This window comes from Somniosus microcephalus, unplaced genomic scaffold, assembly GCF_052327205.1.
Source record: "Somniosus microcephalus isolate GS21.2 unplaced genomic scaffold, FLI_Smic_1.0 unresolved_chr1, whole genome shotgun sequence".
Classification (NCBI taxonomy): domain Eukaryota; kingdom Metazoa; phylum Chordata; class Chondrichthyes; order Squaliformes; family Somniosidae; genus Somniosus; species Somniosus microcephalus.
In genome coordinates this window covers 30,432,321-30,504,409 of record NW_028225179.1, presented here as the reverse complement: position 1 = coordinate 30,504,409, position 72,089 = coordinate 30,432,321, and positions in this window count along the sequence as shown.

Below are 72,089 nucleotides of genomic sequence, written 5' to 3'. Positions count from 1 at the left end.
ACACACAGATTCACACACTCACTCAATCAACACACCCACACAACACACACTCACACTCACTCACACACAGACGCACACTCATACGCCATTCTTACACACACAGATACATTCACAAAATCACTCACACACTCTGACTCAAACAATACACCCACTCACACCCACAAACGCACACATATAAAAATATAAGAATTAGGAGCAGGAGTGGGCCATACGGCCCCTCGAGCCTGCTCCGCTATTCAATAAGATCATGGCTGATCATTGACCTCAACTCCACTTTCCCGCCCGATCTCCATATCCCTCGATTCCCCGAGAGTCCAAAAATCTATCGATCTCAGCCTTGAATATACTCAAAGACTCAGCATGCACAGCCCCTTGGAGCAGAGAATTTCAAAGGATCACAACGCTCTGAGTGAAGAAATTCCTCCTCATCTCAGTCCTAAATGGCCGACCCCTTATCCTGAGACTATGGGCTAAAAATTGAGCAGCACCCTGGAAAAATTAGTGTCCCCGCGCCGGAAATTGAGTGGTTGCGCCCTGCATCCCTCTTGTAGCGCTGTGAGTCAATATTGCGGCGTTATGTGTCGCAGCGCCACACGCTGCGGCACGTCGCGCTGTGGAATTGCAGGCCTTCCTCCCCTTCTTAAAGGGGAGGGGCCTTGTGCAGCGCGATCTGGGGCCCAGCTGGGCCCCCGAGGATCGGGAGTGCAGGCAAAAGGGCCCGGCACCTAAGAGAAGTGCCGGGCTCTTGGAGTGCAGCTAGCACTCCGCGGGGGGTGGGCGTTTCAGGAGGTCTGGGACGGGAGCGCAGGCAGGTGCTGGCAGGCGACCTGCAACAAAAATGGCCGCCCCACACCTCGCCTTTAAATTGCGCCTCCCTGGCCGCAGGTACGCCCCCTTGACCCTGTCAGACATAGCGTCCGGCGGTGAGTCAGGGGGCGCTCCCGAAGATCGTGGCCGGGGTGTGAGCGGGGCGCTGCGCACACCGATGACGTCATCGCCAGTACCGGTTAGTGCCAGCACTAACCTCCCGCTGAATTTTGCGGGAGGAGTGGGCAGGGCCGCGCCCGGGAGCTAGTTGGTTTGCGTCCTGTTAGCGCCCTCTTCAGGTGCTAACGGGAGGCGCAACCAACTGAATTTTTCCGTCTATGTCTCCTAGTTCTAGACACTCCAGCCAGGAGAGAGAATCTCTCCGCATCTACCCTGTCAACCCCCCAGCAGAATCTTATATGTTTCAATGAGATCACCTCTCATTCTGGAGTGGGCCTTTGGCGTAGCGGTAGCAACCCCGCCGCTGGGCCAGAAGGCGTAGGGTTTTCGAACCCCGCTCCAGACAGTCCCGGCAAGTGGAGTCGGAGCTCCGGCTCTAAATTCTGGGTTGACATCCAGCGGGATACTTGCGTCCGTGGGTGTGGGTGGCCGCCCCCCCTCCTCGTATGGGTTGTGGGAGCCTGTAAAACCCTCCTGCCATAGGACTAACCACTCTAATGACTGGTACGAAGATGGTTACGGTCACGGAAGGAGCGTTAATTGCGGCCAGAAATCCTTCCACCACTTCATACAGTTCCCCAAAGGGAACAGTGTGAAGACACGTACGACGACGACCTCTCATTCTGAACTCCAGAGAGTACAGGCCCATTCTACACAATCTCTCCTCATAGACAACCCTCTCATCCCAGGAATCAATCTAGTGAACCATTTTGCACTGCCTTTAAGGTAAGGACATCCTTCCTCAGATAAGGAGACGAACATTGTGCACAGTACTCCAGGTGTGGTCTCACCAAAAGCCCTGTACAATTGGAGCAAGGCTTCCTTACCCTTGTACACCAAATCCCTTGCAATAAATGCCAACATGCCATTTGCCTTCCTAATTGCTTCCATGCTAACGCTCTCCGTTTCCTGTACGAGGACACCTAAATCTCTCTGAACACCAACATTTGATAGTTTCTCATCATTTAAAAAATATTCTGTTTTTCTATTCTTCTTACCAAAGGATATAACCACACATTTCCCCACATTACACTCCATCTGCCACCTTACTGCCCACTCACTCAGTCTATCTATATCCCTTTGCAGAGTCTTTGTGTTCTCCTCACAGCTTACTGTCCCACCGAGCTTTGTATCATCAGCAAACTTGGATACATTACAATTGGTCCCTTCATCCAAGTCATTGATATAGATTGTAAATAGCTGAGGCCCAAGCACGGATCCTTGCGGCACCCCACTAGTTACAGCCTGCCAACCTGAAAATGACCCAGTTATCCCTACTCTCTGTATTCTGTCTGTTAACCTATCCTCTATCCATGCTACTATATTACCCCCAACCCCATGAGCCCTAATCCTGTGTAATAAACTTTAATGTGGCACCTTATTGAATGCCTTTTGGAAATCCAAATATACTCCATCCACTGGTTCCCCTTTATCTACACTGCTAGTTGCATCCTCAAAAAACGAATAAATTTGTCAAACATGATTTCCCTTTCATCAAACGATGTTGACTCTGCCTAACCATATTGTGATTTTTGAAGCACCCTGTTACCTCTTCCTTAATAATGGATTCCAGCATTTTCCCAACAACTGATGTCCGGCCAAATTGGCCTGTAGATCCCTGTTTTTTCTCTCCCTCCTTTCTTGAATAGCATTGTTACATTTGCTACCTTCCAATCCGCTGAGGCCATTGTAGAATATAGGGAATTTTGGAAGATCACAACCAATGCATCCACTATCTCTGCAGCCACCTCTTTTAGAACCCTAGGATGTAGGCCGTCAGGTCCAGGGGATCTGTCCCTTAAGTTTCTCAATTATTTTTTCTCTACTGATATTTATTACTTTAAGTTTAAGACTCTAGTTTCGGATTTAAGTATGTCACTCTCAAACTCAAAGTGAAATGTTATCATATTATGATCACTCTTCCCCAGAGGATCCTTTCCTATGAGATTACTAATTAACCCCGTCTTATTACAAAATACGAGATCTAAAAACATACAGACAGATACACACACTCAAGCTCACATATATTCATACCCATACTCACACACACAAAACAACAGCTTTTTTTTATATAGCGCCTGTAACATAATAAAAGATCCCAAGGCACTTCATACTTGCGTTACCAAACAAAATTTTACATGCAGCCCCATAAGGAGATTTAGGACAGGTGAGAGGTAGGTTTTAAGGAGGGTGTTAAAGGAGGAGAGAGAGGCGGAGAGGTTTAGGGAGGGAATTCCAGAGCTTAGGGCCTTGGAAGCTGAAAGCCTGACCACCAATGGTAGGGCAATTAAAATCAGGATGCACAAGAGGTCAGAGAGTGAAAGAGACACTGGGGGAGAGAGGGAAAGAGACACTGAGGGAGAGAGGGAAAGGGTTCACTGAGGGAGAGAGGGAAAGAGACACTGAGGGAGAGAGGGAAAGAGACACCGAGGGAGAGAGGGAAAGAGACACTGAGGGAGAGAGGGAAAGAGACACTGAGGGAGAGAGGGAAAGAGACACCGAGGGAGAGAGGGAAAGAGACACTGAGGGAGAGAGAAAGGGACACTGAGGGAGAAAGAAAGGGACACTGAGGGAGAGAGAAAGAGACACGGGGGGGAGAGAGAGAGACAGAGACACTGAGGGAGAGAAAGGGACACTGAGGGAGAGAGAAAGAGACACTGGGGGAGAGAGAGAGACAGAGACACTGAGGGAGAGAAAGGGATACTGAAGAAGAGAGAGAAAGAGACACTGAGGGAGAGAGGGAAAGAGACACTGAGGGAGAGACAGAAAGGGACACAGGGAGAGACAGAAAGAGACACTGAGGGAGAGAGGGAAAGGGACCCCAATGATTGGTCTGATGCTGATCCCCACTGGTCCTGCCTGGGGGAGGTTTGAATGGTTTTCCCCAGAATCGATAACCCACAATCTGGGCTCCACAAGAGAGCGGAACAGTGAATGTTCAGTGTGCGTGTGCGCGTGTGCGTATTCTCTAGATATTTCAATTGATTGCAGGTGGGTGAAAAAGTGTCCATGATTGGGGAGTGGGAAGAGAAGGGCAGGTAACTGATATAAATATGACTCCAAGGTGAAGGTTAGTCCTTAACTCGACCTCAGATTATCTAACGGACAGTCCTTGTGTCTGGTTGTTGAGGAATGTTTTGAAGCTTTACTTCTCATCCACTGATGGTGAAGCACGGAAGTTGTGAGACCGGACCCCAGTACCTTTACCCAGCATGCTTTGGGAAAATGGGTCAAGTTGGGTGGCCAAGGTCTGTGGGGCTGTTGATGATTTAAAACTTCCAGCACATCAGCTGGAAAGCTGCAACGACACCAACTTAAAGGGGAAAAGGGAGGTTTAGTCTATTATCTGCACCAAGGTCTGCTCAGTAAGTTAAACATCACGGGAAGGCCTTGCGACTGTAAGCATCCCCTGCCCTGGTGGGTGGGATCATCCTACCTCCACGTAGAATGTCCGTGATAAGACAAGAATGAGGACACAAATCTCTCGAGCACAGAGTGATATTGTAGATGGCTGCAAGGGGGAGGAATTGACCAGAATCTTAACTGGACCAGCCACATCAATACTGCGGCTATAAGAGCGGGGTCAGAGACTGGGTATTCTGTGGCGAGTGCCTCACCTCCTGACTCCCCAAAACCTTTCCACCATCTACAAGGCACAAGTCAGGAGTGTGATGGAATACTCTCCACTTGCCTGGATGAGTGCAGCTCCAACAACACTCAAGAAGCTGAACACCATCCAGCATCTGCAATATTTGACCCCTTGTGACCCCACCTCATTGTTCTTTGATGTAATGTTTCCCTGAATGGCCTGTTTGGACACCATTCACACCTTTGACTTGCTGTGATTATCTCTCTGCCGAGGTGCGATAAATGGCAGTTGGAAAGGTTACCTGTAAACATCTGACATGATTCTCTGACTATATAAGCTGTGTCTTTATGCATTTCTCCACTTCACCTGAAGAAGGAGCAGCGCTCCGAAAGCTTGTGATTTCAAATAAAGCTGTTGGACTATAACCTGGTGTTGTGTGACTTCTTACATCTGTAGTACAGTGACATTGATAAACCTACAGAGGGCGAGCAAGAGATTTACCTGTAGTGCAGTGACATTGATAAACCTACAGAGGGCGAGCGAGAGATTTACCTGTAGTGCAGTGACATTGATAAACCTACAGAGGGCGAGCAAGAGATTTACCTGTAGTGCAGTGACATTGATAAACCTACAGAGGGCGAGCAAGAGATTTACCTGTAGTGCAGTGACATTGATAAACCTACAGAGGGCGAGTGAGAGATTTACCTGTAGTGCAGTGACATTGATAAACCCACAGAGGGCGAGCGAGAGGTTTACCTGTAGTGCAGTGACATTGATAAACCTACAGAGGGCGAGCGAGAGATTTACCTGTAGTGCAGTGACATTGATAAACCCACAGAGGGCGAGCGAGAGGTTTACCTGTAGTGCAGTGACATTGATAAACCTACCGAGGGCGAGCGAGAGATTTACCTGTAATGCAGTGACATTGATAAACCTACAGAGGGCGAGCGAGAGATTTACCTGTAGTGCAGTGACATTGATAAACCCACAGAGGGCGAGCGAGAGGTTTACCTGTAGTGCAGTGACATTGATAAACCTACAGAGGGCGAGCGAGAGATTTACCTGTAGTGCAGTGACATTGATAAACCCACAGAGGGCGAGCGAGAGGTTTACCTGTAGTGCAGTGACATTGATAAACCAACAGAGGACAAGCGAGAGAGTTACAAAAATATGTATTGGAAGGTGAGCATATCTTTGGTTCTGGTGACCCACATTTCACTGCATATGTCCAGGTGCTGACACAGATAAACGGATGCACAACACACACTGCACAGGGGAAAGCTGAGGGAACTCAGGATTAAACAGGGGAGCCAGCCCTGGGAGGAAGCAGCAGCCTCAGACAGGGAGGGTGATGTCCCTGTTTGCAGGTGAGTGGAGGGAGGCCTCCCCAAGGTCCATCAGTCCTCGGCTGTGTCTGTCTGCCTGCAGTCAGGGGTCTGGGGGAAGGGCAGTGTTGGCCAGAGACAGGAAGGAACCATTTGGGAGGCCAACACATGGCCAGGACTACCCCACCCCCCTGGAGATAGGCAGACTCAACTTGGACTGACCCACACCTCCGGTGGAGGAAGCAGCAACCTGATAGGCTGGGGGTCTGTGGAGTGGGAGGAGGGAAGTTTGAGTGACAGCTCCGGACTATAAAAAGGTAGACCCATGTGTGTTTCAGTCTTTCTGACTGCGGGATGGTGCTTTCATATTTGGTGAGTGGCTCTTTTGACTGTAATTTACACTAAGTGTTCAGGTAATGTAGTATTTTGTGTCTCTTTAGTGTTGAAACCATTTCTGAGTGTCCAGGTAATGAATGTTGGTCTGTGTGTCTGTGTGAACTGGGTCCCTTTGGCCATTCTGTGTTAGTGTGTGTGAGATTCTCTGGTGTGAGCGAGTCCTGTCTCAATCTCTCTCTCTCCCAGCCCCTCTCTCACTGCTGCAGGCTCGGTCCAGGTGAAAGGATGGATGGATGGAAGAGAGATCAGGCCGGCTGTTCCGTTGGTGCCATGTGGGATGGTGAGATTCAATCTTTAATCTCTCTCTCTCTCTCTCTCCCTTTTCACTCCACTCTGCCTGCTTGTTCCAGGTTGTGTTCCCAGGTGTTGGGAGGAAGATTTCTGAGCTGTGGCTCCAGGTGGATGGGTGGAGATCGGGAGGAGGCGCAGACCAGGTGTGACCGTGAGTATCATTCTCTCTCATCTCGCTCTCTCTCAATCTCAATCTCTCTGTCTCCATTTCAATCTCGCGCTCTCTCTCTCTCTCAATCTCTCTCAATCTCACTCTCTCAATTTCAATTTCAATCTCACTCTCTCAATTTCAATGTCGCTCTCTCTCTCTCTCTCTCTCAATCTCTCTCACTCTCTCAATTTCAATGTCGCTCTCTCTCTCTCTCAATCTCTCTCACTCTCTCAATTTCAATTTCAATCTCGCGCTCTCACTCTCTCTCAATCTCACTCTCTCAATTTCAATGTCGCTCTCTCTCAATCTCTCTCACTCTCAATCTCACTCTCTCAATTTCAATGTCGCTCTCTCTCTCACTCTCTCAATCTCACTCTCTCAATTTAAATCTCTCTCTCTCTCTCAAACTCTCACTCTCTCAATTTCAATTTCAATCTCGCGCTCTCTCTCAATCTCACTCTCTCAATTTCAATGTCGCTCTCTCTCTCAATCTCTCACTCTCTCAATCTCACTCAATTTAAATCTCGCGCTCTCTCTCAATCTCTCTCACTCTCTCAATTTCAATCTCGCTCTCTCAAGCTCTCTCAATCTCTCTCTCTCAATCTCGCTCTCTCAATCTCTCTCTCAATCTCTCTCTCTCTCTCAATCTCTCTCTCTCTCTCAATCTCTCTCTCTCTCTCAATCTCTCTCTCAATCTCTCATCTCAATCTCTCTCAATCTCTCTCTCTCTCTCAATCTCTCTCTCTCTCTCAATCTCTCTCTCTCAATCTCTGTTTCTCTTTTCTGTCTCTCAATCTCTGTCTTTCAGTCTGTTTCTCTGTTTCTCTGTCTCAATCTGTCTGTTTCTCTCGCTGTTTCTCTTTATATTCTCCCATATTCACTCTTCTTTCTCCCTCCTTTCTTTTTCTCCTCCCTCTTTTTCTCCTCCCTCTTTTTCTCCTCCCTCTTTTTCTCCTCCCTCTTCTTCTCCTCCCTCTTTCTCTCCTCCCTCTTTCCTTCTCTCCTCCCTCTTTCCTCCTCTCCTCCCTCTTTCCTCCTCTCCTCCCTCTTTCCTCCTCTCCTCCCTCTTTCCTCCTCTCCTCCCTCTTTCCTCCTCTCCTCCCTCTTTCCTCCTCTCCTCCCTCTTTCCTTCTCTCCTCCCTCTTTCCTTCTCTCCTCCCTCTTTCCTTCTCTCCCCCCTCTTTCCTTCTCTCCCCCCTCTTTCCTTCTCTCCCCCCTCTTTCCTTCTCTCCCCCCTCTTTCCTTCTCTCCCCCCTCTTTCCTTCTCTCCCCCCTCTTTCCTTCTCTCCCCCCTCTTTCCTTCTCTCCCCCCTCTTTCCTTCTCTCCCCCCTCTTTCCTTCTCTCCCCCCTCTTTCCTTCTCTCCCCCCTCTTTCCCCCCCCGCTGATTTCCCCCCCTCCGATTTTCCCCCGCGCTGTATTCCCCCCCCCCCCGCTGAATTTCCCTCCCTCCGATTTTCCCCCGCGCTGTATTCCCCCCCCCCCCCGCTGAATTTCCCTCCCCTGCTGAGTACCCCCCAGCTGAATTATTCCCCCCGCGCTGTATCCCCCCCTGCTGAATTACCCCTCCACCGAATTTCCCCCCCCCCCCGTGCTACTCACTTCCCCCCTCTTCTGCCCATCTAATACCCCCGTGATACTCTCTTCTCCCACCCCCCCAGCTCGTCCAATACCCCTGTGATACTCTCTTCCCCCCCAGCTTGTCTAATACCCGTGATATTCGCTTCTTCCCCCCCGTCGAATACCCGATACTCTTTCCCCCCCCCCCAATACCCGTGATACTCTCTTCCCAATACCCCCGTGATACTCTCTTCCCAATACCCCCGTGATACTCTCTTCTTCCCCCCCCCCCCGTCTAATACCCCCGTGATACTCTCTTCTTCCCCCCCCCCCGTCCAATACCCCCGTGATACTCTCTTCTTCTCCCCCTCCCCCCCGTCTAATACCCCCGTGATACTCTCTTCTTCACCCCCCCCGTCTAATACCCCCGTGATACTCTCTTCTTCCCCCCCCCGTCTAATACCCCTGTGATACTCTCTTCCCCCCCCGTCTAATACCCCTGTGATACTCTCTTTCCCATCCCCCCCCCCCCAATACCCCTGTGATACTCTCTTCTCTCCCGTGTCTAATACCCCTGTGATACTCTCTTCCCCCCCCCCCCCCCCAATACCCCTGTATACTCTCTTTCCCCCCCCCCAATACCCCTGTGATACTCTCTTTCCCCCCCCCCCCATACCCCTGTGATACACTCTTTCCCCCCCCCCCCATACCCCTGTGATACTCTTCCCCCCCCCCCCCCCCCAATACCCCTGTGATACTCTCTTCCCCCCCCCCCCCCCCAATACCCCTGTGATACTCTCTTCCCCCCCGCCCAATACCCCTGTGATACTCTCTTTTCCCCCCCCCCCAATACCCCTGCGATACTCTCTTCTCCCCCCTGTCTAATACCCGTGACTATAGCTCCGTGACATCCCCCCTATAATGCAACCCATTAAAATCCCCCATAATACCCCTGCATATTACACCCTCGTGAAGTTACCCCACCGTGAAACTCTCCACCTATAATTTTCCCCCGTTTAATCCCCGTCAATTCCCCCCACATGTAGAATTCCCCTCGCTTATCTCCTGCGCCCCCCCCCCTGCTGTATTGTCCACCCGTGTGTCACTGCTGTAAAATAACTCCCCCTGTATAATTCACCCCATCTCCCTGTACACTCCGCCCCCTGTACACCTCTCCCTCTGTGAAACTCCTTCCCTCCTCCCCCTTGGTGAAACTCCACAGCCCCCCCTGTATAAGACCCCCATATATCTCCATCCCTGTATAATCCCCCCGCCCTGTCAATCTCCCTCCCCACCGCTGGTGAAACTCCACAGCCCCCCCTGTATAAGACCCCCATATATCTCCATCCATGTATAATCCCCCCGCCCTGTCAATCTCCCTCCCCACCGCTGGTGAAACTCCACAGCCCCCCCTGTATAAGACCCCCATATATCTCCATCCATGTATAATCCCCCCGCCCTGTCAATCTCCCTCCCCACCGCTGGTGAAACTCCACAGCCCCCCCTGTATAAGACCCCCATATATCTCCATCCCTGTATAATCCTGCCCGCCCTGTCAATCTCCCTCCCCACCGCTGGTGAAACTCCACAGCCCCCCCTGTATAAGACCCCCATATATCTCCATCCCTGTATAATCCCCCCGCCCTGTCAATCTCCCTCCCCACCACTGGTGAAACTCCACAGCCCCCCCCTGTATAAGACCCCCATATATCTCCATCCATGTATAATCCCCCCGCCCTGTCAATCTCCCTCCCCACCGCTGGTGAAACTCCACAGCCCCCCCTGTATAAGACCCCCATATATCTCCATCCCTGTATAATCACCCCGCCCTGTCAATCTCCCTCCCCACCGCTGGTGAAACTCCACAGCCCCCCCTGTATAAGACCCCCATATATCTCCATCCCTGTATAATCCCCCCGCCCTGTCAATCTCCCTCCCCACCGCTGGTGAAACTCCACAGCCCCCCCTGTATAAGACCCCCCTATATCTCCATCCATGTATAATCCCCCCGCCCTGTCAATCTCCCTCCCCACCGCTGGTGAAACTCCACAGCCCCCCCTGTATAAGACCCCCATATCTCTCCATCCATGTATAATCCTGCCCGCCCTGTCAATCTCCCTCCCCACCGCTGGTGAAACTTTATTTTGCCCCGTGTGTGAATCACTCACTTACCTGGCGTGGCTCCAAATCACAACTCTCTTTAATTTGCTTTAATTCACGTCCAAACAAACAAACAATGTAAAACACTCCCCTCGCACCGAGCACAAAATGGCTGACCCCCCCTGCACCGAGCACAAAATGGCTGCCTCCCCGCCGCACCAAACACAAAATGGCTGCGGCCGCTCACTCAGTCGGTGGCTGTATAATGAGTGTCTGGAACCTATTTGGAGAGAGATTGAGAAGCCTGGGAATAAAGGAGGGTGAGAGTGTGAGATGGGGGGCATTAGAGATCAGAGAGGGGTGCAAACGTGGAGCAAGAGATGACGGACATTCCCAACCTTCCCGCACAGTACCATCCCAGCTCCAGGTATGTTCCTCACTGCAGGAAGGTGTTTCCCCCCCCGCCAACCCCCATCAGTGTAGTGGGAAACAAAACCTGAGCTGGGTGTCCCTGAACAGAGAAAAGACACACAGAGATTTGGGTGACATTGGAGGCCATTCAGCCCTTCGAGCCTGTCCCACCAATGTGAGATTGTGACTGATCTGCACCTCGACTCCATTTACCCACAGGAGAGAGGCAGAGACGTAGAGGGAAAGAAACTGTTTGACTTGGCGTTATACAACAAACCGGGTGATGGTGAATCAGCCTCCCGTTTCACATCTCGCCCTATTGTAACATTGATGGAAATCAACCTCGGGAGAGATGTGACGCAGGATTCTGGTTTATTGTCACTGGGTTCACACTGTGGCACCGGGTCAACATCTGGCCCAGTGAGAGGGACTGAGGAACAGAAAGCAGAGATACGGAAAGTGAGAAGGACAAAGAGGCAGAACAGAGTGAGAGGGAGCAAGATTGGGAATAAGAGAGAGGGAGCCAGAACCAGTGAGAGGAGCGGAGAGCAGAAGGCCGAGAAACTGAGATTCAAAATAGAAAGAGAGGCAGATGGACAAAGAGAGAGGGAGAGAGTGGCTGGCAGAGAGAGAGAGAGTTAGGGAGAGAGAGAGAGAGTTAGGGAGAGAGATACTGAAATAGAGAGTTGGAGATCGAGAAAGACAGAGAGTGCTGCAGAGAAAGAGTTGGAGAGGCAGAGATATCAAGAAAGATGTAGATAGAAAGAAGATTCGAGAGGGAGATGAAGGGATGCAAAGATTAACGTTGCAGGAAGAGATAAAGAACAATGAAGAGAGAGAGAGACTGACGTAGAGATACAGATATAACGAAAGATGTGCCGATACAGAGATGTGACTCGAGAGGGAGGGAGGTGGAGAGTGGAATATACAGCTTACAGTGGGCGATCTGGAGAACTAACTCCAGTGGAAATTCAAGCCCCCCGATGTGTCTACGGGGACAGGTGTCTCTGACTGACTGTACGGCCTGGCCTGCGTGTGTCTCTGTCACTGGTCCCAGGCTGTAAGGGACAGACAGAGAGGTGGGGAAATAGGGAGAGAGAGAGAGGGAATGGTACAAGTTTACAGCACAGAAGGAGGCCATTCGGCCCCTCGTGTCTGTGCCGGACGATTTATAAAGCTATCCAGCCTAATCCCACTCTCCTGCTCTGGGTCCGTCGCCTTATCGGTTACGGCACTTCTCGTGCCTATATGGCTCCTGGTTATTGACCTCTCTGCTGGGGGAGAGCAGTCCTTCCCATCCACTCTATCTAGGCCACTCATCATTTTATACACCTCCATTTAATCTCCCTCAGTCTCTATTCCAAAGAAAACCAACCCAGCCTATCTAGTCTTTCCTCATAGCTAATAAAGGAAAGTATCTAGTCTGCCATCTTCAGTGCCTTTTCTACAGAGGTAAAAAGAGAGAGAGAGGGTGGTGCAGAAAGATGTACATGTTACATTGGGGGGAGCAAGCGATGGCAATGAATCGCGGGCTGTTAAAACAGACACATTGGGGGCCAGGCAGGCAGCCTGTGCTGAGGGGGCCTCGGTCACTCTCCTCCCTCTGAAGGAAGCTCTTCTCCAGGATTCCACCTCCCAAAAGACTCTCTCTCTGCATCGTCACGTTGCAGCTTCTGGAGAGAGAGAAATGTAAATTGATTAAAAGAAAGCACGCAATGAATTAAAAAACTACATGCACAGCTCTGACCCAGGAAATGGAGTTTTATTGCTGATTTGTCATCATTTACTGGTTTCTAAAAATGTCCCAATCCTCTGGCCTAACACTAATCTTGACAACATTGTCTACCTTTTCTTTCAATGTGATCCCATCTTTAACTCCCTTAGTTAGCCACGGATGGTGCATCCTCCTCGTAGAGCCTTTCTTTCTCACTGGAATACACCTTTGCTGAGATTGATGAAATATCTCCTTAAATGTCTGCCACTGCGGAGCTAGCGTCTTACCCTTTCATCTATTTTCCCAGTCCGCTTCAGCCAACTCTGTCCTCGGACCCTTGTAATTGCCTTTATTTCAGTTTAGGACACTAGTTTCAGACCCAAGTTTCTCACCCTCAAAATGAATTTGAAATTCTACCAATCACTCTTTCTTAGGGGATCCTTTACTATGAGATCATTAATTAATCCTGTCTTATTACACATTACCAGATCTAAAATAGCATCTCCCACTTCTGGCATTTAACAGTCACCTCCATCTGCGTCCCTCCCTCTCTGTCCCCATCGCTTGTTCTCTCTCCCCCTCTCTCTGTCGCTCTTTTTCATTCACTCATCTGCTCTCTCTCTCTGATTCTTTCCCTCTATCTCAGCTTTAATCTTGATTAAAATGTATTCTGAAATGTTTCTGTCTCACCACTTAAAATAACGACAAATCCAATTGCATTTTTTATGTTAAGGGGGAAAAATTCGGTTGCAATGCAAAAAGAGAGAGAGCGAGCGAGAGAAAGCTAGAGAGAAATAACAACAACAATTATATTTGTATAGTGCCTTTAATGTAGTGAAACCTCCCAGGGAGCTGCACAGGAGTGTTATAAAACAAAATTTGACATCGAGCCACACAAGAGAAAGATGGCGAGAGAGAGACAGAGAGAAAAAGGTGGCGAGAGAGAGAGCAAGACAGAGAAAGCTAGGGAGAAAGAGAGAAAGCTGGGGAGAGAGAGAGAGAGAGAGAGACAGAGAAAGCTGGAGAGAGAGACAGAGAAAGCTGGTGAGAGAGAGAGACAGAGAAAGCTGGCGCGAGAGAGACAGAGAAAGCTGGCGAGAGAGAGAGCAAGACAGAGAAAGCTAGGGAGAAAGAGAAAGCTGGAGAGAGAGAGAGACAGAGAAAGCTGGCGAGAGAGACAAAGGTGGCGAGAGAGAGAGAGAGACAGAGAAAGCTGGAGAGAGAGACAGAGAAAGCTGGAGAGAGAGACAGAGAAAGCTGGAGAGAGACAGAGAAAGCTGGAGAGAGAGACAGAGAAAGCTGGAGAGAGAGACAGACAAAGCTGGAGAGAGAGACAGAGAAAGCTGGAGAGAGAGAGACAGACAAAGCTGGCGAGAGAGACAAAGGTGGCGAGAGAGAGAGAGACAGAAAGCTGGAGAGAGAGACAGAGAAAGCTGGCGCGAGAGAGACAGAGAAAGCTGGCGAGAGAGAGAGCAAGACAGAGAAAGCTAGGGAGAAAGAGAGAAAGCTGGAGAGAGAGAGACAGACAGAGAAAGCTGGCGAGAGAGAGAGACAAAGGTGGCGAGAGAGAGAGAGAGACAGAAAGCTGGAGAGAGAGACAGAGAAAGCTGGAGAGAGAGACAGAGAAAGCTGGAGAGAGAGACCGAGAAAGCTGGAGAGAGAGACCGAGAAAGCTGGAGAGAGAGACAGAGAAAGCTGGAGAGAGAGACAGAGAAAGCTGGAGAGAGAGACAGAGAAAGCTGGAGAGAGAGACAGAGAAAGCTGGAGAGAGAGACAGAGAAAGCTGGAGAGAGAGACAGAGAAAGCTGGAGAGAGAGACAGAGAAAGCTGGAGAGAGAGAGACAGAGAAAGCTGGAGAGAGAGACAGAGAAAGCTGGAGAGAGAGACTGAGAAAGCTGGAGAGAGAGACTGAGAAAGCTGGAGAGAGAGACAGAGAAAGCTGGAGAGGGAGAGAGAGAGAAAGCTGGAGAGAGAGAGAAAGCTGGAGAGAGAGAGAGAGAAAGCTGGAGAGAGAGACAGAGAAAGCTGGAGAGAGAGAGAAAGCTGGAGAGAGAGAGAGAAAGCTGGAGAGAGAGAGAGAAAGCTGGAGAGAGAGAGAGAGAAAGCTGGAGAGAGAGAGAGAAAGCTGGAGAGAGAGAGAGAAAGCTGGAGAGAGAGAAAGCTGGAGAGAGAGAAAGCTGGAGAGAGAGAGAGAGAAAGCTGGAGAGAGAGAGAGAGAAAGCTAGAGAGAGAGAGAAAGCTGGAGAGAGAGAGAGAGAAAGCTGGAGAGAGAGACAGAAAGCTGGAGAGAGAGAGAGAAAGCTGGAGAGAGAGAGAGAAAGCTGGAGAGAGAGAGAGAGAGAGAGAGAGAGAGAAAGCTGGAGAGAGAGAGAGAAAGCTGGAGAGAGAGAGAAAGCTGGAGAGAGACAGAGAAAGCTGGAGAGAGAGAGAGAGACAGAGAAAGCTGGAGAGAGACAGAGAAAGCTGGAGAGATACAGAAAGCTGGAGAGAGACAGAGAAAGCTGGAGAGAGAGAAAAATCTGGAGAGATAGAGAAAGCTGGAGATAGAGAGAAAGCTGGAGAGAGAGAGACAGAAAGCTGGCGAGAGAGAGAGAGAAAGCTGGCGAGAGAGAGAGACAGAGAAAGCTGGCGAGAGAGACAGAGAAAGCTGGCGAGAGAGAGAGAAAGCTGGAGAGAGAGACAGATAGCTGGCGAGAGAGAGACAGAGATAGCTGGCGAGAGAGACAGAGATAGCTGGCGAGAGAGAGACAGATAGCTGGCGAGAGAGAGACAGAGATAGCTGGCGAGAGAGAGAGAGAAAGCTGGAGAGAGAGAGACAGAAAGCTGGCGAGAGAGAGACAGAAAGCTGGCGAGAGAGAGACAGAAAGCTGGAGAGAGACAGAGAAAGCTGGAGAGAAACAGAAAGCTGGAGAGAGAGAAAGCTGGAGAGAGAGACAGAGAAAGCTGGAGAGACAAGGAAAGCTGGCGAGAGAGACAGAGAAAGCTGGAGAGAGACAGATGGAGAAGTCTCCTAGATGGAGAAGTGAAATCCCTGTTCTATGCAGACGACCTGGTTCTGCTGTCTCCCACAGAACAGGGATTACAGCAACAACTAGACCTACTCGACAAATACTGCCAAAACTGGGCTCTAACAGTAAATCTAAAGAAAACCAACATCATGATTTTTCAAAAAAGGCCCAGATGTCAGGAAAACAAATACCAGTTTACTCTCAGTGATACCACTATAGGACACACTATGAGCTACACCTACCTTGGTCTAACTATTACAGCATCAGGGAGCTTCAGCATAGCAGTGAATGCATTAAAAGAAAAAGCCCGAAGAGCCCTATGTGCAATAAAAAGAAAATTCAACAACATCCAAATCCCAATCAAAATCTGGCTCAAAATATTTGACAGCATAATCCTGCCCATTGGACTTTACGGTAGTGAAGTATGGGGCCCACTAAATCACCAAAGCTACACTAAATGGGAAAAACACACAATAGAAGCCCTACATGCAGAATTCTGCAGAAGCATCCTTCGCACCCAAAGGAAAACGCCAACAAATGCATGCAGAGCCGAACTAGGCAGATACCCACTGATAATAAACATCCAAAAACGAGCACTAAACTTCCTAAATCACCTCAAATCTAGCTCCCCAGACACCCTTCATTTCAAAGCCTTTCAGACCCAAGAGCTAAACCCAGAAAAGAGTCCCCTGAGTCAGCTGCTACTGAAACTAAGTACCCAGCCGGACCCTGACCAGCCCCAGACCAACACAGCTGTCCAAACACCAATCCGAGTGAACCAAATCATCAAACAATGCAAAGAAACCTACCTGGAACATTGGAACAAAATAACCGAAAGCCAAAGCAGATTAGAATGTTACCGGGCCCTAAAAAGAGAATATAAACTGGCAGACTATCTCTCAACCATCAGAGACACAAAACAGAGACAGACCCTCACCAAGTACAGACTAAGCGACCACCAACTGGAAATTGAAAAAGGCAGATACAAGAAATCCTGGCAGCCTAGAGAGAATAGAATATGCGATCAATGTCTGGCCGGCAAGGTTGAAACAGAAATGCATTTCCTCCTAAAATGCGAAAAATTCAACACATCAAGAAACATATTATTCAACAAGCTAAGCCAAACAACCACAGATTTCAAGGAATTGGATGACCTGTCAAAATTAAGATTAGTCCTGGGAGAAGGAGACAGACCATACCTTGGGGCCAAATATGTAACAACATGTCACAACCTGAGGACTGTTTTAAAAAAAAAATTAAGACTGTTTAAAATTAATATTGAACGTACCCAATGAGATACAAAGACTGTTTAAAATTAATATTGTTTAAAAGTAATATTGTATGCACCCAACAAATGTCAAATCGACCGACACCTACAGAATGTTGGAAAACTGTACCTTTCTTAATATGTAAGCTTTGGCAATATGGTTCTCTAAACTTTCATGCCAATAAAGCATTTGAATTGGAATTGGAAAGCTGGAGAGAGAGAGACAGAGAAAGCTGGAGAGAGAGAGACAGAGAAAGCTGGAGAGAGACAGAGAAAGCTGGAGAGAGAGAGACAGAAAGCTGGCGAGAGAGACAGAAAGCTGGCGAGAGAGAGACAGAGAAAGATGGTGAGAGAGAGACAGAAAGCTGGAGAGAGACAGAGAAAGCTGGAGAGAGACAGAAAGCTGGAGAGTGAGAGACAGAAAGCTGGAGAGTGAGAGACAGAGAAAGCTGGAGAGAGACAGAAAGCTGGAGAGTGAGAGACAGAGAAAGCTGGCGAGAGAGAGACAGAGAAAGCTGGAGAGAGAGACAGAAAGCTGGCGAGAGAGACAGAGAAAGCTGGCGAGAGAGAGAGAGAAAACTGGCGAGAGAGAGACAGAAAGCTGGCGAGAGAGAGACAGAGAAAGCTGGCGAGAGAGAGAGAGAAAGCTGGCGAGAGAGAGACGCAAAGCTGGAGTGAAATAGACACTAATAAATCCACAATCGGAACCACAGTAACATGAATTAAACTGTCTACCACACATCTCATTGAAGCCTCAAATTAATGGCACTGCCCAAACCACCAGCATTATTGTGAAATTATAACACAGGTTGACGCTGAGGACTTTGATTTCCTCTTGGGGGGCCTCTTTGTCCCGCACCAGGGGTTAACGTGTTTGTGCCACATTGCAAGGCCAGGGCTGCTTTAAACCTGTTGAAAACTCCAGGCCCACAATCCAACAGGAACAAGTTAACCCCAGGCCCCAGAATCCCAGGCTCCCCGAGAGGAAATGAAAGGCCGGGGTATTAAACAGACACAAACTCACGTGGGCCCATTGGGTGCAGCCTCTGGCGCAGGCCTCAGATTGTCCACTGCGGAGGAAGCTATTGTCCCAGGTATTCCTCGTCCCAAAACTCTCTCGCTCTCTCTGCATCTTGGTACAGCTTTGCAAATATAATAAATGTCCTTGGGAGAAAAGAGAGAGAGAAATGAGATTGATTAATAAACAAAGCAATGATAAAAAAAAAGCACAGCAAGAGCCCAGGGCTCCGTCTCTCAGTTACACAGACAATCTCCCAACAACATCCCGTTACAAACAATTACATTACATTAGAAACCAGAGGATCTAAAGAGTTAAAGATGGAGACAGAGAATTTGCACACAGCATACACACACAGCAGATTGAGAGAAATGGCCCTTCTGGAGGAAGGAGTTATTAGGACCCTCCCACCCCCAGGACTGGGACCCTCCCCCCACCCCAGGACTGGGACCCTCCCACCCCCCGGACTGGGACCCTCCCAACCCCAGGTCAGCAGATTGCAGAGTCCACCCCTTGAGCCATTGACATGTTGGCTTTGCTCCCTAGGGGGTCTGTCTATTGACATGCTAATCCATGGATAGCCCAGGGCAGCACTCTGGCAAGGGAAATAACTACAGGAAATGCTGGAAAAACTCAGCAGGCCAGGCAATGACTGCAGAGAAATTAGAGTCAACGTTTCGGGTCAAAACCCTTTGTCATTACCTTTACATTGCAAATGACTAGAATAATGATCAGTGATATTACATTGCAATATTCCATTACATTGCAAATGACTAGAATATTGATCAGTGATATTCCATTGCAATATTCCATTACATTGCAAATGACTAGAATAATGATCAGTGATATTACATTGCAATATTCCATTACATTGCAAATGACTAGAATAATGATCAGTGATATTACATTGCAAATTACTTGAATATTGATCAGTGATATTACATTGCAATATTCCATTACATTGCAAATGACTTGATTATTGATCAGTGATATTACATTGCAAATGACTAGAATATTGATCAGTGATATTACATTGCAAATGACTTGATTATTGATCAGTGATATTACATTGCAAATGACTAGAATATTGATCAGTGATATTACATTGCAAATGACTAGAATATTGATCAGTGATATTACATTGCAAATGACTTGATTATTGATCAGTGATATTACATTGCAAATGACTAGAATATTGATCAGTGATATTACATTGCAAATGACTAGAATATTGATCAGTGATATTACATTGCAAATGACTTGAATATTGATCAGTGATATTACGTTGCAAATGACTAGAATATTGATCAGTGATATTACATTGCAATATTACATTACATTGCAAATGACTAGAATATTGATTAGTGATATTACATTGCAAATTACTTGAATATTGATCAGTGATATTACATTGCAATATTCCATTACATTGCAAATGACTTGAATATTGATCAGTGATATTGATCAGTGATATTACATTGCAATATTCCATTACATTGCAAATTACTAGAATATTGATCAGTGATATTCCATTGCAAATGACTAGAATATTGATCAGTGATATTACATTGCAAATGACAAGAATATTGCTCAGTGATATTACATTGCAAATGACTAGAATATTGATCAGTGATATTCCATCGCAAATGACTAGAATATTGATCAGTGATATTCAATTGCAATGTTCCATTACATTGCAAATGACTAGAATAATGATCAGTGATATTACATTGCAAATGACTAGAATATTGATCAGTGATATTACATTGCAAATGACTAGAATATTGATTAGTGATATTACATTGCAAATGACTAGAATATTGATCAGTGATATTACATTGCAATATTCCATTACATTGCAAATGACTAGAATATTGATCATGTGATATTCCATGGCAAATGACTAGAATATTGATCAGTGATATTCCATCGCAATGTTCCATTCCAGTGCAAATGACTAGAATATTGCTCAGTGTGTGTGTCTCTGTCTGTCTCTCCCTCTGTGCAACTCTCTCTCGCTATCTCTGTCTCTCGCTCTCTCTCTCACTCGCTCTCTCGCTCTATGTCTCCCTGGGTCTCTTATCGCTCTTTCTGTCTCTTTCGCTGTCTCTGTCTCTCTCTCGCTCTCTGGCTCTCTCTCTCTCTGTCGCTCTCTCTCTCTGTCCCTCTCTCTGTCTCTCTCTCTCTGTCCCTCTCTCTCTCTGTCCCTCTCTCTCTGTCCCTCTCTCTCTCTCTGTCCCTCTCTCTCTCTCTGTCCCTCTCTCTCTCTGTCCCTCTCTCTCTCTGTCCCTCTCTCTCTCTCTGTCCCTCTCTCTCTCTCTCTCTGCCCTCTCTCTCTCTGTCCCTCTCTCTCTCTGTCCCTCTCTCTCTATGTCCCTCTCTCTCTATGTCCCTCTCTCTCTATGTCCCTCTCTCTCTCTGTCCCTCTCTCTCTCTGTCCCTCTCTCTCTCTGTCCCTCTCTATCTCTGTCCCCCTCTCTCTGTCGCTCTCTCTCTGTACCTCTCTCTCTGTACCTCTCGCTCTCTCTGTCTCTCTCTCTCTCTGTCTGTCTCTCTCTCTCTCTCTCTGTCCCTCTCTCTCTCTCTCTCTGTCCCCCTCTCTTTCTCTGTCCCTCTCTCTCTCTGTCCCTCTCTCTCTGTCCCTCTCTCTCTCTGTCCCTCTCTCTCTGTCCCTCTCTCTCTGTCCCTCTCTCTCTGTCCCTCTCTCTCTCTGTCCCTCTATCTCTCTGTCCCTCCCTCTCTCTGTCGCTCCCTCTCTCTGTCCCTCTCTCTCTCTGTCCCTCCCTCTCTCTGTCTCTCTCTCTGTCCCTCTCTCTCTGTCTCTCTCTCTCTCTCTCTCTGTACCTCTCTGAGTCGCTCTCTCTCTGTGTCCCTCTCTCTCTCTGTGTCCCTCTCTCTCTCTCTCTGTGTCCCTCTCGCTCTGTGTCCCTCTCTCTCTCTCTCTCTGTCCCTCTGTCTCTCTGTGTCCCTCTCTCTCTCTCTCTGTCCCTCTCTCTCTGTGTCCCTCTCTCTCTCTCTGTGTCCCTCTCTCTCTCTCTGTGTCCCTCTCTCTCTGTCCCTCTCTCTCTCTCTCTGTCCCTCTCTCTCTCTCTCTGTCCCTCTCTCTCTCTGTGTCCCTCTCTCTCTCTCTGTGTCCCTCTCTCTCTCTCTCTGTCCCTCTCTCTCTCTCTCTGTCCCTCTCTCTCTCTCTGTGTCCCTCTCTCTCTCTCTGTGTCCCTCTCTCTCTCTCTGTGTCCCTCTCTCTCTCTCTGTGTCCCTCTCTCTCTCTCTGTGTCCCCCTCTCTCTCTCTGTGTCCCTCTCTCTCTCTCTGTGTCCCTCTCTCTCTCTCTGTGTCCCTCTCTCTGTCCCTCTCTCTCTCTCTGTGTCCCTCTCTCTCTCTCTGTGTCCCTCTCTCGCTCTCTGTGTCCCTCTCTCTCTGTGTCCCTCTCTCTCTCTCTGTGTCCCTCTCTCTCTCTCTGTGTCCCTCTCTCTCTCTCTGTGTCCCTCTCTCTCTCTGTGTCCCTCTCTCTCTCTCTGTGTCCCTCTCTCTCTCTCTCTGTGTCCCTCTCTCTCTCTCTGTGTCCCTCTCTCTCTGTGTCCCTCTCTCTCTCTGTCCCTCTCTCTCTCTCTGTCCCTCTCTCTCTCTCTGTCCCTCTCTCTCTCTGTGTCCCTCTCTCTCTGTGTCCCTCTCTCTCTCTCTGTGTCCATCTCTCTCTCTCTGTCCCTCTCTCTCTCTCTCTGTCCCTCTCTCTCTCTGTCCCTCTCTCTCTCTCTGTGTCTCTCTCTCTCTCTCTCTCTGTGTCCCTCTCTCTCTCTCTCTGTGTCCCTCTCTCTCTCTCTCTGTGTCCCTCTCTCTCTCTCTGTGTCCCTCTCTCTCTCTCTGTGTCCCTCTCTCTCTCTGTGTCCCTCTCTCTCTCTGTGTCCCTCTCTCTCTGTGTCCCTCTCTCTCTCTCTCTGTGTCCCTCTCTCTCTCTGTGTCCCTCTCTCTCTCTCTGTGTCTCTCTCTCTCTCTCTGTGTCTCTCTCTCTCTCTCTCTGTCCCTCTCTCTCTCTGTGTCCCTCTCTCTCTCTGTGTTCCCCTCTCTCTCTCTCTGTGTCCCGCTCTCTCTCTCTCTGTCCCTCTCTCTCTCTGTGTCCCTCTCTCTCTCTCTCTCTGTCCCTCTCTCTCTCTCTCTCTGTGTCCCTCTCTCTCTGTGTCTCTCTCTCTCTCTGTGTCCCTCTCTCTCTCTCTGTGTCCCTCTCTCTCTCTCTGTGTCCCTCTCTCTCTCTCTGTGTCCCTCTCTCTCTCTGTCCCTCTCTCTCTCTGTGTCCCCCTCTCTCTCTCTCTGTGTCCCTCTCTCTCTCTCTGTGTCCCTCTCTCTCTCTGTGTCCCTCTCTCTCTGTGTCCCTCTCTCTGTGTCCCTCTCTCTCTCTCTCTGTGTCCCTCTCTCTCTCTCTGTCCCTCTCTCTCTCTCTGTGTCCCTCTCTCTCTCTGTGTCCCTCTCTCTCTCTGTGTCTATCTCTCTCTCTGTCCCTCTCTCTCTGTGTGTCCCTCTCTCTCTGTGTGTCCCTCTCTCTCTGTGTGTCCCTCTCTCTCTCTGTGTCCCTCTCTCTCTGTGTCCCTCTCTCTCTCTCTCTGTCCCTCTGTCTCTCTGTGTCCCTCTCTCTCTCTGTGTCCCTCTCTCTCTCTCTGTGTCTCTCTCTCTCTCTGTCCCTCTCTCTCTCTGTGTCCCTCTCTCTCTCTGTGTCCCTCTCTCTCTCTGTGTCCCTCTCTCTCTCTGTGTCCCTCTCTCTCTCTGTGTCCCTCTCTCTCTCTGTGTCCCTCTCTCTCTCTGTGTCCCTCTCTCTCTCTCTCTGTGTCCCTCTCTCTCTCTCTGTGTCCCTCTCTCTCTCTCTGTGTCCCTCTCTCTCTCTGTGTCCCTCTCTCTCTCTCGGTGTCCCTCTCTCTGTGTCCCTCTCTCTCTCTCTGTGTCCCTCTCTCTCTCTCTGTGTCCCTCTCTCTCTCTGTGTCCCTCTCTCTCTCTCTCTGTGTCCCTCTCTCTCTCTCTGTGTCCCTCTCTCTCTCTGTGTCCCTCTCTCTCTCTGTGTCCCTCTCTCTCTCTCTCTGTGTCCCTTTCTCTGTGTCCCTCTCTCTCTCTGTGTCCCTCTCTCTCTCTGTGTCCCTCTCTCTCTCTGTGTCCCTCTCTCTCTCTGTGTCCCTCTCTCTCTCTGTGTCCCTCTCTCTCTCTGTGTCCCTCTCTCTCTCTGTGTCCCTCTCTCTCTCTGTGTCCCTCTCTCTCTCTGTGTCCCTCTCTCTCTCTGTGTCCCTCTCTCTCTGTCCCTCTCTCTCTCTCTCTGTCCCTCTGTCTCTCTGTGTCCCTCTCTCTCTCTCTCTCTGTCCCTCTCTCTCTCTCTGTCTCTGTCTCTCTCTCTCTCTGTCCCTCTCTGTCTCTGTCTCTCTCTCTCTCTGTCCCTCTCCCTCTCTGTCCCTCTCCCTCTCTGTCCCTCTCTCTCTCTCTGTCCCTGTCTCTCTCTCTGTCCCTCTCTCTCTCTGTCCCTCTCTCTCTCTGTCCCTCTCTCTCTCTGTCCCTCTCTCTCTCTGTCCCTCTCTCTCTCTCTCTGTCCCTCTCTCTGTCCCTCTCTCTCTCTCTCTCTCTCTCTGTCTCTCTCTCTCTCTCTGTCCCTCTCTCTCTCTCTGTCCCTCTCTCTCTGTCCCTCTCTCTCTCTGTCTCTCTTTTGGGATTGATACAGTGCTATCGGGAGAGAGCGGGGCAGTGGGATTACTTTGGGATTGATTTTGGGCTATGGGGAGAGAGCGTGGCAGTGGGATTAGTTTCAGGATTGATACAGGGCTGTGGGGAGAGAGTGGGGCAGTGGGATTAGTTTGCGGATTGATAAAGGGCTATGGGCAGAGCGCGGGGCAGTGGGATTAGTTTGGGATTGATACAGGACTATGGGGAGAGAGCGGGGCAGTGGGATTAGATTGGGATTGATACAGGGCTATGGGGAGAGAGCGGGGCAGTGGGATTAGTTTGGGGATTGATACAGGGCTATGGGGAGAGAGCGGGGCAGGGGGATTAGTTTGGGATTGATACAGGGCTATGGGGAGTGAGCGGGGCAGTGGGATTAGTTTGGGGATTGATACAGGGCTATCGGGAGAAAGCGGGCCTTTAAGATTAGTTTGGGATTGATACAGGGCCATCGGGAGAGAGTGGGACAGTGGGATTACTTTGGGATTGATTTTGGGCTGTGGGGATAGAGCGTGGCAGTGGGATTAGTTTCAGGATTGATACAGGGCTGTGGGGAGTGAGCGGGGCAGTGGGATTAGTTTGCGGATTGATACAAGGCTATCGGGAGAGAGCGGGGCAGTGACATTACTTTGGGATTGATACAGGGCTATGGGGAGAGAGTGGGGCTTTGGGATTAGTTTGGGATTGATACAGGGATATCGGGAGTGAGCGGGGCACTGGGATTAGTTTGGGATTGATACAGGGCTATGGGGAGTGAGCGGGGCAGTGGGATTAGTTTGTGATTGATACAGGGCTAGAGTAGAGAGCGGGGCAGTGGGATTAGTTTGGGATTGATACAGGGCTATGGGGAGAGAGCGGGGCAGTGGGATTTGTTTGGGATTGATACAGGGCTATGGGGAGAAAGCGGGGCAGTGGGATTAATTTGGGGATTGATACAGGGCTAAGGGGAGAAAGCGGGGCAGTGGGATTAGTTTGGATATAACAGGGCTATGGGGAGAAAGCGGGCAGTGGGATTTGTTTGGATATAACACAGGGCTATGGGGAGAGAGCAGGGCAGTGGAAATAGTTTGTGATTGATACAGGGCTATGGGGAGAAAGCAGGGCAGTGGGATTAGTTTGCGGATTGATACAGGGCTATGGGGAGTGACCGGGACAGTGGGAATAGTTTGGGATTGATACAGGGCTATGGGAAGAGAGCGCAGCAGTGGGATTAGTTTAGGATTGATGTAGGGCTATGGGGGTAGAGCGGGGCAGTAGGATTAGTTTGATGATTGATCCAGTGCTATGGGGAGAGAGCGGGGCAGTGGGATTAGTTTGGGGATTAATACAGGGCTATGGGGTGAGTGCAGGGCACTCTGATTAGTTTCGGATTGATACAGGGTTATCGGGAGCGAGCGAGGCATTGGGAATAGTTTGGTATTGATACAGGGCTACGGGGAGAGAGTGGGGCGTTGGGATTAGTTTGGGATTGATACAGGGCTATGCGGAGAGATCGGGGCAGTGGGATTAGATTGGGGATTGATACAGGGCTATGGGGAAAGAGCGCGGCAGTGGTATTAGTTTGCGATTGATGCAGGGCTATGGGGAGAGTGCAGGGCAGTCTGATTAGTTTGGGATTGATACAGGGTTATCGGGAGCGAGCGAGGCATTGGGAATAGTTTGGGATTGATACCTGGCAAGCGGGAGAGATTGGGGCAGTGTGATTAGTTTGGGATTGATTCAGGGCTATGGGGAGAGAGTGGGGCTTTGGGATTAGTTTGGGATTGATACAGGGCTATGCGGAGAGATCGGGGCAGTGGGATTAGTTAGGGGATTGATACAGGGCTATGGGGAGAGAGCGGGGCAGTGTGATTAGTTTGGGATTGATACAGGGCAATCGGGAGAGAGCGGGACAGTGGGATTAGTTTGGGGATTGATTCAGGGCTATGGGGTGAGAGCAGGGCAGCCTGATTAGTTTGGCATTGATACAGGGTTATCGGGAGCGAGCGAGGCATTGGGAATAGTTTGGGATTGATACAGGGCTATCGGGAGAGATCGGGGCAGTGTGATTAGTTTGGGATTGATACAGGGCTATGGGGAGAGAGCAGGGCAGTGGGATTAGTTTGGGATTGATACAGGGCTATGGGGAGAGAGCGGGGCATTGGGATTAGTTTGGGATTGATACAGGACTATGGGGAGAGAGTGGGGCTTTGGGATTAGTTTTGGATTGATACAGGGCTATCGGGAGTGAGCGGGGCACTGGGATTAGTTTGGGATTGATACAGGGCTATGGGGAGTGAGCGGGGCAGTGGGATTAGTTTGCGGATTGATACAGGGCTATGGGGAGAGAGCGGGGCAGTGGGATTAGTTTGGGGATTGATACAGGGCTATGGGGAGAGAGCGGGGCAGTTTGATTAGTTTGGGAATTGATACAGGGCTATGGAGAGAGAGCGAGGCAGTTTGATTAGTTTGGGGATTGATACAGGGCTATGGAGAGAGCGGGGCAGTGGGATTAGTTTGGGATTGATACAGGGCTATCGGGAGAGATCGGGGCAGTGGGATTAGTTTGAGATTGATACAGGGCTATGGGGAGAGAGTGGGGCAGTGGGATTAGTTTGGGATTGATACAGGGCTATCGGGAGAGATCGGGGCAGAGGGATTAGTTTGAGATTGATACAGGGCTATGGGGAGAGAGCGTGGCAGTGGGATTAGTTTGGGATTGATACAGGGCTATGGGGAGAGAGCGGGGCAGTGGGATTAGTTTGGTAATTGATACAGGGCTGTGGGGCAGTGTGATTTGTTTGGGATTGATACAAGGCTATGGGGAGAGTGCGTAGCAGTGGGATTAATTTGGGATTGATACAGGGCTATGGGGAGAGAGCGGGGCAGTGGGATTAGTTTGGGGATTGATACAGGGCAATCGGGAGAGAGCGGGGCAGTGGGATTAGTTTGGGGACTGATACAGGGCTATGGGAAGATCGCGGGGCAGTGGGATTAGTTTGGGGATTGATACAGGGCTATGGGGTGAGAGCAGGGCAGTCTGATTAGTTTGGGATTGATGCAGGACTATGGGAAGAGAGCGCAGCAGTGGGATTAGTTTAGGATTGATGTAGGGCTATGGGGGGAGAGCGGGGCAGTGGGATTAGTTTTGGGATTGATACAGGCTATGGGGAGCGAGCGGGGCAGTGGGATTAGTTTGGGGATTGATACAGGGTATGGGGAGAGAGCAGGGGAGTGGGATTAGTTTGGGGATTGATACAGGGCTATGGGGATAGAGCGGGGCAGTGGGATTAGTTTGGGTTTGATACAAGGCTTTGGGGAGAGAGCGGGGCAGTGGGATTAGTTTGGGGATTGAAACAGGGCTATGGGGAGAGAGCGGGGCATTGGGATTAGTTTGGGATTGATACAGGACTATGGGGAGAGAGTGGGGCTTTGGGATTAGTTTTGGATTGATACAGGGCTATGGGGAGAGAGCGGGGCAGTGGGATTAGTTTGGGGATTGATACAGGGCTATGGGGAGAGAGCGGGGCAGTGGGATTAGTTTGGGATTGATACAGTGCAATCGGGAGAGAGCGGGGCAGTGGGATTAGCTTGGGGATTGATACAGGGCTATGGGGAGAGCGCGGGGCAGTGGGATTAGTTTGGGGATTGATACAGGGCTATGGGGTGAGTGCAGGGCAGTCTGATTAGTTTGGGATTGATACAGGGTTATCGGGAGCGAGCGAGGCATTGGGAATAGTTTGGGATTGATACAGGGCTATGCGGAGAGATTGGGGCAGTGGGATTAGTTTGGGGATTGATACAGGGCTATGGGGAAAGAGCGGGGCAGTGGTATTAGTTTGCGATTGATGCAGGACTATGGGGAGAGAGCGGGGCAGTGTGATTAGTTAGGGATTGATACAGGGCTTTGGGGAGAGACGGGTGCAGTGGTATTAGTTTGCGATTGATGCAGGGCTATGGGGAGAGAGCGGGGCAGTGTGATTAGCTAGGGATTGATACAGGGCAATCAGGAGAGAGCGGGGCAGTGGGATTAGTTTGGGGATTGATGTAGGGCTATCGGGAGAGCGCGGGGCAGTGGGATTAGTTTGTGGATTGATACAGGGCTATGGGGAGAGAGCGGGGCAGTGGGATTAGTTTGGGGATTGATACAGGGCTATGGGGATAGAGCGGGGCAGTGTGATTAGTTTTGGATTGATACAGGGCAATCGGGAGAGAGCGGGGCAGTGGGATTAGTTTGGGGATTGATACAGGGCTATGGGGAGTCAGCAGGGCAGTGGGATTAGTTTGGGGATTGATACAGGGTTTGGGGAGAGAGCAGGGGAGTGGGATTAGTTTGGGGATTGATACAGGGCTATGGGGATAGAGCGGGGCAGTGGGATTATTTTGGGACTGATACAGGGCTATGGGGAGAGAGCGAGGCAGTGGGATTAGTTTTGGGGATTGATACAGGGCTATGGGGAGAGAGCGGGGCTGTGTGATTAGTTTGGGATTGATGCAGGACTATGGGAAGAGAGCGCGGCAGTGGGATTAGTTTAGGATTGATGTAGGGCTATGGGGGGAGAGTGAGGCAGTGGGATTAGTTTGGGGATTGATACAGGGCTATGGGGAGAGAGTGGGACAGTGGGATTAGTTTGGGGATTGACACAGGGCTATGGGGAGAGAGCGGGGCAGTGTGATTAGTTTGGGATTGATACAGGGCAATCGGGAGAGAGCGGGGCAGTGGGATTAGTTTGGGGATTGAGACAGGGCTATCGGGAGAGCGCAGGGCAGTGGGATTAGTTTGGGGATTGATACAGGGCTATGGGGTGAGTGCAGGGCAGTCTGATTAGTTTGGGATTGATACAGGGTTATCGGGAGCGAGCGAGGCCTTGGGAATAGTTTGGGATTGATACAGGGCTATCGGGAGAGATTGTGGCAGTGTGATTAGTTTGGGATTGATACAGGGCTATGGGGAGAGAGTGGGGATTTGGGATTAGTTTGGGATTGATACAGGGCTATGCGGAGAGATCGGGGCAGTGGGATTAGTTTGGGGATTGATGCAGGGCTATGGGGAGAGAGCGGGGCAGTGTGATTAGTTTGGGATTGATACAGGGCAATCGGGAGGGAGTGGGGCAGTGGGATTAGTTTGGGGATTGAGACAGGGCTATCGGGAGAGCGCGGGGCTGTGGTATTAGTTTGGGGATTGATACAGGGCTATGGGGTGAGTGCAGGGCTGTCTGATTAGTTTGGGATTGATACAGGGTTATCGGGAGCGAGGGAGGCATTGGGAATAGTTTGGGATTGATACCGGCCTAGCGGGAGAGATTGGGGCAGTGTGATTAGTTTGGGATTGATACAGGGCTATGGGGAGAGAGTGGGGCTTTGGGATTAGTTTGGGATTGATACAGGGCTATGCGGAGAGATCGGGGCAGTGGGATTAGTTTGTGGATTGATACAGGGCTATGGGGAGAGAGCGGGGCAGTGTGATTAGTTTGGGATTGATACAGGGCAATCGGGAGAGAGCGGGGCAGTGGGATTAGTTTGGGGATTGATACAGGGCTATGGGAAGAGCGCGGGGCAGTGGGATTAGTTTGGGGATTGATACAGGGCTATGGGGTGAGAGCAGGGCAGTCTGATTAGTTTGGGATTGATACAGGGTTATCGGGAGCGAGCGAGGCATTGGGAATAGTTTGGGATTGATACAGGGCTATCGGGAGAGATCGGGGCAATGTGATTAGTTTGGGATTGATACAGGGCTATGGGGAGAGAGCAGGGCAGTGGGATTAGTTTTGGATTGATACAGGGCTATCGGGAGTGAGCGGGGCACTGGGATTAGTTTGGGATTGATACAGGGCTATGGGGAGTGAGCGGGGCAGTGGGATTAGTTTGCGGATTGGTACAGGGCTATGGGGAGAGAGCGGGGCAGTGGGATTAGTTTTGGGATTGATACAGGGCTATGGGGAGAGAGCGGGGCAGTTTGATTAGTTTGGGATTCATACAGGGCAATCGGGAGAGAGCGGGGCAGTGGGATTAGTTTGGTGATTGATACAGGGCTATGGGGTGAGAGCAGGGCAGTCTGATTAGTTTGGGATTGATACAGGGTTATCGGGAGCGAGCGAGGCAGTTGGATTAGGTTGGGATTGATAAAGGGCGATGGGGAGAGAGCGGTACAGTGGGATTAGTTTTGGGGATTGATACAGGGCTATGGGGTGAGTGCAGGGCAGTCTGATTAGTTTGGGATTGATACAGGGTTATCGGGAGCGAGCGAGGCATTGGGAATAGTTTGGGATTGATACCTGGCAAGCGGGAGAGATTGGGGCAGTGTGATTAGTTTGGGATTGATACAGGGCTATGGGGAGAGAGTGGGGCTTTGGGATTAGTTTGGGATTGATACAGGGCTATGCGGAGAGATCGGGGCAGTGGGATTAGTTAGGGGATTGATACAGGGCTATGGGGAGAGAGCGGGGCAGTGTGATTAGTTTGGGATTGATACAGGGCAATCGGGAGAGAGCGGGACAGTGGGATTAGTTTGGGGAATGATACAGGGCTATGGGAAGAGCGCGGGGCAGTGGGATTAGTTTGGGGATTGATTCAGGGCTATGGGGTGAGAGCAGGGCAGCCTGATTAGTTTGGCATTGATACAGGGTTATCGGGAGCGAGCGAGGCATTGGGAATAGTTTGGGATTGATACAGGGCTATCGGGAGAGATCGGGGCAGTGTGATTAGTTTGGGATTGATACAGGGCTATGGGGAGAGAGCAGGGCAGTGGGATTAGTTTGGGATTGATACAGGGCTATGGGGAGAGAGCGGGGCATTGGGATTAGTTTGGGATTGATACAGGACTATGGGGAGAGACTGGGGCTTTGGGATTAGTTTTGGATTGATACAGGGCTATCGGGAGTGAGCGGGGCACTGGGATTAGTTTGGGATTGATACAGGGCTATGGGGAGTGAGCGGGGCAGTGGGATTAGTTTGCGGATTGATACAGGGCTATGGGGAGAGAGCGGGGCAGTGGGATTAGTTTGGGGATTGATACAGGGCTATGGGGAGAGAGCGAGGCAGTTTGATTAGTTTGGGGATTGATACAGGGCTATGGAGAGAGCGGGGCAGTGGGATTAGTTTGGGATTGATACAGGGCTATCGGGAGAGAACGGGGCAGTGGGATTAGTTTGAGATTGATACAGGGCTATGGGGAGAGAGCGGGGCAGTGGGATTTGTTTGGGATTGATACAGGGCTATCGGGAGAGATCGGGGCAGAGGGATTAGTTTGAGATTGATACAGGGCTATGGGGAGAGAGCGTGGCAGTGGGATTAGTTTGGGATTGATACAGGGCTATGGGGAGAGAGTGGGGCAGTGGGATTAGTTTGGGGATTGACACAGGGCTATGGGGAGAGAGCGGGGCAGTGTGATTAGTTTGGGATTGATACAGGGCAATCGGCAGAGAGCGGGGCAGTGGGATTAGTTTGGGGATTGAGACAGGGCTATCGGGAGAGCGCGGGGCAGTGGGATTAGTTTGGGGATTGATACAGGGCTATGGGGTGAGTGCAGGGCAGTCTGATTAGTTTGGGATTGATACAGGGTTATCGGGAGCGAGCGAGGCATTGGGAATAGTTTGGGATTGATACAGGGCTATCGGGAGAGATTGTGGCAGTGTGATTAGTTTGGGATTGATACAGGGCTATGGGGAGAGAGTGGGGATTTGGGATTAGATTGGGATTGATACAGGGCTATGCGGAGAGATCGGGGCAGTGGGATTAGTTTGGGGATTGATGCAGGGCTATGGGGAGAGAGCGGGGCAGTGTGATTAGTTTGGGATTGATACAGGGCAATCGGGAGGGAGTGGGGCAGTGGGATTAGTTTGGGGATTGAGACAGGGCTATCGGGAGAGCGCGGGGCTGTGGTATTAGTTTGGGGATTGATACAGGGCTATGGGGTGAGTGCAGGGCAGTCTGATTAGTTTGGGATTGATACAGGGTTATCGGGAGCGAGCGAGGCATTGGGAATAGTTTGGGATTGATACCGGCCTAGCGGGAGAGATTGGGGCAGTGTGATTAGTTTGGGATTGATACAGGGCTATGGGGAGAGAGTGGGGCTTTGGGATTAGTTTGGGATTGATACAGGGCTATGCGGAGAGATCGGGGCAGTGGGATTAGTTTGTGGATTGATACAGGGCTATGGGGAGAGAGCGGGGCAGTGTGATTAGTTTGGGATTGATACAGGGCAATCGGGAGAGAGCGGGGCAGTGGGATTAGTTTGGGGATTGATACAGGGCTATGGGAAGAGCGCGGGGCAGTGGGATTAGTTTGGGGATTGATACAGGGCTATGGGGTGAGAGCAGGGCAGTCTGATTAGTTTGGGATTGATACAGGGTTATCGGGAGCGAGCGAGGCATTGGGAATAGTTTGGGATTGATACAGGGCTATCGGGAGAGATCGGGGCAATGTGATTAGTTTGGGATTGATACAGGGCTATGGGGAGAGAGCAGGGCAGTGGGATTAGTTTTGGATTGATACAGGGCTATCGGGAGTGAGCGGGGCACTGGGATTAGTTTGGGATTGATACAGGGCTATGGGGAGTGAGCGGGGCAGTGGGATTAGTTTGCGGATTGGTACAGGGCTATGGGGAGAGAGCGGGGCAGTGGGATTAGTTTTGGGATTGATACAGGGCTATGGGGAGAGAGCGGGGCAGTTTGATTAGTTTGGGATTCATACAGGGCAATCGGGAGAGAGCGGGGCAGTGGGATTAGTTTGGTGATTGATACAGGGCTATGGGGTGAGCAGGGCAGTCTGATTAGTTTGGGATTGATACAGGGTTATCGGGAGCGAGCGAGGCAGTTGGATTAGGTTGGGATTGATAAAGGGCTATGGGGAGAGAGCGGTACAGTGGGATTAGTTTTGGGGATTGATACAGGGCTATGGGGTGAGTGCAGGGCAGTCTGATTAGTTTGGGATTGATACAGGGTTATCGGGAGCGAGCGAGGCATTGGGAATAGTTTGGGATTGATACCTGGCAAGCGGGAGAGATTGGGGCAGTGTGATTAGTTTGGGATTGATACAGGGCTATGGGGAGAGAGTGGGGCTTTGGGATTAGTTTGGGATTGATACAGGGCTATGCGGAGAGATCGGGGCAGTGGGATTAGTTAGGGGATTGATACAGGGCTATGGGGAGAGAGCGGGGCAGTGTGATTAGTTTGGGATTGATACAGGGCAATCGGGAGAGAGCGGGACAGTGGGATTAGTTTGGGGATTGATACAGGGCTATGGGAAGAGCGCGGGGCAGTGGGATTAGTTTGGGGATTGATTCAGGGCTATGGGGTGAGAGCAGGGCAGCCTGATTAGTTTGGCATTGATACAGGGTTATCGGGAGCGAGCGAGGCATTGGGAATAGTTTGGGATTGATACAGGGCTATCGGGAGAGATCGGGGCAGTGTGATTAGTTTGGGATTGATACAGGGCTATGGGGAGAGAGCAGGGCAGTGGGATTAGTTTGGGATTGATACAGGGCTATGGGGAGAGAGCGGGGCATTGGGATTAGTTTTGGATTGATACAGGGCTATCGGGAGTGAGCGGGGCACTGGGATTAGTTTGGGATTGATACAGGGCTATGGGGAGTGAGCGGGGCAGTGGGATTAGTTTGCGGATTGATACAGGGCTATGGGGAGAGAGCGGGGCAGTGGGATTAGTTTGGGGATTGATACAGGGCTATGGGGAGAGAGCGAGGCAGTTTGATTAGTTTGGGGATTGATACAGGGCTATGGAGAGAGCGGGGAAGTGGGATTAGTTTGGGATTGATACAGGGCTATCGGGAGAGAACGGGGCAGTGGGATTAGTTTGAGATTGATACAGGGCTATGGGGAGAGAGCGGGGCAGTGGGATTAGTTTGGGATTGATACAGGGCTATCGGGAGAGATCGGGGCAGAGGGATTAGTTTGAGATTGATACAGGGCTATGGGGAGAGAGCGTGGCAGTGGGATTAGTTTGGGATTGATACAGGGCTATGGGGAGAGAGCGGGGCAGTGGGATTAGTTTGGTAATTGATACAGGGCTATGGGGTGAGAGTGGGGCAGTGTGATTTGTTTGGGATTGATACAAGGCTATGGGGAGAGTGCGTAGCAGTGGGATTAATTTGGGATTGATACAGGGCTATGGGGAGAGAGCGGGGCAGTGGGATTAGTTTGGGGATTGATACAGGGCAATCGGGAGAGAGCGGGGCAGTGGGATTAGTTTGGGGATTGAAACAGGGCTATGGGGTGAGAGCGGGGCAGTGTGATTAGTTAGGGATTGATACAGGGCAATCAGGAGAGAGCGGGGCAGTGGGATTAGTTTGGGGATTGATGTAGGGCTATCGGGAGAGCGCGGGGCAGTGGGATTAGTTTGTGGATTGATACAGGGCTATGGGGAGAGAGCGGGGCAGTGGGATTAGTTTCGGGATTGATACAGGGCTATGGGGATAGAGCGGGGCAGTGTGATTAGTTTTGGATTGATACAGGGCAATCGGGAGAGAGCGGGGCAGTGGGATTAGTTTGGGGATTGATACAGGGCTATGGGGAGTCAGCAGGGCAGTGGGATTAGTTTGGGGATTGATACAGGGTTTGGGGAGAGAGCAGGGGAGTGGGATTAGTTTGGGGATTGATACAGGGCTATGGGGAGAGAGCGGGGCTGTGTGATTAGTTTGGGATTGATGCAGGACTATGGGAAGAGAGCGCGGCAGTGGGATTAGTTTAGGATTGATGTAGGGCTATGGGGGGAGAGTGAGGCAGTGGGATTAGTTTGGGGATTGATACAGGGCTATGGGGATAGAGCGGGGCAGTGGGATTAGTTTGGGTTTGATACAAGGCTATGGGGAGAGAGCGGGGCAGTGGGATTAGTTTGGGGATTGAAACAGGGCTATGGGGAGAGAGCGAGGCAGTGGGATTAGTTTTGGGGATTGATACAGGGCTATGGGGAGAGAGCGGGGCTGTGTGATTAGTTTGGGATTGATGCAGGACTATGGGAAGAGAGCGCGGCAGTGGGATTAGTTTAGGATTGATGTAGGGCTATGGGGGGAGAGTGAGGCAGTGGGATTAGTTTGGGTTTGATACAAGGCTATGGGGAGAGAGCGGGGCAGTGGGATTAGTTTGTGGATTGAAACAGGGCTATGGGGAGAGAGCGGGGCATTGGGATTAGTTTGGGATTGATATAGGACTATGGGGAGAGAGTGGGGCTTTGGGATTAGTTTTGGATTGATACAGGGCTATGGGGAGAGAGCGGGGCAGTGGGATTAGTTTGGGATTGATACAGGGCTATGGGGAGAGAGCGGGGCAGTGGGATTAGTTTGGGATTGATACAGTGCAATCGGGAGAGAGCGGGGCAGTGGGATTAGCTTGGGGATTGATACAGGGCTATGGGGAGAGCGCGGGGCAGTGGGATTAGTTTGGGGATTGATACAGGGCTATGGGGTGAGTGCAGGGCAGTCTGATTAGTTTGGGATTGATACAGGGCTATGCGGAGAGATTGGGGCAGTGGGATTAGTTTGGGGATTGATACAGGGCTATGGGGAAAGAGCGGGGCAGTGGTATTAGTTTGCGATTGATGCAGGACTATGGGGAGAGAGCGGGGCAGTGTGATTAGTTAGGGATTGATACAGGGCTTTGGGGAGAGACGGGGGCAGTGGTATTAGTTTGCGATTGATGCAGGGCTATGGGGAGAGAGCGGGGCAGTGTGATTAGTTAGGGATTGATACAGGGCAATCAGGAGAGAGCGGGGCAGTGGGATTAGTTTGGGGATTGATGTAGGGCTATCGGGAGAGCGCGGGGCAGTGGGATTAGTTTGTGGATTGATACAGGGCTATGGGGAGAGAGCGAGGCAGTGGGATTAGTTTGGGGATTGATACAGGGCTATGGGGATAGAGCGGGGCAGTGTGATTAGTTTTGGATTGATACAGGGCAATCGGGAGAGAGCGGGGCAGTGGGATTAGTTTGGGGATTGATACAGGGCTATGGGGAGTCAGCAGGGCAGTGGGATTAGTTTGGGGATTGATACAGGGTTTGGGGAGAGAGCAGGGGAGTGGGATTAGTTTGGGGATTGATACAGGGCTATGGGGATAGAGCGGGGCAGTGGGATTATTTTGGGACTGATACAGGGCTATGGGGAGAGAGCGAGGCAGTGGGATTAGTTTTGGGGATTGATACAGGGCTATGGGGAGAGAGCGGGGCTGTGTGATTAGTTTGGGATTGATGCAGGACTATGGGAAGAGAGCGCGGCAGTGGGATTAGTTTAGGATTGATGTAGGGCTATGGGGGGAGAGTGAGGCAGTGGGATTAGTTTGGGGATTGATACAGGGCTATGGGGAGAGAGTGGGGCAGTGGGATTAGTTTGGGGATTGACACAGGGTTATGGGGAGAGAGCGGGGCAGTGTGATTAGTTTGGGATTGATACAGGGCAATCGGGAGAGAGCGGGGCAGTGGGATTAGTTTGGGGATTGAGACAGGGCAATCGGGAGGGAGTGGGGCAGTGGGATTAGTTTGGGGATTGAGACAGGGCTATCGGGAGAGCGCGGGGCTGTGGTATTAGTTTGGGGATTGATACAAGTCTATGGGGTGAGTGCAGGGCAGTCTGATTAGTTTGGGATTGATACAGGGTTATCGGGAGCGAGCGAGGCATTGGGAATAGTTTGGGATTGATACCGTCCTAGCGGGAGAGATTGGGGCAGTGTGATTAGTTTGGGATTGATACAGGGCTATGGGGAGAGAGTGGGGCTTTGGGATTAGTTTGGGATTGATACAGGGCTATGCGGAGAGATCGGGGCAGTGGGATTAGTTTCGGGATTGATACAGGGCTATGGGGAGAGAGCGGGGCAGTGTGATTAGTTTGGGATTGATACAGGGCAATCGGGAGAGAGCGGGGCAGTGGGATTAGTTTGGGGATTGATACAGGGCTATGGGAAGAGCGCGGGGCAGTGGGATTAGTTTGGGGATTGATACAGGGCTATGGGGTGAGAGCAGTGCAGTCTGATTAGTTTGGGATTGATACAGGGTTATCGGGAGCGAGCGAGGCATTGGGAATAGTTTGGGATTGATACAGGGCTATCGGGAGAGATCGGGGCAATGTGATTAGTTTGGGATTGATACAGGGCTGTGGGGAGAGAGCAGGGCAGTGGGATTAGTTTTGGATTGATACAGGGCTATCGGGAGTGAGCGGGGCACTGGGATTAGTTTGGGATTGATACAGGGCTATGGGGAGTGAGCGGGGCAGTGGGATTAGTTTGCGGATTGGTACAGGGCTATGGGGAGAGAGCGGGGCAGTGGGATTAGTTTTGGGATTGATACAGGGCTATGGGGAGAGAGCAGGGCTGTTTGATTAGTTTGGGATTCATACAGGGCAATCGGGAGAGAGCGGGGCAGTGGGATTAGTTTGGTGATTGATACAGGGCTATGGGGTGAGAGCAGGGCAGTCTGATTAGTTTGGGATTGATACAGGGTTATCGGGAGCGAGCGAGGCAGTTGGATTAGGTTGGGATTGATAAAGGGCTATGGGGAGAGAGCGGTACAGTGGGATTAGTTTTGGGGATTGATACAGGGCTATGGGGAGAGAGCGGGGCAGTGTGATTAGTTTGGGATTGATGCAGGACTATGGGAAGAGAGCGCGGCAGTGGGATTAGTTTAGGATTGATGTAGGGCTATGGGGGGAGAGCTGGGCAGTGGGATTAGTTTTGGGATTGATACAGGGCTATGGGGAGAGAGCGGGGCAGTGGGATTAGTTTGGGGATTGATAGAGGGCTATGGGGAGAGAGCGGGGGAGTGTGATTAGTTTGGGATTGATGCAGGGCAATCGGGAGAGAGTGGGGCAGTGGGATTAGTTTGGGGATTGATACAGGGCTATGGGGAGTCAGCAGGGCAGTGGGATTAGTTTGGGGATTGATACAGGGTATGGGGAGAGAGCAGGGGAGTGGGATTAGTTTGGGGATTGATACAGGGCTATGGGGAGAGAGCGGGGCAGTGGGATTAGTTTGGGATTGATACAGGGCTATGGGGAGAGAGCAGGGCAGTGGGATTAGATTGGGGATTGATACAGGGTATGGGGAGAGAGCGGGGCAGTGGGATTAGTTTGGGGATTGATACAGGGTATGGGGAGAGAGCGGGGCAGTGGGATTAGTTTGGGATTGATACAGGGCTATGGGGAGAGAGCGGGGCAGTGGGATTAGTTTGGGGATTGATACAGGGTATGGGGAGAGAGCGGGGCAGTGGGATTAGATTGGGGATTGATACAGGGTATGGGGAGTCAGCAGGGCAGTGGGATTAGTTTGGGGATTGATACAGGGTATGGGGAGAGAGCGGGGCAGTGGGATTAGTTTGGGGATTGATACAGGGTATGGGGGAGAGAGCGGGGCAGTGTGATTAGTTTGGGATTGATACAGGGCTATGGGGTTTTGTATATTCCACATGTCCTGTGCTTGAAGTCTCTGACCTTGGCCAGACATTGTTTTAGCATTTCATTGTCTTGGGCTGTTTACTATGAACATCTTTACCTGTTTCTGATCTACACAGGATGCAACAGATCAGAAAAACCTCCATTCAACAATGCGTATTCCTGTCTCTGCAAAGACATCACACTGTTCCACAATGCAGGAATGTCGCAAACAGCTTTTGATAGCTGAGATCAGCTTTAACCATTCAAACCTTTCAGGTAAAGAAGCTTCTAGATTCCGAGGCACAAATTGAATCGTTTAAGACAGAAAGAATGTCACAGAAATGTGATTTATTGCTGTTATTTTACAATTTACAAATATACACACAATTTGTGTCACTGAATTATAAACAAAATAAGCAGGCAAAGCTATGACTTAACAGAAATAAACACTTGTTTTTCTTCCTGGACAGCAAAACCAGTCAGACTGACTTGCAAATGTTTACTGATATGTTGACGTAAAGATTTATAATTTACCAATTTCGCTTCTAATGTTTTTCTCTCAAACATTCTCCACAATATTAATCCCTGCTCTTGTCACAAGGAGTGTTGAATTATTTTAGGTACTTCGCAATTAAAAGCAGGAAACAAACTTCATTATACTCACAAATTTTAATCTCCTATTTCAAACATTCAAACCAAATCGAATTGTACGTTATCACTTTAATCAAAGTATTTTCTGTGTCTCTCTCAATAAACAAAGAGTGGTTTCTTCTAAAGTAGCTTCCTGCAATTTTTATACATCATTACATAACTCTTGCTTCAATTAACACTCCACTAAATGTTTAAGAGGAAATCTATATTTACGTTATTCCTGCGACTTGTTAGGACTATCGAACGACAGACATTATAAAATGGTTTGTGTTTTTCCCCTTTCTTGGTTCTCTTCCTAAATGTCTTAATGGTACATTTTTAAAAAGTAATTAAAAAGTAATATGTAACTCCTACAAATCCTCCCCTACCTTCCCCCTCCTCAACACCATGGTTGCATGTTTGTGTAAAGCTACTCACTTCAGTCAATCACTCAAAATCAAATCTTGAGATATTTCAATTTGAAAACATTTTAACCATTTCAGAGCTCTTTAAAAGCGTTTGGACTGCAAGACCTGGTTGAAACTTGTTTAGGTGAGGGGAAAATTGGCTTTTGCTTCAGTCTCTTCCAAAATCATGTTCGAAACTTAGGGGGAAAAAGTGTTTTTTACACTCATTTTTGGTGAAAAGTTCATTAAAAATCTTTAAATTCATTCAAGTCTCACTGCAGCTTTGACACAAGAAGTTGCTCCAAGTTTCTCCTTCCCCCTTCAATGCTGTCGTTAAACATCTGACAAAATAAAGTCTAATTCCAAACGGAGCTCCAATCAGAAAGTGAATAAAGTGGTTAAACTTCCTAAGAAGGCGGCGAGGTTATCTATCCCCAGCCTTGGCGATGAGTTGGGATCAGTTTTTGGAGATGTTGTTTCCTCTTTTTCTGTTGCCGTTCCCTCCGTCTCTAAGACTCTGAGGTACAAACGGGGGCACAAACTATTTCCCTTTCTCGCAACATGATTTAAATGACCCTGGCTGATTTCCCTCTCTCTCTAACCCAGGGGTCACTGGACAATGATCAGGAGCAGGAACCCTGGCTGATTTTCCCCTCTCTCTAACCCAGGGGTCACTGGGCAGTGATCAGGAGCAGGAACCCTGGCTGATTTCCCCTTTCTCTAACTCAGGGGTCACTGGATAGTGATCAGGAGCATGAACCCTGGCTGATTTCCCCTCTCTCTCTAACCCAGGCGTCACTGGACTGTGATCAGGAGCAGGAACCCTGGCTGATTTCACCTGTCTCTCTAACCCAGGGGTCACTGGACTGTGATCAGGAGCAGGAACCCTGGCTGATTTCCCCTCTCTCTCTAACCCAGGGGTCACTGGGCAGTGATCAGGAGCAGGAACCCTGGCTGATTTCCCCTCTCTCTAACCCAGGGGTCACTGGATAGTGATCAGGAGCAGGAACCCTGGCTGATTTCCCTCTCTCTCTAACCCAGGGGTCACTGGGCAGTGATCAGGAGCAGGAACCCAGGCTGATTTCCCTTCTCTCTAACCCAGGGGTCACTGGATAGTGATCAGGAGCAGGAACCCTGGCTGATTTCCTCCTCTCTCTAACTCAGGGGTCACTGGACTGTGATCAGGAGCAGGAACCCTGGCTGATTTCCCCTCTCTCTAACCCAGGGATCACTGGATAGTGATCAGGAGCATGAACCCTGGCTGATTTCCCTCTCTCTCTAACCCAGGGGTCACTGGATAGTGATCAGGAGCAGGAACCCTGGCTGATTTCCCCTCTCTCTAACTCAGGGGTCACTGGATAGTGATCAGGAGCAGGCACCCTGGCTGATTTCACCTCTCTCTAACTCAGGGGTGACTGGATAGTGATCAGGAGCAGGAACCCTGGCTGATTTCCCCTCTCTCTCTAACCCAGAGGTGACTGGGCAGTGATCAGGAGCAGGAACCCTGGCTGATTTCCCCTCTCTCTAACCCAGGGGTCACTGGAATGTGATCAGGAGCAGGAACCCTGACTGATTTCCCCTCTCTCTCTAACCCAGGGTTCACTGGACTGTAATCAGGAGCAGGAACCCTGGCTAATTTCACCTCTCTCTTTAACCCAGGGGTCACTGGACAGTGATCAGGAGCACGAACCCTGGCTGATTTCATCTGTCTCTCTAACCAGGGGTCACTGGGCAGTGATCAGGAGCAGGAACCCTGGCTGATTTCCTTCTCGCTCTAACCCAGGGGTCACTGGGCAGTGATGAGGAGCAGGAACCCTGGCTGATTTCCCCTCTCACTAACACAGAGGTCACTGGATAGTGATCAGGAGCGGGACAAGCGTGGGATTGATCCGGGGCTATGGGGAGTGAGCGTGGCAGTGGGATTAGTTTGTGATTGATACAGGGCTAGAGGAGAGAGCTGGGCAGTGGGATTAGTTTGGGATTGATACAGGGCTATGGGGAGAGAGCGGTGCAGTGGGATTAGTTTGGATATAACACAGCGCTATGGGGAGAAAGCGGGGCAGTGGGCTTACGTTGGGGATTGAAACAGGGCTGTGGGGAGAGAGCGGGGCAGTGGGATTTGTTTGGATATAACACAAGGCTATGGGGAGAAAGCAGGGCAGTGGACTTACGTTGGGGATTGATACAGGGCTATGGGGAGAGAGCGGGGCAGTGGGATTTGTTTGGGATTGATACAGGGCTATGGGGAGAAAGCGGGGCAGTGGGATTAATTTGGGGATTGATACAGGGCTATGGGGAGAAAGCGGGGCAGTGGGATTAGTTTGGATATAACACAGGGCTATGGGGAGAAAGCGGGCAGTGGGATTTGTTTGGATATAACACAGGGCTATGGGGAGAAAGCGGGCAGTGTGCTTACATTGGGGATTGATACAGGGCTATGGGGAGAGAGCAGGGCAGTGGAAATAGTTTGTGATTGATACAGGGCTATGGGGAGAAAGCAGGGCAGTGGGATTAGTTTGGAGATTGATACAAGGCTATCGGGAGAGAGCGCGGCAGTGGGATTAGGTTGGGGACTGATGCAGGGCTATGGGGAGAGAGCGGGGCAGTGGGATTAGGTTGGCGATTGATAAAGGGCTAACAGGAGAGAGCAGGGCAGTGGGATTAGTTTGGGACTGAGACAGAGGGTTGTCAAGTAGCTGTTCCCAGTCCACTTTGGACAGATCCTGCCTTATCATATTAAAATCGGCCTGTTGTTTGCTAAATATCCCCACTGAACTCATTGTTAATCTGCTTTATCAAAACGTGCCTGGATCTCCTGGTATATTTCAATACTCAACCTCGGTAGATTAAATAAAAGTGTTACCGTGATTTGATTTAAATGCAGAGGAGGGATTCACATGCGGATGAATGTTGGTCTGCAGATATCTGGGTACACCTTAGAAAAACGAAGCAAATAAAAGACAATTAAAGTCTGTTCTGGGTATTCTTACTGAGATTTGAATGAATTTTAGGCCGTGAGACTCACTGTCTTATACACAGGAGTGAAGGATTACATCAAACAAAGATAATGGCCCTGAAATCATGGTCTCCGTACCAACGACTTAGGCCTTGGTAGAGGCCCCGCAAGTTCCGTGTTTCTGCCTGCGCTGTGTATGCGCTGAATCCCCGGACTTGCAATCTATCAAGGTTTGCTACAGAATCGATAGAGTAAAGCTCTCTTTAAACCAGCCCATCAAAAACTCCCAGGGCAGGAACAACACGGGTTAGATACAGAGTGAAGCTCCCTCTACACTGTCCCATCAAACACTCCCAAGGCAGGTACTGCACGGGTTAGATACAGAGTAAAGCTCCCTCTACGCTGTCCCATCAAACACTCCCAAGGCAGGTACAGCACGGGTTAGATACAGAGTAATGCTCCCTCTACACTGTCCCATCAAACACTCCCAAGGCAGGTACCGCACGGGTTAGATACAGGCAAAAAGCTCCCTCTACACTGTCCCATCAAACATTCCCAAGGCAGGTGCTGCACGGGTTAGATATATATAGTAATGCTCCCTCTACACTGTCCCATCAAACACTCCCAGGGCTATGGGGAGAGAGCGTGGCAGTGGGGTTAGTTTGGGAATGATGCAGGGCTATGGGCAGAGAGTGGGGCAGAGGAGGGATTAGTTTGGAATTGAAGCAGTGCTATTGGGAAAAGTTTGGGATTGATGCAGGGCTATGGGGAGAGAGTGGGGCAGTGGGATTAGTTTGGGATTGATTCAGGGCTATGGGGGGAGAGCAGGGCAGTGGGATTAGTTTGGGATCAAGACAGAGCTATGGGGGGAAAGCGAGGCAGTGGGATTAGGTTGGGATTGATACAGGGCAATCGGGAGAGAGCGGGGCAGTGGGATTAGTTTGGGGATTGATACAGGGCTATGGGAAGAGCGCGGGGCAGTGGGATTAGTTAGGGGATTGATACAGGGCTATGGGGTGAGAGCAGGGCAGTCTGATTAGTTTGGGATTGATATAGGGTTATCGGGAGCGAGCGAGGCATTGGGAATAGTTTGGGATTGATACAGGGCTATCGGGAGAGATCGGGGCAGTGTGATTAGTTTGGGATTGATACAGGGCTATGGGGAGAGAGCAGGGCAGTGGGATTAGTTTGGGATTGATACAGGGCTATGGGAAGATCGCGGGGCAGTGGGATTAGTTTGGGGATTGATACAGGGCTATGGGGTGAGAGCAGGGCAGTCTGATTAGTTTGGGATTGATACAGGGTTATCGGGAGCGAGCGAGGCAGTTGGATTAGTTTGGGATTGATAAAGGGCTATGGGGAGAGAGCGGGGCAGTGGGATTAGTTTTGGGGAGAGATACAGGGTATGGGGGAGAGCAGGGGAGTGGGATTAGTTTGGGGATTGATGCAGGGCTATGAGGATAGAGCGGGGCAGTGGGATTATTTTGGGATTGATACAAGGCTATGGGGAGAGAGCAGGGCAGTGGGATTAGTTTGGGATTGATACAGGGCTATGGGGAGAGAGCGGGGCAGTGGGATTAGTTTGGGATTGATACAAGGCTATGGGGAGAGAGCGGGGCTTTGGGATTAGATTGGGATTGATACAGGGCTGTGCGGAGAGATCGGGGCAGTGGGATTAGTTTGGGGATTGATGCAGGGCTATGGGGAGAGATCGGGGCATTGGGATTAGTTTGGGGATTGATACAGGGCTATGGGGAGAGAGCGGGGCAGTGTGATTAGTTTGGGATTGATACAGGGCAATCGGGAGAGAGCGGGGCAGTGGGAATCGTTTGGGATTGATACAGGGCTATGGGGAGTGAGCGGGGCAGTGGGATTAGTTTGTGATTGATACAGGGCGAGAGGAGAGAGCGGGGCAGTGGGATTAGTTTGGGATTGATACAGGGCTATGGGGAGAGAGCTGTGCAGTGGGATTAGTTTGGACATAACACAGGGCTATGGGGAGAAAGCGGAGCAGTGGGCTTATGTTGGGGATTGATACAGGGCTATGGGGAGAGAGCGGTGCAGTGGGATTAGTTTGGACATAACACAGGGCTATGGGGAGAGAGCGGGGCAGTGGGCTTACGTTGGGGATTGATACAGGGCTATGGGGAGAGAGCGGGGCAGTGGGATTTGTTTGGGATTGATACAGGGCTGTGGGGAGAAAGCGGGGCAGTGGGATTAGTTTGGGGATTGATACAGGGCTATGGGGTGAGTGCAGGGCAGTCTGGTTAGTTTGGGATTGATACAGGGTTATCGGGAGCGAGCGAGGCATTGGGAATAGTTTGGGATTGATACAGGGCTATGCGGAGAGATTGGGGCAGTGGGATTAGTTTGGGGATTGATACAGGGCTATGGGGAAAGAGCGGGGCAGTGGTATTAGTTTGCGATTGATGCAGGACTATGGGGAGAGAGCGGGGCAGTGTGATTAGTTAGGGATTGATACAGGGCTTTGGGGAGAGACGGGGGCAGTGGTATTAGTTTGCGATTGATGCAGGGCTATGGGCAGAGAGCGGGGCAGTGTGATTAGTTAGGGATTGATACAGGGCTTTGGGGAGAGACGGGGGCGGTGGGATTAGTTTGGGATTGATGCAGGACTATGGGGAGCGAGCAAAGCATTGGGAATAGTTTGGGATTGATACAGGGCTATTGGGAGAGATCGGGGCAGTGTGATTAGTTTGGGACTGATACAGGGCTATGGGGAGAGAGTGGGGCTTTGGGATTAGTTTGGGATTGATACAGGGATATCGGGAGTGAGCGGGGCACTGGGATTAGTTTGGGATTGATACAGGGCTATGGGGAGTGAGCGGGGCAGTGTGATTAGTTTGCGGATTGATACAGGGCTATGGGGAGTGAGCGGGGCAGTGGGATTAGTTTGTGATTGATACAGGGCTAGAGGAGAGAGCGTTGGAGTGGGATTAGTTTGGGATTGATACAGGGCAATCGGGAGAGAGCGGGGCAGTGGGAATCGTTTGGGATTGATACAGGGCTATGGGGAGTGAGCGGGGCAGTGGGATTAGTTTGTGATCGATACAGGGTGAGAGGAGAGAGCGGGGCAGTGGGATTAGTTTGGGATTGATACAGGGCTATGGGGAGAGAGCGGTGCAGTGGGATTAGTTTGGACATAAAACAGGGCTATGGGGAGAAAGCGGAGCAGTGGGCTTACGTTGGGGATTGATACAGGGCTATGGGGAGAGAGCGGTGCAGTGGGATTAGTTTGGACATAACAGGGCTATGGGGAGAGAGCGGGGCAGTGGGCTTACGTTGGGGATTGATACAGGGCTATGGGGAGAGAGCGGGGCAGTGGGATTTGTTTGGATATAACACGGCTATGGGGAGAAAGCAGGGCAGTGGACTTAGGTTGGGGATTGATACAGGGCTATGGGGAGAGAGCGGGGCAGTGGGATTTGTTTGGGATTGATACAGGGCTATGGGGAGAAAGCGGGGCAGTGGGATTAGTTTGGGGATTGATACAGGGCTATGGGGTGAGTGCAGGGCAGTCTGGTTAGTTTGGGATTGATACAGGGTTATCGGGAGCGAGCGAGGCATTGGGAATAGTTTGGGATTGATACAGGGCTATGCGGAGAGATTGGGGCAGTGAGATTAGTTTGGGGATTGATACAGGGCTATGGGGAAAGAGCGGGGCAGTGGTATTAGTTTGCGATTGATGCAGGACTATGGGGAGAGAGCGGGGCAGTGTGATTAGTTAGGGATTGATACAGGGCTTTGGGGAGAGACGGGGGCGGTGGGATTAGTTTGGGATTGATGCAGGACTATGGGGAGCGAGCGAAGCATTGGGAATAGTTTGGGATTGATACAGGGCTATTGGGAGAGATCGGGGCAGTGTGATTAGTTTGGGACTGATACAGGGCTATGGGGAGAGAGTGGGGCTTTGGGATTAGTTTGGGATTGATACAGGGATATCGGGAGTGAGCGGGGCACTGGGATTAGTTTGGGATTGATACAGGGCTATGGGGAGTGAGCGGGGCAGTGTGATTCGTTTGCGGATTGATACAGGGCTATGGGGAGTGAGCGGGGCAGTGGGATTAGTTTGTGATTGATACAGGGCTAGAGGAGAGAGCGGTGGAGTGGGATTAGTTTGGGGATTGATACAGGGTATGGGGGAGAGAGCGGGGCAGTGTGATTAGTTTGGGATTGATACAGGGCTATGGGGTTTTGTATATTCCACATGTCCTGTGCTTGAAGTCTCTGACCTTGGCCAGACATTGTTTTAGCATTTCATTGTCTTGGGCTGTTTACTGGCTGTTTACTATGAACATCTTTACCTGTTTCTGATCTACACAGGATGCAACAGATCAGAAAAACCTCCATTCAACAATGCGAATTCCTGTCTCTGCAAAGACATCACACTGTTCCACAATACAGGAATGTCGCAAACAGCTTTTGATAGCTGAGATCAACTTTAACCATTCAAACCTTTCAGGTAAAGAAGCTTCTAGATTCCGAGGCACAAATTGAATCGTTTAAGACAGAAAGAATGTCACAGAAATGTGATTTATTGCTGTTATTTTACAATTTACAAATATACACACAATTTGTGTCACTGAATTTTAAACAAAAAAAGCAGGCAAAGCTATGACTTAACAGAAATAAACACTTGTTTTTCTTCCTGGACAGCAAAACCAGTCAGACTGACTTGCAAATGTTTACTGATATGTTGACGTAAAGATTTATAATTTACCAATTTCGCTTCTAATGTTTTTCTCTCAAACATTCTCCACAATATTAATCCCTGCTCTTGTCACAAGGAGTGTTGAATTATTTTAGGTACTTCGCAATTAAAAGCAGGAAACAAACTTCATTATACTCACAAATTTTAATCTCCTATTTCAAACATTCAAACCAAATCGAATTGTACGTTATCACTTTAATCAAAGTATTTTCTGTGTCTCTCTCAATAAACAAAGAGTGGTTTCTTCTAAAGTAGCTTCCTGCAATTTTTATACATCATTACATAACTCTTGCTTCAATTAACACTCCACTAAATGTTTAAGAGGAAATCTATATTTACGTTATTCCTGCGACTTGTTAGGACTATCGAACGACAGACATTATAAAATGGTTTGTGTTTTTCCCCTTTCTTGGTTCTCTTCCTAAATGTCTTAATGGTATATTTTTAAAAAGTAATTAAAAAGTAATATGTAACTCCTACAAATCCTCCCCTACCTTCCCCCTCCTCAACACCATGGTTGCATGTTTGTGTAAAGCTACTCACTTCAGTCAATCAATCAAAATCAAATCTTGAGATATTTCAATTTGAAAACATTTTAACCATTTCAGAGCTCTTTAAAAGCGTTTGGACTGCAAGACCTGGTTGAAACTTGTTTAGGTGAGGGGAAAATTGGCTTTTGCTTCAGTCTCTTCCAAAATCATGTTCGAAACTTAGGGGGAAAAAGTGTTTTTTACACTCATTTTTGGTGAAAAGTTCATTAAAAATCTTTAAATTCATTCAAGTCTCACTGCAGCTTTGACACAAGAAGTTGCTCCAAGTTTCTCCTTCCCCCTTCAATGCTGTCGTTAAACATCTGACAAAATAAAGTCTAATTCCAAACGGAGCTCCAATCAGAAAGTGAATAAAGTGGTTAAACTTCCTAAGAAGGCGGCGAGGTTATCTATCCCCAGCCTTGGCGATGAGTTGGGATCAGTTTTTGGAGATGTTGTTTCCTCTTTTTCTGTTGCCGTTCCCTCCGTCTCTAAGACTCTGAGGTACAAACGGGGGCACAAACTATTTCCCTTTCTCGCAACATGATTTAAATGACCCTGGCTGATTTCCCTCTCTCTCTAACCCAGGGGTCACTGGACAATGATCAGGAGCAGGAACCCTGGCTGATTTTCCCCTCTCTCTAACCCAGGGGTCACTGGGCAGTGATCAGGAGCAGGAACCCTGGCTGATTTCCCCTTTCTCTAACTCAGGGGTCACTGGATAGTGATCAGGAGCATGAACCCTGGCTGATTTCCCCTCTCTCTCTAACCCAGGCGTCACTGGACTGTGATCAGGAGCAGGAACCCTGGCTGATTTCACCTGTCTCTCTAACCCAGGGGTCACTGGACTGTGATCAGGAGCAGGAACCCTGGCTGATTTCCCCTCTCTCTCTAACCCAGGGGTCACTGGGCAGTGATCAGGAGCAGGAACCCTGGCTGATTTCCCCTCTCTCTAACCCAGGGGTCACTGGATAGTGATCAGGAGCATGAACCCTGGCTGATTTCCCTCTCTCTCTAACCCAGGGGTCACTGGGCAGTGATCAGGAGCAGGAACCCAGGCTGATTTCCCTTCTCTCTAACCCAGGGGTCACTGGACTGTGATCAGGAGCAGGAACCCTGGCTGATTTCCCCTCTCTCTAACCCAGGGGTCACTGGATAGTGATCAGGAGCATGAACCCTGGCTGATTTCCCTCTCTCTCTAACCCAGGGGTCACTGGATAGTGATCAGGAGCAGGAACCCTGGCTGATTTCCCCTCTCTCTAACTCAGGGGTCACTGGATAGTGATCAGGAGCAGGCACCCTGGCTGATTTCACCTCTCTCTAACTCAGGGGTGACTGGATAGTGATCAGGAGCAGGAACCCTGGCTGATTTCCCCTCTCTCTCTAACCCAGAGGTGACTGGGCAGCGATCAGGAGCAGGAACCCTGGCTGATTTCCCCTCTCTCTAACCCAGGGGTCACTGGAATGTGATCAGGAGCAGGAACCCTGGCTGATTTCCCCTCTCTCTCTAACCCAGGGTTCACTGGACTGTAATCAGGAGCAGGAACCCTGGCTAATTTCACCTCTCTCTTTAACCCAGGGGTCACTGGACAGTGATCAGGAGCACGAACCCTGGCTGATTTCATCTGTCTCTCTAACCCAGGGGTCACTGGAGTGTGATCAGGAGCATGAACCCTCGCTGATTTCCCTCTCTCTCTAACCAGGGGTCACTGGGCAGTGATCAGGAGCAGGAACCCTGGCTGATTTCCTTCTCGCTCTAACCCAGGGGTCACTGGGCAGTGATGAGGAGCAGGAACCCTGGCTGATTTCCCCTCTCACTAACACAGAGGTCACTGGATAGTGATCAGGAGCGGGACAAGCGTGGGATTGATCGGGGCTATGGGGAGTGAGCGTGGCAGTGGGATTAGTTTGTGATTGATACAGGGCTAGAGGAGAGAGCTGGGCAGTGGGATTAGTTTGGGATTGATACAGGGCTATGGGGAGAGAGCGGTGCAGTGGGATTAGTTTGGATATAACACAGCGCTATGGGGAGAAAGCGGGGCAGTGGGCTTACGTTGGGGATTGAAACAGGGCTGTGGGGAGAGAGCGGGGCAGTGGGATTTGTTTGGATATAACACAAGGCTATGGGGAGAAAGCAGGGCAGTGGACTTACGTTGGGGATTGATACAGGGCTATGGGGAGAGAGCGGGGCAGTGGGATTTGTTTGGGATTGATACAGGGCTATGGGGAGAAAGCGGGGCAGTGGGATTAATTTGGGGATTGATACAGGGCTATGGGGAGAAAGCGGGGCAGTGGGATTAGTTTGGATATAACACAGGGCTATGGGGAGAAAGCGGGCAGTGGGATTTGTTTGGATATAACACAGGGCTATGGGGAGAAAGCGGGCAGTGTGCTTACATTGGGGATTGATACAGGGCTATGGGGAGAGAGCAGGGCAGTGGAAATAGTTTGTGATTGATACAGGGCTATGGGGAGAAAGCAGGGCAGTGGGATTAGTTTGGAGATTGATACAAGGCTATCGGGAGAGAGCGCGGCAGTGGGATTAGGTTGGGGACTGATGCAGGGCTATGGGGAGAGAGCGGGGCAGTGGGATTAGGTTGGCGATTGATAAAGGGCTAACAGGAGAGAGCAGGGCAGTGGGATTAGTTTGGGACTGAGACAGAGGGTTGTCAAGTAGCTGTTCCCAGTCCACTTTGGACAGATCCTGCCTTATCATTTTAAAATCGGCCTGTTGTTTGCTAAATATCCCCACTGAACTCATTGTTAATCTGCTTTATCAAAACGTGCCTGGATCTCCTGGTATATTTCAATACTCAACCTCGGTAGATTAAATAAAAGTGTTACCGTGATTTGATTTAAATGCAGAGGAGGGATTCACATGCGGATGAATGTTGGTCTGCAGATATCTGGGTACACCTTAGAAAAACGAAGCAAATAAAAGACAATTAAAGTCTGTTCTGGGTATTCTTACTGAGATTTGAATGAATTTTAGGCCGTGAGACTCACTGTCTTATACACAGGAGTGAAGGATTACATCAAACAAAGATAATGGCCCTGAAATCATGGTCTCCGTACCAACGACTTAGGCCTTGGTAGAGGCCCCGCAAGTTCCGTGTTTCTGTCTGCGCTGTGTATGCGCTGAATCCCCGGACTTGCAATCTATCAAGGTTTGCTACAGAATCGATAGAGTAAAGCTCTCTTTAAACCAGCCCATCAAAAACTCCCAGGGCAGGAACAACACGGGTTAGATACAGAGTGAAGCTCCCTCTACACTGTCCCATCAAACACTCCCAAGGCAGGTACTGCACGGGTTAGATACAGAGTAAAGCTCCCTCTACGCTGTCCCATCAAACACTCCCAAGGCAGGTACAGCACGGGTTAGATACAGAGCAATGCTCCCTCTACACTGTCCCATCAAACATTCCCAAGGCAGGTGCTGCACGGGTTAGATATTTCTAGTATATATAGGGCTATCGGGAGTGAGCGGGGCACTGGGATTAGTTTGGGATTGATACAGGGCTATGGGGAGTGAGCGGGGCAGTGGGATTAGTTTGTGATTGATACAGGGCTAGAGTAGAGAGCGGGGCAGTGGGATTAGTTTGGGATTGATACAGGGCTATGGGGAGAGAGCGGGGCAGTGGGATTTGTTTGGGATTGATACAGGGCTATGGGGAGAAAGCGGGGCAGTGGGATTAATTTGGGGATTGATACAGGGCTAAGGGGAGAAAGCGGGGCAGTGGGATTAGTTTGGATATAACAGGGCTATGGGGAGAAAGCGGGCAGTGGGATTTGTTTGGATATAACACAGGGCTATGGGGAGAGAGCAGGGCAGTGGAAATAGTTTGTGATTGATACAGGGCTATGGGGAGAAAGCAGGGCAGTGGGATTAGTTTGCGGATTGATACAGGGCTATGGGGAGTGACCGGGACAGTGGGAATAGTTTGGGATTGATACAGGGCTATGGGAAGAGAGCGCAGCAGTGGGATTAGTTTAGGATTGATGTAGGGCTATGGGGGTAGAGCGGGGCAGTAGGATTAGTTTGATGATTGATCCAGTGCTATGGGGAGAGAGCGGGGCAGTGGGATTAGTTTGGGGATTAATACAGGGCTATGGGGTGAGTGCAGGGCACTCTGATTAGTTTCGGATTGATACAGGGTTATCGGGAGCGAGCGAGGCATTGGGAATAGTTTGGTATTGATACAGGGCTACGGGGAGAGAGTGGGGCGTTGGGATTAGTTTGGGATTGATACAGGGCTATGCGGAGAGATCGGGGCAGTGGGATTAGATTGGGGATTGATACAGGGCTATGGGGAAAGAGCGCGGCAGTGGTATTAGTTTGCGATTGATGCAGGGCTATGGGGAGAGTGCAGGGCAGTCTGATTAGTTTGGGATTGATACAGGGTTATCGGGAGCGAGCGAGGCATTGGGAATAGTTTGGGATTGATACCTGGCAAGCGGGAGAGATTGGGGCAGTGTGATTAGTTTGGGATTGATTCAGGGCTATGGGGAGAGAGTGGGGCTTTGGGATTAGTTTGGGATTGATACAGGGCTATGCGGAGAGATCGGGGCAGTGGGATTAGTTAGGGGATTGATACAGGGCTATGGGGAGAGAGCGGGGCAGTGTGATTAGTTTGGGATTGATACAGGGCAATCGGGAGAGAGCGGGACAGTGGGATTAGTTTGGGGATTGATTCAGGGCTATGGGGTGAGAGCAGGGCAGCCTGATTAGTTTGGCATTGATACAGGGTTATCGGGAGCGAGCGAGGCATTGGGAATAGTTTGGGATTGATACAGGGCTATCGGGAGAGATCGGGGCAGTGTGATTAGTTTGGGATTGATACAGGGCTATGGGGAGAGAGCAGGGCAGTGGGATTAGTTTGGGATTGATACAGGGCTATGGGGAGAGAGCGGGGCATTGGGATTAGTTTGGGATTGATACAGGACTATGGGGAGAGAGTGGGGCTTTGGGATTAGTTTTGGATTGATACAGGGCTATCGGGAGTGAGCGGGGCACTGGGATTAGTTTGGGATTGATACAGGGCTATGGGGAGTGAGCGGGGCAGTGGGATTAGTTTGCGGATTGATACAGGGCTATGGGGAGAGAGCGGGGCAGTGGGATTAGTTTGGGGATTGATACAGGGCTATGGGGAGAGAGCGGGGCAGTTTGATTAGTTTGGGAATTGATACAGGGCTATGGAGAGAGAGCGAGGCAGTTTGATTAGTTTGGGGATTGATACAGGGCTATGGAGAGAGCGGGGCAGTGGGATTAGTTTGGGATTGATACAGGGCTATCGGGAGAGATCGGGGCAGTGGGATTAGTTTGAGATTGATACAGGGCTATGGGGAGAGAGTGGGGCAGTGGGATTAGTTTGGGATTGATACAGGGCTATCGGGAGAGATCGGGGCAGAGGGATTAGTTTGAGATTGATACAGGGCTATGGGGAGAGAGCGTGGCAGTGGGATTAGTTTGGGATTGATACAGGGCTATGGGGAGAGAGCGGGGCAGTGGGATTAGTTTGGTAATTGATACAGGGCTGTGGGGCAGTGTGATTTGTTTGGGATTGATACAAGGCTATGGGGAGAGTGCGTAGCAGTGGGATTAATTTGGGATTGATACAGGGCTATGGGGAGAGAGCGGGGCAGTGGGATTAGTTTGGGGATTGATACAGGGCAATCGGGAGAGAGCGGGGCAGTGGGATTAGTTTGGGGACTGATACAGGGCTATGGGAAGATCGCGGGGCAGTGGGATTAGTTTGGGGATTGATACAGGGCTATGGGGTGAGAGCAGGGCAGTCTGATTAGTTTGGGATTGATGCAGGACTATGGGAAGAGAGCGCAGCAGTGGGATTAGTTTAGGATTGATGTAGGGCTATGGGGGGAGAGCGGGGCAGTGGGATTAGTTTTGGGATTGATACAGGCTATGGGGAGCGAGCGGGGCAGTGGGATTAGTTTGGGGATTGATACAGGGTATGGGGAGAGAGCAGGGGAGTGGGATTAGTTTGGGGATTGATACAGGGCTATGGGGATAGAGCGGGGCAGTGGGATTAGTTTGGGTTTGATACAAGGCTTTGGGGAGAGAGCGGGGCAGTGGGATTAGTTTGGGGATTGAAACAGGGCTATGGGGAGAGAGCGGGGCATTGGGATTAGTTTGGGATTGATACAGGACTATGGGGAGAGAGTGGGGCTTTGGGATTAGTTTTGGATTGATACAGGGCTATGGGGAGAGAGCGGGGCAGTGGGATTAGTTTGGGGATTGATACAGGGCTATGGGGAGAGAGCGGGGCAGTGGGATTAGTTTGGGATTGATACAGTGCAATCGGGAGAGAGCGGGGCAGTGGGATTAGCTTGGGGATTGATACAGGGCTATGGGGAGAGCGCGGGGCAGTGGGATTAGTTTGGGGATTGATACAGGGCTATGGGGTGAGTGCAGGGCAGTCTGATTAGTTTGGGATTGATACAGGGTTATCGGGAGCGAGCGAGGCATTGGGAATAGTTTGGGATTGATACAGGGCTATGCGGAGAGATTGGGGCAGTGGGATTAGTTTGGGGATTGATACAGGGCTATGGGGAAAGAGCGGGGCAGTGGTATTAGTTTGCGATTGATGCAGGACTATGGGGAGAGAGCGGGGCAGTGTGATTAGTTAGGGATTGATACAGGGCTTTGGGGAGAGACGGGTGCAGTGGTATTAGTTTGCGATTGATGCAGGGCTATGGGGAGAGAGCGGGGCAGTGTGATTAGCTAGGGATTGATACAGGGCAATCAGGAGAGAGCGGGGCAGTGGGATTAGTTTGGGGATTGATGTAGGGCTATCGGGAGAGCGCGGGGCAGTGGGATTAGTTTGTGGATTGATACAGGGCTATGGGGAGAGAGCGGGGCAGTGGGATTAGTTTGGGGATTGATACAGGGCTATGGGGATAGAGCGGGGCAGTGTGATTAGTTTTGGATTGATACAGGGCAATCGGGAGAGAGCGGGGCAGTGGGATTAGTTTGGGGATTGATACAGGGCTATGGGGAGTCAGCAGGGCAGTGGGATTAGTTTGGGGATTGATACAGGGTTTGGGGAGAGAGCAGGGGAGTGGGATTAGTTTGGGGATTGATACAGGGCTATGGGGATAGAGCGGGGCAGTGGGATTATTTTGGGACTGATACAGGGCTATGGGGAGAGAGCGAGGCAGTGGGATTAGTTTTGGGGATTGATACAGGGCTATGGGGAGAGAGCGGGGCTGTGTGATTAGTTTGGGATTGATGCAGGACTATGGGAAGAGAGCGCGGCAGTGGGATTAGTTTAGGATTGATGTAGGGCTATGGGGGGAGAGTGAGGCAGTGGGATTAGTTTGGGGATTGATACAGGGCTATGGGGAGAGAGTGGGACAGTGGGATTAGTTTGGGGATTGACACAGGGCTATGGGGAGAGAGCGGGGCAGTGTGATTAGTTTGGGATTGATACAGGGCAATCGGGAGAGAGCGGGGCAGTGGGATTAGTTTGGGGATTGAGACAGGGCTATCGGGAGAGCGCAGGGCAGTGGGATTAGTTTGGGGATTGATACAGGGCTATGGGGTGAGTGCAGGGCAGTCTGATTAGTTTGGGATTGATACAGGGTTATCGGGAGCGAGCGAGGCCTTGGGAATAGTTTGGGATTGATACAGGGCTATCGGGAGAGATTGTGGCAGTGTGATTAGTTTGGGATTGATACAGGGCTATGGGGAGAGAGTGGGGATTTGGGATTAGTTTGGGATTGATACAGGGCTATGCGGAGAGATCGGGGCAGTGGGATTAGTTTGGGGATTGATGCAGGGCTATGGGGAGAGAGCGGGGCAGTGTGATTAGTTTGGGATTGATACAGGGCAATCGGGAGGGAGTGGGGCAGTGGGATTAGTTTGGGGATTGAGACAGGGCTATCGGGAGAGCGCGGGGCTGTGGTATTAGTTTGGGGATTGATACAGGGCTATGGGGTGAGTGCAGGGCTGTCTGATTAGTTTGGGATTGATACAGGGTTATCGGGAGCGAGGGAGGCATTGGGAATAGTTTGGGATTGATACCGGCCTAGCGGGAGAGATTGGGGCAGTGTGATTAGTTTGGGATTGATACAGGGCTATGGGGAGAGAGTGGGGCTTTGGGATTAGTTTGGGATTGATACAGGGCTATGCGGAGAGATCGGGGCAGTGGGATTAGTTTGTGGATTGATACAGGGCTATGGGGAGAGAGCGGGGCAGTGTGATTAGTTTGGGATTGATACAGGGCAATCGGGAGAGAGCGGGGCAGTGGGATTAGTTTGGGGATTGATACAGGGCTATGGGAAGAGCGCGGGGCAGTGGGATTAGTTTGGGGATTGATACAGGGCTATGGGGTGAGAGCAGGGCAGTCTGATTAGTTTGGGATTGATACAGGGTTATCGGGAGCGAGCGAGGCATTGGGAATAGTTTGGGATTGATACAGGGCTATCGGGAGAGATCGGGGCAATGTGATTAGTTTGGGATTGATACAGGGCTATGGGGAGAGAGCAGGGCAGTGGGATTAGTTTTGGATTGATACAGGGCTATCGGGAGTGAGCGGGGCACTGGGATTAGTTTGGGATTGATACAGGGCTATGGGGAGTGAGCGGGGCAGTGGGATTAGTTTGCGGATTGGTACAGGGCTATGGGGAGAGAGCGGGGCAGTGGGATTAGTTTTGGGATTGATACAGGGCTATGGGGAGAGAGCGGGGCAGTTTGATTAGTTTGGGATTCATACAGGGCAATCGGGAGAGAGCGGGGCAGTGGGATTAGTTTGGTGATTGATACAGGGCTATGGGGTGAGAGCAGGGCAGTCTGATTAGTTTGGGATTGATACAGGGTTATCGGGAGCGAGCGAGGCAGTTGGATTAGGTTGGGATTGATAAAGGGCGATGGGGAGAGAGCGGTACAGTGGGATTAGTTTTGGGGATTGATACAGGGCTATGGGGTGAGTGCAGGGCAGTCTGATTAGTTTGGGATTGATACAGGGTTATCGGGAGCGAGCGAGGCATTGGGAATAGTTTGGGATTGATACCTGGCAAGCGGGAGAGATTGGGGCAGTGTGATTAGTTTGGGATTGATACAGGGCTATGGGGAGAGAGTGGGGCTTTGGGATTAGTTTGGGATTGATACAGGGCTATGCGGAGAGATCGGGGCAGTGGGATTAGTTAGGGGATTGATACAGGGCTATGGGGAGAGAGCGGGGCAGTGTGATTAGTTTGGGATTGATACAGGGCAATCGGGAGAGAGCGGGACAGTGGGATTAGTTTGGGGAATGATACAGGGCTATGGGAAGAGCGCGGGGCAGTGGGATTAGTTTGGGGATTGATTCAGGGCTATGGGGTGAGAGCAGGGCAGCCTGATTAGTTTGGCATTGATACAGGGTTATCGGGAGCGAGCGAGGCATTGGGAATAGTTTGGGATTGATACAGGGCTATCGGGAGAGATCGGGGCAGTGTGATTAGTTTGGGATTGATACAGGGCTATGGGGAGAGAGCAGGGCAGTGGGATTAGTTTGGGATTGATACAGGGCTATGGGGAGAGAGCGGGGCATTGGGATTAGTTTGGGATTGATACAGGACTATGGGGAGAGACTGGGGCTTTGGGATTAGTTTTGGATTGATACAGGGCTATCGGGAGTGAGCGGGGCACTGGGATTAGTTTGGGATTGATACAGGGCTATGGGGAGTGAGCGGGGCAGTGGGATTAGTTTGCGGATTGATACAGGGCTATGGGGAGAGAGCGGGGCAGTGGGATTAGTTTGGGGATTGATACAGGGCTATGGGGAGAGAGCGAGGCAGTTTGATTAGTTTGGGGATTGATACAGGGCTATGGAGAGAGCGGGGCAGTGGGATTAGTTTGGGATTGATACAGGGCTATCGGGAGAGAACGGGGCAGTGGGATTAGTTTGAGATTGATACAGGGCTATGGGGAGAGAGCGGGGCAGTGGGATTTGTTTGGGATTGATACAGGGCTATCGGGAGAGATCGGGGCAGAGGGATTAGTTTGAGATTGATACAGGGCTATGGGGAGAGAGCGTGGCAGTGGGATTAGTTTGGGATTGATACAGGGCTATGGGGAGAGAGTGGGGCAGTGGGATTAGTTTGGGGATTGACACAGGGCTATGGGGAGAGAGCGGGGCAGTGTGATTAGTTTGGGATTGATACAGGGCAATCGGCAGAGAGCGGGGCAGTGGGATTAGTTTGGGGATTGAGACAGGGCTATCGGGAGAGCGCGGGGCAGTGGGATTAGTTTGGGGATTGATACAGGGCTATGGGGTGAGTGCAGGGCAGTCTGATTAGTTTGGGATTGATACAGGGTTATCGGGAGCGAGCGAGGCATTGGGAATAGTTTGGGATTGATACAGGGCTATCGGGAGAGATTGTGGCAGTGTGATTAGTTTGGGATTGATACAGGGCTATGGGGAGAGAGTGGGGCTTTGGGATTAGTTTGGGATTGATACAGGGCTATGCGGAGAGATCGGGGCAGTGGGATTAGTTTGTGGATTGATACAGGGCTATGGGGAGAGAGCGGGGCAGTGTGATTAGTTTGGGATTGATACAGGGCAATCGGGAGAGAGCGGGGCAGTGGGATTAGTTTGGGGATTGATACAGGGCTATGGGAAGAGCGCGGGGCAGTGGGATTAGTTTGGGGATTGATACAGGGCTATGGGGTGAGAGCAGGGCAGTCTGATTAGTTTGGGATTGATACAGGGTTATCGGGAGCGAGCGAGGCATTGGGAATAGTTTGGGATTGATACAGGGCTATCGGGAGAGATCGGGGCAATGTGATTAGTTTGGGATTGATACAGGGCTATGGGGAGAGAGCAGGGCAGTGGGATTAGTTTTGGATTGATACAGGGCTATCGGGAGTGAGCGGGGCACTGGGATTAGTTTGGGATTGATACAGGGCTATGGGGAGTGAGCGGGGCAGTGGGATTAGTTTGCGGATTGGTACAGGGCTATGGGGAGAGAGCGGGGCAGTGGGATTAGTTTTGGGATTGATACAGGGCTATGGGGAGAGAGCGGGGCAGTTTGATTAGTTTGGGATTCATACAGGGCAATCGGGAGAGAGCGGGGCAGTGGGATTAGTTTGGTGATTGATACAGGGCTATGGGGTGAGCAGGGCAGTCTGATTAGTTTGGGATTGATACAGGGTTATCGGGAGCGAGCGAGGCAGTTGGATTAGGTTGGGATTGATAAAGGGCTATGGGGAGAGAGCGGTACAGTGGGATTAGTTTTGGGGATTGATACAGGGCTATGGGGTGAGTGCAGGGCAGTCTGATTAGTTTGGGATTGATACAGGGTTATCGGGAGCGAGCGAGGCATTGGGAATAGTTTGGGATTGATACCTGGCAAGCGGGAGAGATTGGGGCAGTGTGATTAGTTTGGGATTGATACAGGGCTATGGGGAGAGAGTGGGGCTTTGGGATTAGTTTGGGATTGATACAGGGCTATGCGGAGAGATCGGGGCAGTGGGATTAGTTAGGGGATTGATACAGGGCTATGGGGAGAGAGCGGGGCAGTGTGATTAGTTTGGGATTGATACAGGGCAATCGGGAGAGAGCGGGACAGTGGGATTAGTTTGGGGATTGATACAGGGCTATGGGAAGAGCGCGGGGCAGTGGGATTAGTTTGGGGATTGATTCAGGGCTATGGGGTGAGAGCAGGGCAGCCTGATTAGTTTGGCATTGATACAGGGTTATCGGGAGCGAGCGAGGCATTGGGAATAGTTTGGGATTGATACAGGGCTATCGGGAGAGATCGGGGCAGTGTGATTAGTTTGGGATTGATACAGGGCTATGGGGAGAGAGCAGGGCAGTGGGATTAGTTTGGGATTGATACAGGGCTATGGGGAGAGAGCGGGGCATTGGGATTAGTTTTGGATTGATACAGGGCTATCGGGAGTGAGCGGGGCACTGGGATTAGTTTGGGATTGATACAGGGCTATGGGGAGTGAGCGGGGCAGTGGGATTAGTTTGCGGATTGATACAGGGCTATGGGGAGAGAGCGGGGCAGTGGGATTAGTTTGGGGATTGATACAGGGCTATGGGGAGAGAGCGAGGCAGTTTGATTAGTTTGGGGATTGATACAGGGCTATGGAGAGAGCGGGGAAGTGGGATTAGTTTGGGATTGATACAGGGCTATCGGGAGAGAACGGGGCAGTGGGATTAGTTTGAGATTGATACAGGGCTATGGGGAGAGAGCGGGGCAGTGGGATTAGTTTGGGATTGATACAGGGCTATCGGGAGAGATCGGGGCAGAGGGATTAGTTTGAGATTGATACAGGGCTATGGGGAGAGAGCGTGGCAGTGGGATTAGTTTGGGATTGATACAGGGCTATGGGGAGAGAGCGGGGCAGTGGGATTAGTTTGGTAATTGATACAGGGCTATGGGGTGAGAGTGGGGCAGTGTGATTTGTTTGGGATTGATACAAGGCTATGGGGAGAGTGCGTAGCAGTGGGATTAATTTGGGATTGATACAGGGCTATGGGGAGAGAGCGGGGCAGTGGGATTAGTTTGGGGATTGATACAGGGCAATCGGGAGAGAGCGGGGCAGTGGGATTAGTTTGGGGATTGAAACAGGGCTATGGGGTGAGAGCGGGGCAGTGTGATTAGTTAGGGATTGATACAGGGCAATCAGGAGAGAGCGGGGCAGTGGGATTAGTTTGGGGATTGATGTAGGGCTATCGGGAGAGCGCGGGGCAGTGGGATTAGTTTGTGGATTGATACAGGGCTATGGGGAGAGAGCGGGGCAGTGGGATTAGTTTCGGGATTGATACAGGGCTATGGGGATAGAGCGGGGCAGTGTGATTAGTTTTGGATTGATACAGGGCAATCGGGAGAGAGCGGGGCAGTGGGATTAGTTTGGGGATTGATACAGGGCTATGGGGAGTCAGCAGGGCAGTGGGATTAGTTTGGGGATTGATACAGGGTTTGGGGAGAGAGCAGGGGAGTGGGATTAGTTTGGGGATTGATACAGGGCTATGGGGAGAGAGCGGGGCTGTGTGATTAGTTTGGGATTGATGCAGGACTATGGGAAGAGAGCGCGGCAGTGGGATTAGTTTAGGATTGATGTAGGGCTATGGGGGGAGAGTGAGGCAGTGGGATTAGTTTGGGGATTGATACAGGGCTATGGGGATAGAGCGGGGCAGTGGGATTAGTTTGGGTTTGATACAAGGCTATGGGGAGAGAGCGGGGCAGTGGGATTAGTTTGGGGATTGAAACAGGGCTATGGGGAGAGAGCGAGGCAGTGGGATTAGTTTTGGGGATTGATACAGGGCTATGGGGAGAGAGCGGGGCTGTGTGATTAGTTTGGGATTGATGCAGGACTATGGGAAGAGAGCGCGGCAGTGGGATTAGTTTAGGATTGATGTAGGGCTATGGGGGGAGAGTGAGGCAGTGGGATTAGTTTGGGTTTGATACAAGGCTATGGGGAGAGAGCGGGGCAGTGGGATTAGTTTGTGGATTGAAACAGGGCTATGGGGAGAGAGCGGGGCATTGGGATTAGTTTGGGATTGATATAGGACTATGGGGAGAGAGTGGGGCTTTGGGATTAGTTTTGGATTGATACAGGGCTATGGGGAGAGAGCGGGGCAGTGGGATTAGTTTGGGATTGATACAGGGCTATGGGGAGAGAGCGGGGCAGTGGGATTAGTTTGGGATTGATACAGTGCAATCGGGAGAGAGCGGGGCAGTGGGATTAGCTTGGGGATTGATACAGGGCTATGGGGAGAGCGCGGGGCAGTGGGATTAGTTTGGGGATTGATACAGGGCTATGGGGTGAGTGCAGGGCAGTCTGATTAGTTTGGGATTGATACAGGGCTATGCGGAGAGATTGGGGCAGTGGGATTAGTTTGGGGATTGATACAGGGCTATGGGGAAAGAGCGGGGCAGTGGTATTAGTTTGCGATTGATGCAGGACTATGGGGAGAGAGCGGGGCAGTGTGATTAGTTAGGGATTGATACAGGGCTTTGGGGAGAGACGGGGGCAGTGGTATTAGTTTGCGATTGATGCAGGGCTATGGGGAGAGAGCGGGGCAGTGTGATTAGTTAGGGATTGATACAGGGCAATCAGGAGAGAGCGGGGCAGTGGGATTAGTTTGGGGATTGATGTAGGGCTATCGGGAGAGCGCGGGGCAGTGGGATTAGTTTGTGGATTGATACAGGGCTATGGGGAGAGAGCGAGGCAGTGGGATTAGTTTGGGGATTGATACAGGGCTATGGGGATAGAGCGGGGCAGTGTGATTAGTTTTGGATTGATACAGGGCAATCGGGAGAGAGCGGGGCAGTGGGATTAGTTTGGGGATTGATACAGGGCTATGGGGAGTCAGCAGGGCAGTGGGATTAGTTTGGGGATTGATACAGGGTTTGGGGAGAGAGCAGGGGAGTGGGATTAGTTTGGGGATTGATACAGGGCTATGGGGATAGAGCGGGGCAGTGGGATTATTTTGGGACTGATACAGGGCTATGGGGAGAGAGCGAGGCAGTGGGATTAGTTTTGGGGATTGATACAGGGCTATGGGGAGAGAGCGGGGCTGTGTGATTAGTTTGGGATTGATGCAGGACTATGGGAAGAGAGCGCGGCAGTGGGATTAGTTTAGGATTGATGTAGGGCTATGGGGGGAGAGTGAGGCAGTGGGATTAGTTTGGGGATTGATACAGGGCTATGGGGAGAGAGTGGGGCAGTGGGATTAGTTTGGGGATTGACACAGGGTTATGGGGAGAGAGCGGGGCAGTGTGATTAGTTTGGGATTGATACAGGGCAATCGGGAGAGAGCGGGGCAGTGGGATTAGTTTGGGGATTGAGACAGGGCAATCGGGAGGGAGTGGGGCAGTGGGATTAGTTTGGGGATTGAGACAGGGCTATCGGGAGAGCGCGGGGCTGTGGTATTAGTTTGGGGATTGATACAAGTCTATGGGGTGAGTGCAGGGCAGTCTGATTAGTTTGGGATTGATACAGGGTTATCGGGAGCGAGCGAGGCATTGGGAATAGTTTGGGATTGATACCGTCCTAGCGGGAGAGATTGGGGCAGTGTGATTAGTTTGGGATTGATACAGGGCTATGGGGAGAGAGTGGGGCTTTGGGATTAGTTTGGGATTGATACAGGGCTATGCGGAGAGATCGGGGCAGTGGGATTAGTTTCGGGATTGATACAGGGCTATGGGGAGAGAGCGGGGCAGTGTGATTAGTTTGGGATTGATACAGGGCAATCGGGAGAGAGCGGGGCAGTGGGATTAGTTTGGGGATTGATACAGGGCTATGGGAAGAGCGCGGGGCAGTGGGATTAGTTTGGGGATTGATACAGGGCTATGGGGTGAGAGCAGGGCAGTCTGATTAGTTTGGGATTGATACAGGGTTATCGGGAGCGAGCGAGGCATTGGGAATAGTTTGGGATTGATACAGGGCTATCGGGAGAGATCGGGGCAATGTGATTAGTTTGGGATTGATACAGGGCTGTGGGGAGAGAGCAGGGCAGTGGGATTAGTTTTGGATTGATACAGGGCTATCGGGAGTGAGCGGGGCACTGGGATTAGTTTGGGATTGATACAGGGCTATGGGGAGTGAGCGGGGCAGTGGGATTAGTTTGCGGATTGGTACAGGGCTATGGGGAGAGAGCGGGGCAGTGGGATTAGTTTTGGGATTGATACAGGGCTATGGGGAGAGAGCAGGGCTGTTTGATTAGTTTGGGATTCATACAGGGCAATCGGGAGAGAGCGGGGCAGTGGGATTAGTTTGGTGATTGATACAGGGCTATGGGGTGAGAGCAGGGCAGTCTGATTAGTTTGGGATTGATACAGGGTTATCGGGAGCGAGCGAGGCAGTTGGATTAGGTTGGGATTGATAAAGGGCTATGGGGAGAGAGCGGTACAGTGGGATTAGTTTTGGGGATTGATACAGGGCTATGGGGAGAGAGCGGGGCAGTGTGATTAGTTTGGGATTGATGCAGGACTATGGGAAGAGAGCGCGGCAGTGGGATTAGTTTAGGATTGATGTAGGGCTATGGGGGGAGAGCTGGGCAGTGGGATTAGTTTTGGGATTGATACAGGGCTATGGGGAGAGAGCGGGGCAGTGGGATTAGTTTGGGGATTGATAGAGGGCTATGGGGAGAGAGCGGGGGAGTGTGATTAGTTTGGGATTGATGCAGGGCAATCGGGAGAGAGTGGGGCAGTGGGATTAGTTTGGGGATTGATACAGGGCTATGGGGAGTCAGCAGGGCAGTGGGATTAGTTTGGGGATTGATACAGGGTATGGGGAGAGAGCAGGGGAGTGGGATTAGTTTGGGGATTGATACAGGGCTATGGGGAGAGAGCGGGGCAGTGGGATTAGTTTGGGATTGATACAGGGCTATGGGGAGAGAGCAGGGCAGTGGGATTAGATTGGGGATTGATACAGGGTATGGGGAGAGAGCGGGGCAGTGGGATTAGTTTGGGGATTGATACAGGGTATGGGGAGAGAGCGGGGCAGTGGGATTAGTTTGGGATTGATACAGGGCTATGGGGAGAGAGCGGGGCAGTGGGATTAGTTTGGGGATTGATACAGGGTATGGGGAGAGAGCGGGGCAGTGGGATTAGATTGGGGATTGATACAGGGTATGGGGAGTCAGCAGGGCAGTGGGATTAGTTTGGGGATTGATACAGGGTATGGGGAGAGAGCGGGGCAGTGGGATTAGTTTGGGGATTGATACAGGGTATGGGGGAGAGAGCGGGGCAGTGTGATTAGTTTGGGATTGATACAGGGCTATGGGGTTTTGTATATTCCACATGTCCTGTGCTTGAAGTCTCTGACCTTGGCCAGACATTGTTTTAGCATTTCATTGTCTTGGGCTGTTTACTGGCTGTTTACTATGAACATCTTTACCTGTTTCTGATCTACACAGGATGCAACAGATCAGAAAAACCTCCATTCAACAATGCGTATTCCTGTCTCTGCAAAGACATCACACTGTTCCACAATGCAGGAATGTCGCAAACAGCTTTTGATAGCTGAGATCAGCTTTAACCATTCAAACCTTTCAGGTAAAGAAGCTTCTAGATTCCGAGGCACAAATTGAATCGTTTAAGACAGAAAGAATGTCACAGAAATGTGATTTATTGCTGTTATTTTACAATTTACAAATATACACACAATTTGTGTCACTGAATTATAAACAAAATAAGCAGGCAAAGCTATGACTTAACAGAAATAAACACTTGTTTTTCTTCCTGGACAGCAAAACCAGTCAGACTGACTTGCAAATGTTTACTGATATGTTGACGTAAAGATTTATAATTTACCAATTTCGCTTCTAATGTTTTTCTCTCAAACATTCTCCACAATATTAATCCCTGCTCTTGTCACAAGGAGTGTTGAATTATTTTAGGTACTTCGCAATTAAAAGCAGGAAACAAACTTCATTATACTCACAAATTTTAATCTCCTATTTCAAACATTCAAACCAAATCGAATTGTACGTTATCACTTTAATCAAAGTATTTTCTGTGTCTCTCTCAATAAACAAAGAGTGGTTTCTTCTAAAGTAGCTTCCTGCAATTTTTATACATCATTACATAACTCTTGCTTCAATTAACACTCCACTAAATGTTTAAGAGGAAATCTATATTTACGTTATTCCTGCGACTTGTTAGGACTATCGAACGACAGACATTATAAAATGGTTTGTGTTTTTCCCCTTTCTTGGTTCTCTTCCTAAATGTCTTAATGGTACATTTTTAAAAAGTAATTAAAAAGTAATATGTAACTCCTACAAATCCTCCCCTACCTTCCCCCTCCTCAACACCATGGTTGCATGTTTGTGTAAAGCTACTCACTTCAGTCAATCACTCAAAATCAAATCTTGAGATATTTCAATTTGAAAACATTTTAACCATTTCAGAGCTCTTTAAAAGCGTTTGGACTGCAAGACCTGGTTGAAACTTGTTTAGGTGAGGGGAAAATTGGCTTTTGCTTCAGTCTCTTCCAAAATCATGTTCGAAACTTAGGGGGAAAAAGTGTTTTTTACACTCATTTTTGGTGAAAAGTTCATTAAAAATCTTTAAATTCATTCAAGTCTCACTGCAGCTTTGACACAAGAAGTTGCTCCAAGTTTCTCCTTCCCCCTTCAATGCTGTCGTTAAACATCTGACAAAATAAAGTCTAATTCCAAACGGAGCTCCAATCAGAAAGTGAATAAAGTGGTTAAACTTCCTAAGAAGGCGGCGAGGTTATCTATCCCCAGCCTTGGCGATGAGTTGGGATCAGTTTTTGGAGATGTTGTTTCCTCTTTTTCTGTTGCCGTTCCCTCCGTCTCTAAGACTCTGAGGTACAAACGGGGGCACAAACTATTTCCCTTTCTCGCAACATGATTTAAATGACCCTGGCTGATTTCCCTCTCTCTCTAACCCAGGGGTCACTGGACAATGATCAGGAGCAGGAACCCTGGCTGATTTTCCCCTCTCTCTAACCCAGGGGTCACTGGGCAGTGATCAGGAGCAGGAACCCTGGCTGATTTCCCCTTTCTCTAACTCAGGGGTCACTGGATAGTGATCAGGAGCATGAACCCTGGCTGATTTCCCCTCTCTCTCTAACCCAGGCGTCACTGGACTGTGATCAGGAGCAGGAACCCTGGCTGATTTCACCTGTCTCTCTAACCCAGGGGTCACTGGACTGTGATCAGGAGCAGGAACCCTGGCTGATTTCCCCTCTCTCTCTAACCCAGGGGTCACTGGGCAGTGATCAGGAGCAGGAACCCTGGCTGATTTCCCCTCTCTCTAACCCAGGGGTCACTGGATAGTGATCAGGAGCAGGAACCCTGGCTGATTTCCCTCTCTCTCTAACCCAGGGGTCACTGGGCAGTGATCAGGAGCAGGAACCCAGGCTGATTTCCCTTCTCTCTAACCCAGGGGTCACTGGATAGTGATCAGGAGCAGGAACCCTGGCTGATTTCCTCCTCTCTCTAACTCAGGGGTCACTGGACTGTGATCAGGAGCAGGAACCCTGGCTGATTTCCCCTCTCTCTAACCCAGGGATCACTGGATAGTGATCAGGAGCATGAACCCTGGCTGATTTCCCTCTCTCTCTAACCCAGGGGTCACTGGATAGTGATCAGGAGCAGGAACCCTGGCTGATTTCCCCTCTCTCTAACTCAGGGGTCACTGGATAGTGATCAGGAGCAGGCACCCTGGCTGATTTCACCTCTCTCTAACTCAGGGGTGACTGGATAGTGATCAGGAGCAGGAACCCTGGCTGATTTCCCCTCTCTCTCTAACCCAGAGGTGACTGGGCAGTGATCAGGAGCAGGAACCCTGGCTGATTTCCCCTCTCTCTAACCCAGGGGTCACTGGAATGTGATCAGGAGCAGGAACCCTGACTGATTTCCCCTCTCTCTCTAACCCAGGGTTCACTGGACTGTAATCAGGAGCAGGAACCCTGGCTAATTTCACCTCTCTCTTTAACCCAGGGGTCACTGGACAGTGATCAGGAGCACGAACCCTGGCTGATTTCATCTGTCTCTCTAACCAGGGGTCACTGGGCAGTGATCAGGAGCAGGAACCCTGGCTGATTTCCTTCTCGCTCTAACCCAGGGGTCACTGGGCAGTGATGAGGAGCAGGAACCCTGGATGATTTCCCCTCTCACTAACACAGAGGTCACTGGATAGTGATCAGGAGCGGGACAAGCGTGGGATTGATCCGGGGCTATGGGGAGTGAGCGTGGCAGTGGGATTAGTTTGTGATTGATACAGGGCTAGAGGAGAGAGCTGGGCAGTGGGATTAGTTTGGGATTGATACAGGGCTATGGGGAGAGAGCGGTGCAGTGGGATTAGTTTGGATATAACACAGCGCTATGGGGAGAAAGCGGGGCAGTGGGCTTACGTTGGGGATTGAAACAGGGCTGTGGGGAGAGAGCGGGGCAGTGGGATTTGTTTGGATATAACACAAGGCTATGGGGAGAAAGCAGGGCAGTGGACTTACGTTGGGGATTGATACAGGGCTATGGGGAGAGAGCGGGGCAGTGGGATTTGTTTGGGATTGATACAGGGCTATGGGGAGAAAGCGGGGCAGTGGGATTAATTTGGGGATTGATACAGGGCTATGGGGAGAAAGCGGGGCAGTGGGATTAGTTTGGATATAACACAGGGCTATGGGGAGAAAGCGGGCAGTGGGATTTGTTTGGATATAACACAGGGCTATGGGGAGAAAGCGGGCAGTGTGCTTACATTGGGGATTGATACAGGGCTATGGGGAGAGAGCAGGGCAGTGGAAATAGTTTGTGATTGATACAGGGCTATGGGGAGAAAGCAGGGCAGTGGGATTAGTTTGGAGATTGATACAAGGCTATCGGGAGAGAGCGCGGCAGTGGGATTAGGTTGGGGACTGATGCAGGGCTATGGGGAGAGAGCGGGGCAGTGGGATTAGGTTGGCGATTGATAAAGGGCTAACAGGAGAGAGCAGGGCAGTGGGATTAGTTTGGGACTGAGACAGAGGGTTGTCAAGTAGCTGTTCCCAGTCCACTTTGGACAGATCCTGCCTTATCATATTAAAATCGGCCTGTTGTTTGCTAAATATCCCCACTGAACTCATTGTTAATCTGCTTTATCAAAACGTGCCTGGATCTCCTGGTATATTTCAATACTCAACCTCGGTAGATTAAATAAAAGTGTTACCGTGATTTGATTTAAATGCAGAGGAGGGATTCACATGCGGATGAATGTTGGTCTGCAGATATCTGGGTACACCTTAGAAAAACGAAGCAAATAAAAGACAATTAAAGTCTGTTCTGGGTATTCTTACTGAGATTTGAATGAATTTTAGGCCGTGAGACTCACTGTCTTATACACAGGAGTGAAGGATTACATCAAACAAAGATAATGGCCCTGAAATCATGGTCTCCGTACCAACGACTTAGGCCTTGGTAGAGGCCCCGCAAGTTCCGTGTTTCTGCCTGCGCTGTGTATGCGCTGAATCCCCGGACTTGCAATCTATCAAGGTTTGCTACAGAATCGATAGAGTAAAGCTCTCTTTAAACCAGCCCATCAAAAACTCCCAGGGCAGGAACAACACGGGTTAGATACAGAGTGAAGCTCCCTCTACACTGTCCCATCAAACACTCCCAAGGCAGGTACTGCACGGGTTAGATACAGAGTAAAGCTCCCTCTACGCTGTCCCATCAAACACTCCCAAGGCAGGTACAGCACGGGTTAGATACAGAGTAATGCTCCCTCTACACTGTCCCATCAAACACTCCCAAGGCAGGTACCGCACGGGTTAGATACAGGCAAAAAGCTCCCTCTACACTGTCCCATCAAACATTCCCAAGGCAGGTGCTGCACGGGTTAGATATATATAGTAATGCTCCCTCTACACTGTCCCATCAAACACTCCCAGGGCTATGGGGAGAGAGCGTGGCAGTGGGGTTAGTTTGGGAATGATGCAGGGCTATGGGCAGAGAGTGGGGCAGAGGAGGGATTAGTTTGGAATTGAAGCAGTGCTATTGGGAAAAGTTTGGGATTGATGCAGGGCTATGGGGAGAGAGTGGGGCAGTGGGATTAGTTTGGGATTGATTCAGGGCTATGGGGGGAGAGCAGGGCAGTGGGATTAGTTTGGGATCAAGACAGAGCTATGGGGGGAAAGCGAGGCAGTGGGATTAGGTTGGGATTGATACAGGGCAATCGGGAGAGAGCGGGGCAGTGGGATTAGTTTGGGGATTGATACAGGGCTATGGGAAGAGCGCGGGGCAGTGGGATTAGTTAGGGGATTGATACAGGGCTATGGGGTGAGAGCAGGGCAGTCTGATTAGTTTGGGATTGATATAGGGTTATCGGGAGCGAGCGAGGCATTGGGAATAGTTTGGGATTGATACAGGGCTATCGGGAGAGATCGGGGCAGTGTGATTAGTTTGGGATTGATACAGGGCTATGGGGAGAGAGCAGGGCAGTGGGATTAGTTTGGGATTGATACAGGGCTATGGGAAGATCGCGGGGCAGTGGGATTAGTTTGGGGATTGATACAGGGCTATGGGGTGAGAGCAGGGCAGTCTGATTAGTTTGGGATTGATACAGGGTTATCGGGAGCGAGCGAGGCAGTTGGATTAGTTTGGGATTGATAAAGGGCTATGGGGAGAGAGCGGGGCAGTGGGATTAGTTTTGGGGAGAGATACAGGGTATGGGGGAGAGCAGGGGAGTGGGATTAGTTTGGGGATTGATGCAGGGCTATGAGGATAGAGCGGGGCAGTGGGATTATTTTGGGATTGATACAAGGCTATGGGGAGAGAGCAGGGCAGTGGGATTAGTTTGGGATTGATACAGGGCTATGGGGAGAGAGCGGGGCAGTGGGATTAGTTTGGGATTGATACAAGGCTATGGGGAGAGAGCGGGGCTTTGGGATTAGATTGGGATTGATACAGGGCTGTGCGGAGAGATCGGGGCAGTGGGATTAGTTTGGGGATTGATGCAGGGCTATGGGGAGAGATCGGGGCATTGGGATTAGTTTGGGGATTGATACAGGGCTATGGGGAGAGAGCGGGGCAGTGTGATTAGTTTGGGATTGATACAGGGCAATCGGGAGAGAGCGGGGCAGTGGGAATCGTTTGGGATTGATACAGGGCTATGGGGAGTGAGCGGGGCAGTGGGATTAGTTTGTGATTGATACAGGGCGAGAGGAGAGAGCGGGGCAGTGGGATTAGTTTGGGATTGATACAGGGCTATGGGGAGAGAGCTGTGCAGTGGGATTAGTTTGGACATAACACAGGGCTATGGGGAGAAAGCGGAGCAGTGGGCTTATGTTGGGGATTGATACAGGGCTATGGGGAGAGAGCGGTGCAGTGGGATTAGTTTGGACATAACACAGGGCTATGGGGAGAGAGCGGGGCAGTGGGCTTACGTTGGGGATTGATACAGGGCTATGGGGAGAGAGCGGGGCAGTGGGATTTGTTTGGATATAACACGGCTATGGGGAGAAAGCAGGGCAGTGGACTTACGTTGGGGATTGATACAGGGCTATGGGGAGAGAGCGGGGCAGTGGGATTTGTTTGGGATTGATACAGGGCTGTGGGGAGAAAGCGGGGCAGTGGGATTAGTTTGGGGATTGATACAGGGCTATGGGGTGAGTGCAGGGCAGTCTGGTTAGTTTGGGATTGATACAGGGTTATCGGGAGCGAGCGAGGCATTGGGAATAGTTTGGGATTGATACAGGGCTATGCGGAGAGATTGGGGCAGTGGGATTAGTTTGGGGATTGATACAGGGCTATGGGGAAAGAGCGGGGCAGTGGTATTAGTTTGCGATTGATGCAGGACTATGGGGAGAGAGCGGGGCAGTGTGATTAGTTAGGGATTGATACAGGGCTTTGGGGAGAGACGGGGGCAGTGGTATTAGTTTGCGATTGATGCAGGGCTATGGGCAGAGAGCGGGGCAGTGTGATTAGTTAGGGATTGATACAGGGCTTTGGGGAGAGACGGGGGCGGTGGGATTAGTTTGGGATTGATGCAGGACTATGGGGAGCGAGCGAAGCATTGGGAATAGTTTGGGATTGATACAGGGCTATTGGGAGAGATCGGGGCAGTGTGATTAGTTTGGGACTGATACAGGGCTATGGGGAGAGAGTGGGGCTTTGGGATTAGTTTGGGATTGATACAGGGATATCGGGAGTGAGCGGGGCACTGGGATTAGTTTGGGATTGATACAGGGCTATGGGGAGTGAGCGGGGCAGTGTGATTAGTTTGCGGATTGATACAGGGCTATGGGGAGTGAGCGGGGCAGTGGGATTAGTTTGTGATTGATACAGGGCTAGAGGAGAGAGCGTTGGAGTGGGATTAGTTTGGGATTGATACAGGGCAATCGGGAGAGAGCGGGGCAGTGGGAATCGTTTGGGATTGATACAGGGCTATGGGGAGTGAGCGGGGCAGTGGGATTAGTTTGTGATCGATACAGGGTGAGAGGAGAGAGCGGGGCAGTGGGATTAGTTTGGGATTGATACAGGGCTATGGGGAGAGAGCGGTGCAGTGGGATTAGTTTGGACATAAAACAGGGCTATGGGGAGAAAGCGGAGCAGTGGGCTTACGTTGGGGATTGATACAGGGCTATGGGGAGAGAGCGGTGCAGTGGGATTAGTTTGGACATAACAGGGCTATGGGGAGAGAGCGGGGCAGTGGGCTTACGTTGGGGATTGATACAGGGCTATGGGGAGAGAGCGGGGCAGTGGGATTTGTTTGGATATAACACGGCTATGGGGAGAAAGCAGGGCAGTGGACTTAGGTTGGGGATTGATACAGGGCTATGGGGAGAGAGCGGGGCAGTGGGATTTGTTTGGGATTGATACAGGGCTATGGGGAGAAAGCGGGGCAGTGGGATTAGTTTGGGGATTGATACAGGGCTATGGGGTGAGTGCAGGGCAGTCTGGTTAGTTTGGGATTGATACAGGGTTATCGGGAGCGAGCGAGGCATTGGGAATAGTTTGGGATTGATACAGGGCTATGCGGAGAGATTGGGGCAGTGAGATTAGTTTGGGGATTGATACAGGGCTATGGGGAAAGAGCGGGGCAGTGGTATTAGTTTGCGATTGATGCAGGACTATGGGGAGAGAGCGGGGCAGTGTGATTAGTTAGGGATTGATACAGGGCTTTGGGGAGAGACGGGGGCGGTGGGATTAGTTTGGGATTGATGCAGGACTATGGGGAGCGAGCGAAGCATTGGGAATAGTTTGGGATTGATACAGGGCTATTGGGAGAGATCGGGGCAGTGTGATTAGTTTGGGACTGATACAGGGCTATGGGGAGAGAGTGGGGCTTTGGGATTAGTTTGGGATTGATACAGGGATATCGGGAGTGAGCGGGGCACTGGGATTAGTTTGGGATTGATACAGGGCTATGGGGAGTGAGCGGGGCAGTGTGATTCGTTTGCGGATTGATACAGGGCTATGGGGAGTGAGCGGGGCAGTGGGATTAGTTTGTGATTGATACAGGGCTAGAGGAGAGAGCGGTGGAGTGGGATTAGTTTGGGGATTGATACAGGGTATGGGGG